The sequence below is a fragment of the Lepidochelys kempii genome, chromosome 1 (genome assembly GCF_965140285.1).
Source record: "Lepidochelys kempii isolate rLepKem1 chromosome 1, rLepKem1.hap1, whole genome shotgun sequence".
Classification (NCBI taxonomy): domain Eukaryota; kingdom Metazoa; phylum Chordata; order Testudines; family Cheloniidae; genus Lepidochelys; species Lepidochelys kempii.
In genome coordinates this window covers 314,881,946-314,954,034 of record NC_136380.1, presented here as the reverse complement: position 1 = coordinate 314,954,034, position 72,089 = coordinate 314,881,946, and the positions used below count along the sequence as shown (strand labels likewise).

At 42.4% G+C, this 72,089-nt stretch overlaps 1 protein-coding gene across 6 annotated transcripts; it reads left to right on the top strand.

Moving 5' to 3' along the window:
- Positions 1–26,946: 26,946 nt before the first annotated feature.
- PANX2 (pannexin 2) lies at positions 26,947–54,758 on the top strand. 6 transcript variants are annotated; one of them, XM_073328297.2, is made up of 5 exons: positions 28,289–28,329; positions 33,499–33,610; positions 35,804–35,874; positions 48,863–50,314; positions 52,889–54,758. In XM_073328297.2, exons 3-5 carry the CDS (start codon positions 35,862–35,864, stop codon positions 53,248–53,250), a joined length of 1,827 nt encoding a protein of 608 aa, XP_073184398.1. In that variant the 5' UTR covers positions 28,289–28,329; positions 33,499–33,610; positions 35,804–35,861; the 3' UTR covers positions 53,251–54,758. The 6 variants fall into 6 exon arrangements, with proteins under 6 accessions (XP_073184393.1, XP_073184394.1, XP_073184396.1 ...); XM_073328292.1 differs by lacking the exons at positions 33,499–33,610; positions 35,804–35,874 and adding an exon at positions 26,947–27,503 and having other exon boundaries at positions 28,008–28,329; XM_073328295.1 differs by lacking the exon at positions 33,499–33,610 and having other exon boundaries at positions 28,249–28,329.
- Positions 54,759–72,089: the final 17,331 nt, after the last annotated feature.

The window sequence follows — 72,089 nt, the reverse complement described above, 5'->3', positions numbered from 1 at the left end:
TTTGAGGCATTATGTAATGTTAAGTCCAGTCCTAGAAACATACATGTGAGTAGTCCCATTGGAAAAAGGGCTCATTCGTGCAAGGTGCTGAGAATGCTAGACCCAAACTTTTTAAGTATGTGAGTGGTTCTTTTGACTTTTTATTGAATTTTGAACTGGCCCCTGAGATGAACAGGCACCAAGTGAAGAGTCATTTGTTTCAAATACCTCAACTTGTTTTTTATGTCTTCTTTTTGTACAACAGTTTGCAAGTGTTAGAAAGTAAAAACAGATACCTGACAATTGAGAGAGAGAGCGTGTGTGTCTGACTGTAAAGGTACATCTACACTGTTAGCTGGAAGTGTAATTTCAAGCTCCAGGAGACATGCCCGTGCTAGCTCTAATCAAACTCGCATTGTGAAAATAAAAGTGTAGTTGCAAAGGTACAAGCCACAGAATGGGGTAGCCATGCAAGTATGTACCTAGTGTCTCAGATGGCACTGTGCTTGGGGTGGCTAGACCTTCACGCCACCATGGCTACACTTCTGTGTTTAGCACGCACAAGCTCAATCAGAACTAGTTCCAGCATATGTCCTTGAGCTGGAAATTACATCTCCAGCTCAAACTGGAGGCTTACCCGAATTGTAGCTTATTAATTATGTATAAACAAAAGCTGGATTTGGGTCAACGTAGAAATATGGCAGTCAGAGTTGATTTAATTGATTCTATAGAATGGGTGCAGCAGAAATTAAAGGGAGAAATGAGATCCCACCTTTTTTGTCTTTGTCCAATGAATTCTATTCCAAAGATTTATTTAAAAAGGATTCACAATGTCTGTTTGTCTACCTATCCTTTTCAACTCTTATTATGCATTGTTTGTTTGGATCTGTACTGTTGATGCTGCTCCTACTCTTTAGAATCAATGAAATAAATGCTACAGGTCCAGGATCAGAACCAAGGCCCAGTTATGGCAATGGAAAGACTCCCATTGGCTTAAGTGGGCTTTGGATCAGGACCCAGACCACCAGACACTTTTGAACAGACCCTGAAATCTTGTTTCCTTACTTTATCATTATTAGTGGGTTTTGGAAAATATTGTCTTTGTAATCGGGGCCTTGACTATACCTTGACCAAGAAATTTGGACCTTGACAAAAAAAGACTACCCCTGACCTAATTTAGTACAAAAGACTCAACAACATTCTTCGTAAAGTTTACTGTCTCTAAAAAAATTCCACTTATCTCCTCTGAATGCCTTTACATAGTAACATTTTGTCACATAATATCAAGAATCTCTATCTTCCTGCTTAATCAAAGTACTATGGATTTTATGTAAAGTTCATAAGAGTTGTATTTTCTGGTAGATATATAAAAATAGTGTTAACACCTAAGTGGTTCCATTCCCACAAATTGACTAAGACAGGTAGTTAAGCATTTCTTCCACCTCAGTGACAACATCTGCGTCAGCAATGACTCAGGAGACATATGTCTCCCTGTTTACAGCCACAAAGGAATTTATTGCCCATATTTTGCAGTACTTCTGACTGAATAAATCCACTGACTTAAAATAAACCAGAGAGCCTGATTCACCTCCCGTTGATGCCAGTTTTACACCTATGTAACACCAATAATTTCAATAGAATTATTCCTGATTTATATTGGCTGAAGTGTGAGGAGAATCAGGTCCATGGTTAACAAAGGCATCACATTTCTTTCTAAAGCTAATTTATTATAGCTGTGTTGCAGATTTAATCAGGCTTGCTGTTAAAGACCGATGTCTACTACGTAACTCCTTTGATAATATTTCTAATGCCATTTTATCTCACCAATGAAAATGTTTATTAATTTATACAAAATAATTGTCATTCAGGTAAGAAAATAAAAGGGATCATAGTGAACCTCTGGAGAGTCCAGATATTAACTTGTGTATGATAGGCGTTTAACAGTAGCATCTTCATCCTTGCAGACATGCTTATTTTTCTGGCTTTGCCTCACAGTCTGTCATGTGGTTGGTTAAGCTGTTTGGACCTTTTTGTCCTCTGCAGTGAAAATGTCGCTATATACTAATTTAATCCTGCTTTAGCAATAGGGTGGACTGAATGACCTAATACTGTAGTATTTTTCCATCTAACTTCTCTGATTTTCATTGTATATGAGGAATTTGTGCATCCAGCAGTTCATTGATTTTAAAAAAACCCTCCAATTTTTTAATTTTTTTAAAATAGAACTATACAGAAAAAATCAGTGTCATATGGGACTAATTCAAATACCTTACCTAAGTCTAAGTATCTTGTATAAACAGTTACTTTTGTCAACCAAACTTGTAATCAAAAAATTTATATCATGTTTGTATGACAAAAATCTATTTACCAAAAAAATCATGTTGATTGGCATTAATTATGCCACCATGCTTTGTTCTTCACTGGTTGTGTCCTATCTCAGCGTTTACATTATTTGTGTGGAATCCATGTCAGGCTTAACAGCCTATGGTTACCCAAGTCATTCCATTACCATTTTTAAATATTGGCACAACTTTAGCATTTCTCCAGTTCTCTGGAACTTCCCTAATGTACCATGATTTGTTAAAAATCAACATTAAAGGTTCAAAGAGACCATTGGCCAATTCTTTTAATACTCTTGGGTTCAAATTATACAGTTTTGCCGATTTAAAAATGTATAACTTTAATAGTTGCTGTTTATCAACTTCTGTAGTTACTAATATAATAGACAGTATCTCCTTATCACTGTGACATATAAATATATCATTCTGCTTCTTTCCAGATGCAGAAAAGAAATGTATTTGACTACTTTTGTCTTTTGTGCATCACAATTGACAATTTTTCCATCCTTATCTAGTATCAGACATTTACCATTTTTAGAATTTTGTTTGCTCCTGATCTATTTAGAGAATTCCTTCTTATTGTCCTTTACCCCATGGGCCATAGTTGTATTGTTTGTTTGTTTGTTAAATTGATGCCTTTAGCTTGCTTCCCTTTTAAGCCTTAACTTTCCCCAAAGACTTTAGTTTTATACCAGTGGTACACATACCACAGTTGAGAACTTCAGTTTTATGATATACATTTAAACAAATTTATTCAACTCCATGTTTGACCAGAATCGGAATAGAAAATACCACAGTGTGCAGTACAGTCAAGTTAACACTGCCATAAGAACCTAAACTTTTGCTTTTCTTGATATTTTTGTTTAAAGTTAACAGTACAACCTTAATGTTGCATAATAACTTTTTTGCATTTCATATATATTTAATTTCCTCGCTACATATGTATAATAAACTGTGAATTGCAGTTCCATCTAAATATTGATTATTTCTCAAAAATGTGCATTTTAGTTACTATGAAAGTCTATGTTATATACAGTCAAATCCTGAGGAAACTTGTTCGGAATTGGACAGGAGGAATGAAATACCACAGACAACACATCTAGATGGAGAGAAAAAAATGGTCATAGGTAGGAGCTGAACAATTAGCATATTTGGCCAAATCATTTTTATGACAGCAGACCTACTACGTGTATTACAGTACAGTCTCTATTGTTGTGCGTAGCGGCCTCAGCCAGACTGGGCCACACTGTGCTAGACATTGTACAGATTTAGGCTCTGATTCTGCAAACACAACATTTACTTCACTTTACTACAGTGAATAGTTCCATTGATTTCAATAGGATAATGCACAATAGTAAAGTTAAACATGTGTATGTTTGTAGGATTGAAGCCATACAGACCAGTTTAACAGCAGTATATGATTTAAATTGATCTGTCCTTATACAAGGTACAGAAATGCATCTGTTTTTCCGAGTAAGTTTTCATGTACACAGCTCAGAAGCAAGCTCCTATGAGATGAATACTCTGTGTAACTTTATCCTCACAGATCCTGCATATGGCATCATTTATTCTGAAAGCAAGGAAAAATATTGGAGACATGAATTAAAATAAATCGGTGCACTAAGGTATGACTTTCAATAGCTAAACAGAATTGAGGACACTGTAGCTCTCACAGCCAGATATGCTGTCTGGATTTTGGCACCTCTCCAGATTTAGCATGTAGGTTGAACTGTTTGCAACATTAAAAAAAAGTGTGTCTATTCAATAATTCTCTGGTGTAAGATAAATAAAGGTTCATTTGAACCCGTCTCAGGGCTTGTTTATACAAGAAGCACTACAGCAGCGCAGCGGCACCATGTAGCGTGTCCGGGGAAGACGCTCTATGCTGACAGAAGAGGGCTCTCCCATCAGCATAATAAAACCAACTCTGCAAGAGAAGCTCTCCCACCAACATAGCGCTGTCCACACCAGCGCTTAGGTTGGTGTAACTTATGTCGCTCGGGGGTGGCTTATTGACACCCTTGAGTGAAGTAACTTATACTGACAAAAGTGGTAGTTTGTACAATCCCTGAGAAGAAGCTAGAAACTGTCATTCCTTCAGGGTGCATCAATGAGCATTGGTTTTTGTATGTTTGTAACTTGATATTCTGTTGGAGAGCTCTGGTAGGCAGCAAGTGTCTCTGGAACCAGACAGACTTAAAATAAACTGAGATTGAGAGGTAATTCTATCTTTTACTGTTAATAAACTCAGGTCCCAAGCCTGAAAAGGCTTATGTATCTGCTTAACTTTGTAGTTAACTGTACTGTGAATAGACCCACTGACTTAGTTAAGCTGGCACATATGTTTTTGCAGGATTGGGGCCTTAGTTATATTTCTAACGTGTTTTGACTCTGTTTTTATAGAGGGAGCAGCAGTTAAAGCTGCATAATGGTTTCTGGTCTCACTTCTTGTTTTCAATCATTCATAACTTTCTGGGTAAAAATTAGTCTGAGGGCTTTGCTACAGTGTGGCAAAATGTGTCAGATGGATGTGATGTGTAAATCGCACTAATGTACTCTGCACTAACTGCTCCATATACACCCTGTTGGAACACTCTAAAAGATACCCAGTCTGAGTTAACGTAGTCCTCCTGTCTGGACTATGTTAACATGAACTTAGCTACCTTTTAGAAGAGTGTGCCAGCAGGGTCTAAATGGGGCAGTTAGAGCAGAGCATGTTAGCGCGTTTTACAAATTGCAAGCCTCCAGTGTGCTTTGATGGTGCCACGTAGAAAAGCCTTGAGATTTTTCATGTTTGGGCTCCAGTCAAGGCTTTTGGGCAAGTTTGATAGTACAAGAGAAAGAAACTCAGCTGTTTTTGAGCACTAGGGCAGTAAAAAAATGTACTTATTATTTTAAATAGTTCTTGTTAGCTCTTCTATAGCAATAAAGATAAGTATTATTTCTGTTTGTTTGAGCAGTTCTCCACTAGTTGCCTTAGTGCCAGATGTGCCTTTTCCCATTCCCATGGAAATTTCCCTAAATTTGAACAGGTTATAAACCTCCAAAAAAATCACAGTTCACACATGCTCAATAGAGTCTTGTTTAAATTTCAGCAGCAAAGTTCTCTGAAGATTCCATCCGCACTGAGCATGGTCAATTCCAGGGTTGCAGGGGCTGACCAGGATTTCCCTACAATTGATCCTCCCACCTGCTGGGGCCTGCTGTGGCACTGGGAGCAGGAACGGGAAGCAGCAAAACGGTCTCTCCTGTGCTCTCAATTCTCCTGGTGCTGGAGGTGCCCAAGCAGAGAATGAAAGAAGGAGAAGGCAACTTGATTTGGACTTCAGAGCAGTGAGAGGGCAGGGAAAAAGGAGCAGAAGGGGAGGCAAAGCACTGGGGTGGGGTGGGGTCAGAGAGCAGAAGGACAGTGAGAAATGCACCAGTGGGGTGGTGGAGAGGAAAAGGGGGTAGGAGGAGAAGGATGGGGAGAATAGAGGTGCAGAGGGGCAGGAGCCAAGAGATGGGAGGGTGAACAGATAGGAGCAGATGGGGAGGGGGCCAGAGCTGGGATGGTAGGGCACATAGGAGAGGAGGACAGGAATAGGCTTACAGGGTACACTGGTTTGTAAGCACTAGACCACACTCTCCTCCCGAACCTCGAATTAAACCCAGGACCTAAGTCTCTACATTCCTTGGCTGCCAACAAATACCTGTGAAACCAACTGGCAAAGTGTGTGATTCATCCCCCTCTCCACCCCCAGTGGCTGGTCCATATATGGAACAACAGTCTGATACTGATACCAGTTAGTCATTTAGCTCACATAAGAGTCATGTATGCAGAAATTCTAGTGGTAATTCAGTTTAAAATGGTTCTGCCTTTTGGAAACTGGCTTAGCACTCTTATACTGGAGCAATGTTGCTATTACAGTTTACATGGTGGTTAGTCATTCTGCATCTAACCTCTTTCTGAAGAGAAAAATATCTCCACAGACATTATTCCCAACTTATTTGGATTGTTCTTGACTATACCCCAATAATTCAACAATTTCCTATATCTCAGCTGCTGTATCACTAGGCTTAGGTGCAATGTCCTGGGTTCCAAATTTTGGGAGCTCTGAAAATATAAATATTAATGCAATGCAGTGGATACTAACTAGTCCCACCCAGTTCATATAAATTTCATATGAAAGCAGCAGTCTTCTGGTTAAAGGACTGATATGAAATCACTCAGAAATGAGACCCACTGCAGGTTTTGAATGTATGATTGCTTTAAATGATGTTTCACATGTACTAAGTATGGGGGAAGATTTCAGTTAGCTAAAATAAAGTTTTGGTCCTGAAATAAATTCAATTTAAAAAATAGTGCACTTGCATAGTTTTAAAGGTGGTCTGCTTTGCTTGATTTTTATCACGCTGAAATACTGAACTATATACCAGTCCATGGTATTCCCACACCTTGTATGCTGTGTGCAGTTCTGGTGACCCCATCTCAAAAAAGATGTATTGGAAAAGGTACAGAGAAGGGCAACAAAAATGATTATGAGTATGAAACAGCTTCCATATGAAAAGAGATTAAAAAGACGGGGACTGGTCATCTTAGAAAAGAGACAACTGAGGGGGAAATACGATAGAGATCTATAAAATCATGAATGGTATGGAGAAAGTGAATAGGGAAGTGTTTACCCTTTTAGTTAACATAAGAATCAGGGGTTACCCAACAAAATTAATAGGCAGCAGATTTAAAACCAATATAAAGAAGTACTTCTTCACACAAGGCACAGTCAACCTGTGGAACTCCTTGCTGGGGATGTTGTGATGGCCATAAGTATAACTGGGTTCAAAAAAGAATTAGATAAGATCATGGAGGATAGGTCCATCAATGGCTATAAGCAAGATAGGGAGGGATGCAACCCCATGCTCTGGGTGTCCCTCAACTTCTGACTGCCAGAAGCTGGGACTAGATGACAGGAGATGGATCACTCAAAATTGCCCTGTTCTGCCCATTCCCTGTGAAGCATCTTGCACCAGCCACTGTCAGAAGATAGGATATTGGGCTAGATGGACCATTGATCTGACCCCGTATGGCCGTTCTTGTGTTATATTCCAAACTTAGAATTAAAGTTACTAAAATATATGAAGCCTGTTGGCAACTGCAGAATATCAGTTAGTGCTAAGGCCTGAGTTCTGCCATTAACTTAAATGGAAATAAAAACAAGAGTCTGATCCTCTGGTAGGGGAATAAACCTCAATCTTGATGCAAAAATGGTTATTAATTTATAATTTTAACTTATTACAAACTTGCCTTTGTCTTTACTGAATTTTAGGAGATATTTACAATTGCTTTCATGCGTGTGATGCTTAGAGAAGAATAGTTCACTTGCTTATGCTTTAGTTGTTTATTTTATTAAATATTATATTCAGGTTAATTAAAGAAACTGCTGGGAAACCTCTGCTTTGTCCCAGTAAGTGATTGGTATAAAAGACTTCAAGAATACTTCCTCCTTGGCCGTAGATCTGTCTTTGTCCCCTCCCAGTCTGATTGTGCAAACTCTGGAATGCAACTTTATTACTTCTATTTTGTTTTAATATTCTATATTGTTTTGTTTTATATTATGGTAGAAAGATATAGCTAAATGTTAGTTATGATGATTTGGTTTTCTCCCTGCATAGAGTATTTGGTAGGAATCTTGAATTGTGGGTGAAGCTACTACACACTGTAATCTTGGGAATTGCTTGGTTGACAGGATTGTCTCCTCAAAGAGCAGGACATCTCCTCCTACTTAAGGGTTAAGAAAATATTCTTCTAGGATCTCAAAGAGAAGTGATGTGTAGCACTTGTCAAGGCCACAAAAGATAAGTCCAGAGCATTTTGTCACTCCTTCTTCCCTTCCTCTCTTCACAAAGAAAAACCTCAGTTTTAAACCCTCACAAAGAACTCTAGAAAAATTCACAGAAAATCATCCTGAAAATGATTTATTTTATATATGTTCAAGTCTTAATTAATTTAACTCCAAGGAAAATATGTGTAGTTGGTTCTTTAAATGCTTTGCTATAAGCTTCTTTTGTGATGTTCATTTGTAAATGTCTTGTACCTAAATGGAGAATCTAAGGCAACAAACTTACCGATACCATTGCTTGGTGAATAGTAAGATGTTTTATTTCCGAATATGGAATCAAGTGACCTTGCTATAACTAGTGCCTAATATGAAGAAACCATGAGTATAAAATATTAATTGGCGAATTAGTTATCTAGCAATGCTAGAAAGCAGCTTCCTCACCAAACTCAGGAAGACAAGAAGATCCTCTCTCAGGATTGTTAAGAAGCTAAGGCAATAACTTATTTGATGACTTGAGAGAGTTTAAAGACTCTCTCTGAGAACCATTTAATTTTAACATGACAATTTTAAAAGATGAAAGAGAGAGAGGTGAGATGATTTTTGCAAAAGTATTGCCAAGCAATTTGACTTAAACTGTATTAATTTTAATGGGATAATGAAATGCTGTTGTAATTTAAGATAAACAACTTCTGCTGTTCAGCAATGGATTGTTTGAACAGTGTACTCCAGAGGGAAGACATAAGCTAAGTTTGGTAAACAGAGACAATGTGGGATTTAATCTGAATTTAAGATTCTTAGTATTCACTAACTTCCCAGCCTAAAGATCACTTCTTAAAGTGAGTTGATAGGTTTACAAGAAATTTGATCATTTATCTCTGCCTATTATAAACTGTTTGTTAGACATGATGAGCCAAACCGGAGTCATCAATCCTTAAATGAAATTCCCTTGCCCATCTACAAACTTTTTGTTTTCCATAATATATCAGAAAAGGACTCACTACTGATTGGCTTATTTTGGTTTTCATTTACATAAAGAATGAAAGATGAGAGCACTCCACAAAGAGCTATACAGAAGTGATTACGACTGAAATAGCCATTGTTTACTACTTGTTTGTGGGTTTTCCTCTTTTCTTTTTCTTTATTATTAAAATATTTTATTTGTCTTTAACCCTGGTGTCCCACAAGGCACTTAAAAACATCATGTGACTGAAACAGTGTGATGCGGGAGGAGAGGCTATTGAATCCTTGGATTGGCACAAAGAGAGACCGTTATTAAGATCAGGCCTCTACCCTTTCTTGTTTCTTTAGGCTATAAATTTTTGGATAAAATTGCTTGTTACTGACACTTTAAAACACCCCTTTTTTACACCACCCTGCGAAATTATGAATGCTGTCTGGGAGGTGCTGAATGCCTTGATACTACACAGGTGTTCAGAACCTGGCAGGACGGGGCCTTTATTTTGTAAACTGCAGTCTGGAGGTTGGAAGGATATCAGTGGCTAAAGCCCTATTCAGCAAAGCAGTTCAGTACATACTTTAATTCCCTTAGTCAGAATTTGGAATTTTCTAACAGGAGAATGGAATAAGTAGACATTATTTCTCTGGCAACAATTAGAGACACTGTCAACTCAAACATGAAATCACTTTTTCAAATTTATTTGCTCTTGTTTCACATAATATTATATATTGCCAAAATTGAAAGAAATAAAAATAGTTCTTTTCTAATTTGTTCAGTGTTATTTTCTGCACTTGACAGTTCTCTGTATAAAGTTTGACTCAATTCTGTGTTGATAGTTTCACTTCCAAATCTCATGTCAGCATGCACAATTTTCCTACACACTCTAATTCTGTGAACATTTACTACCATGAGTTAATCTATCTGCCTAAGTAGGCAAGATGGGTGAGGTAATATCTTTTAATGAACCAAATTCTGGTTGAGAGACACGATTTGGAGCTACTCAGGGTATGTCTACACTGCAATTTAAAACCTACAGGTGGCCTGTGCCAGGGGACTCAGGCTCATGGGATTCAAGCTAAAGGGCTCGATCAGGGATCGAGCTAAAGGACGATCAGGGATTTCCCCATCACCCTACCTCTCCAGTGGTCGTCTAGGCAGTGTTGCCAATTAAATCATTGGTTGGAAATTTGAATTGAAACATTTATTACACACTTTAAAAGCGTGTACAGTATATAACAAAATACTCAGACCTCAAAGGATAATAGGCTTGAAAAGGATGAACAAAGACTAGCTTCTTCACACAGCTATTGCTTTTATGACCATGTCAGCGCATTCGTTTCGGCGATGTTGGCCTAGCTAATAATTTCAAATTATGATTTATAAGCAAGGTCTGATGAGCTCTCCCCTGACAGCTAGTGATGAGCTGGAGGGTGGTGGAGAATGTATTTACCTGAAGACACCTATTCTGCCTAGGTATCCAGCAGACAGAGCTGTGTTGCCCAAGTGATCAATTTTGGCTGGTGTTGGGTTACAAATAACTTTAGTATTGAATGCGGGGGTAATGTTGTTGTTCTTACTGTATGAGTAAAGGGAAACAGAACTGTACTTAGCCTGTCCTGATTGAGGGGGTCACCCTCAGTGCTTAATTTGTGCCAGGCCTGAGCCGCCCAGCACCTTTAGGCTTGTCAGTTCATAGCCTCCAGGACCCCAGGCTTGCCACATCAGTTATGAAAGTAAAAACTTGCTTGAGGCCCAGTACCTAATTGCTTGAGCCCCAGAACTTCTTTCATTACAAATTAAGCACTGGTCACCCTGAACTGAACTGCATTCACTAAGCAGGGGGTTTGCTTGCCAGATCCCAGTAGAGAGAGAGAGAGTGTGGGACAGGTGTTTTGCTTGGTGGTGTGGGCTCTGCTTAAGAGGCACTATTTGACCTGCTCCTCTTCCCTCTGTAAAGACAGAGCTCATTAGGCTCCATAGAGAGTCTCCTGGGTTTTTTTAAGTGACCACTAGAGCTGAAATCACTGATAATCAGGTCTAAGTGCTTAGAGCTGCTGCGGGACAGTGTTTCTGTGGAAGAGACGGCCCAGCCTGCACTGACAGCGAGGTTCCCCCACTGAGAGTTGAAGTCGCTGAGAGCTGGGTGGAACCTCGAGACCAACTCACAGGCGTCACAGCAGCAGGTGGCAGCAGGAGGTGATGGCACAGGGCCATCAGCAATGGAGCAGGGGAGTGAATGGGAGTGAATGGTGGCACAATGAAAAACAGCAGCTAGAGTGAGCAACAAGCAGCTGGAGGAATAAGCAAGATGGCTTCTCCCTCCCATCCCCCAGGGTGGGAGGTGAACTCCTGTGAAAACACCTATAAACTCTGGGTCTCCACTGACCAAGGACAACTATGAGTGGGGTGTGGTAGAAGGAGAAGGGAGGGGCACGGTAAAGGAACATTTGTTTGTTGGACTATGTTTTAGTGACTTCGCTCCTGAATGCTAGATTTGTGACTGGGAAACTTATATAAATATACATTTCCTAGCATACCAAGATTTTTAAAATGCATTATTTGCCAAGGTCGTTATCTCACATTGTCACTATCCCAAAAAGTTGTTATCTTGGGGAGTTTCTGTACTAAACATTTGTATTTTTTACAGAAAGAAGGAACAGAACAGGCCATCATTGGGTGATCCATCCCCTGTCGTCCATTCCCAGCTTCTGGCAAACAGAGGCTAGGGACACTCGGAGCATGGTGTTGCATCCCTGCCACCAAGGCTAATAGCCATTGATGGAGTTATCCTCCATAAACTTGTCTAGTTCTTTTTTGAACCTTCTTATAGTCTTGACCTTCACAATGTTCCTTGGCAAAAAGTTCCACAGGTTGACTGTGCATTGTGTGAAGAAGTACTTCCTTTTGTTTGTTTTAAGCCTACTGCCTATTAATTTCATTGGGTAAGCCCTAGTTCTTGTGTAATGAGAAGGTGTCAGGATTCCCTCCCCACTCTGAACTCTCGGGTACAGATGTGGGGACCCACATGAAAGACCTCCTAAACTTATTTCTACCAGATTAGGTTAAAACTTCCCCAAGGCAAAAATTCTTTGCCCTTAGAGGGTATACTGCCACCACCAAGTGATTTAACAAAGAATCAGAGAAAGGACCACTTGGAGTTCCTATTCCCCCAAAATATCCCCCCAAGCCCTTATATCCCCTTTCCTGGGGAGCCTTGAGAATAATATCCTAACCAATTGGTTACAAAGTGATCAGACCCCAAACCCATGGGTCTTAGGACAATAGAGAAATCAGTCAGCTTTTTAAAAGAAGGATTTTATTTTTTAAAAAGGTAAAAATCACCTCTATAAAATCAGGATGGAAAATAACTTTACAGGGTAACAAAAGATTCAAAAACACAACAGAACTTCCTCTAGGCTTAGTTTCAAAGTTACAAAAAACAGGAATAAACCTCCCTTCAGCAAAGGAAAAATTCACAAGCAGAACAAAACGTAATCTAACACGCCTTGCCTGGCTTTTACTTACAATTTGTAATATGAGAGAGTTTTTTAGGATGGTTTACAGGAGAAGGAGTTTTCTGACCTGATGCTTCTCTGCTTCCCAAGAGAACACACCAAAACAAAGCCTTCCCCGTAGCCCCCACCCAAGATTTGAAAGTATCTTCTTTCCCCATTGGTCCTTTTGGTCAGGTGCCAACCAGGTTATTTGAGCTTCTTAACCCCTTACAGGTTACCCTTAGCTGTATGGTTATGACAGAAGGAGTAAGTAACATTTCCTTATTCAGTTTCTCCACACCAGTCAATATTGTATAGACCTCTATCATATCACCGAAGTCATCTCTTTTCCAAGCTGAAAAGGCTCAGTCTTTTAAATCTCTCCTCCTATGGAGCATATTCTGTGGTATTTGAATGCCAGGCTGTAGATTACAGATTACTTGGTGTGTGTGGGAAGGTTACTGGATCTATGAAGGTAGATGTGGTGATCTGTGGGTTTCTTATATGTAGTTGTCTGTGGGGTTCCATTGTTGAAGTTGATCATGGTGTACAGGAAGTTGATGCTAGTATGGGAGTGTTTAGAGAGATTTTAATGGATGGGTGGTCCTTGTTGAAGTTGTGGTAGAAATCTATCTGGGAACTTAAGGCATCTGTTGAGATGATGAAAATATCATTGGAATTTCTCTGGCATATCATTGGTTTCATGGTGCATTTGTCCAGAATTTTTTCTTCAAGGTGGCATGAAGAGGTTGACATATCTGTCTAGGTAGTTTATGACTCCCATCATTGAAGCATATGGGTGCCCAGTCCCACTGACTCCAATTTATGGAATGGGACCTAACAATCCATTCATACTTGAGCTTTATGCACCATTTTGGCTAGCCCCAAGCAGTAGTGACAGGATGAGATATATTGACTAATTCTGTAATGACACAACATTAAAAACACCTGCACCCCATGCCACATGCCAGCAGTTGCAGGTTCTGTCCCTGCCATGCAGAAGGCAGAACCAAGCATACAGAAGTGGCTGGAAGGGTGTCTCTCTACCCCACGACCTCTGTAGGGAGCCAAGATAGTGATCAAAGAAGGTCTCCCTTTTTCCCCAACGCCTTTCACAGAACAAAGAGGAAGATGAATGGAAAGACTGCTGGTAGATGGAGTAGAAGATCAATTTGAAGTTGATCCTTTAACCACTCTGCAATGCTGGAAGGCCAGCATAGGCTTGGGAGGGAGGGCAAGACTGGGTGCAGGGGGAAGGAACCAAGGCCACATAACTTCTTCACATTGAAAAGTGGAGAATTAGAGGCTGGGATCAGGTGCTTCCGCTGGGGGACTCCTCTGCAAGGTGAAGCAGAAAAGAAATACCAGGAGCTAGAGGGAGCAGACTGTCCCCAGCCACGTGCATGCACAATCCTCTATTGTTTTTATGGTTTGCAAAAAACCATTTAAAAGCAGGAAATCAAACAACAACAAAAGAAGTGAAGAAAAAACATTAAAGGGGACTCAGGCAGATGCACTTTCTCTAAATGCTCAATGCAGCTGTTGGTATCTCTTTTGATGGAGTAGATTTAAAATAGTATATCATGCAGAATTTGTTTTTTAAATCTTCATCTCTGCTTGGCAAGTAACTAACACAGCTCAGTGGAGAGTCACAAAGAAAGTAAAAAGGATGAAGGTTCTTAAGAGGAGGGTGGGAAGGAAACACTCAGGTACCTACTGGATTGCAGAGATCTGAGCTGTAAAACTTCAAAGAGAGGAGTGTGCTGCTGCAAACTAGACCTCTACATTGAGTTTGTAGATGCCATGTAGCTGCACCTCATCAGCAACCACATCTCGCTGCCAACAGCCACTGTCACATCTCATTTTCAATAGCCATTTCTCGCTGCTGGTAGGCACAGAGCCTTTGCTTACTGCCAACAGCCTTGTCTCAGCAACAGCCATAGCCACAGCTCATGGTCAGTGGGCACTTATAGATTCATAGATATTTAGATCAGAAGGGACCATTATGATCATCTAGTCTGACCTCCTGCACAAGGCAGGCCACAGAATTTCACCCACCACTCCTACAAAAAAAACACCTCACACCTATATCTGTACTATTGAAGTCCTCAAATCGTAGTTTAAAGACTTCAAGAAGCAGAGAATCCTCCAGCAAGTGACCCGTGCCACATGCTACAGAGGAAGGCGAAAAACCTCCCGGGCCTCTTCCAATCTGCCCTGGAGGAAAATTCCTTCCCGACCCCAAATATGGCGATCAGCTAAACCCTGAGCATATGGGCAAGATTCATCAGCCAGATACTACAGAAAATTCTTTCCTGGGTAACTCGGATCTCACCCCATCTAATAGCCCATCACAGGCCATTGGGCCTATTTATGAATATTTAATTACCAAAACCATGTTATCCCATCATACCATCTCCTCCATAAATTTATCGAGTTTAATCTTAAAGCCAGATATGTCTTTTGCCCCCACTGCTTCCCTTGGAAGGCTATTCCAAAATTTCACTCCTCTGGTGGTTAAAAACCTTCATCTAATTTCTAGTCTAAATTTCCTGGTGGCCAGTTTATATCCATTTGTTCTTGTGCTCACATTGGTACTGAGCTTAAATAATTCCTCTCCCTCTCTGGTATTTATCCCTCTGATATATTTATAGAGAGCAATCATATCTCCCCTCAACCTTCTTTTAGTTAGGCTAAACAAGCCAAGCTCCCTGAGTCTCCTTTCATAAGACAAGTTTTCCATTCCTCGGATCATCCTAGTAGCCCTTCTCTGTACCTGTTCCAGTTTGAATTCATCCTTCTTAAACATGGGAGACCAGAACTCCAGGTATTCCAGGTGAGGTCTCACCAGTGCCCTGTATAACGGTACTAAAACCTCCTTATCCCTACTGGAAATACCTCTCCTGATGCATCCCAAGACTGCATTAGCTTTTTTCACAGCCATATCACATTGGTGGCTCATAGTCATCCTATGATCAACCAATACTCCAAGGTCCTTTTCCTCCTCCGTTACTTCTAATTGATGCGTCCCTAGCTTATAACTAAAATTCTTGTTATTAATCTCTAAATGCATGACCTTACACTTCTCACTATTAAATTTCATCCTATTACTATTACTCCAGTTTACAAAGTCATCCAGATCCTCCTGTAGGGTATCCCTGTCCTTCTCTAAATTGGCAATACCTCCCAGCTTTGTATCATCCGCAAACTTTATTAGCACACTCCCACTTTTTGTGCCAAGGTCAGTAATAAAAAGATTAAATAAGATTGGTCCCCAAACTGATCCTTGAGGAACTCCACTGGTAACCTCCCTCCAGCTTGACAGTTCACCTTTCAGTAGGACTCATTGTAGTCTCCCCTTTAATCAATTCCTTATCCACCTTTCAATTTTCCTATTGATCCCCATCTTATCCAATTTAACTAATAATTCCCCATGTGGCACAGTATCAAATGCCTTACTAAAATCTAGGTAAATTAGATCCCCTGCGTTTCCTTTGTCTAAAAAATCTGTTACTTTCTGAAAGAAGGAGATCAGGTTGGTTTGGCATGATCTACCTTTTGTAAAACCATGTTGTATTTTGTCCCATTTACCATTGACTTCAATGTCCTTAACTACCTTCTCCTTCAAAAATTTTTCCAAGACCTTGCATGCTACAGATGTCAAACTAACAGGCCTATAATTACCCGGATCACTTTTTTTCCCTTTCTTAAAAGTAGGAACTATGTTAGCAATTCTCCAATCATACGGTAAAACCCCTGAGTTTACAGACTCATTAAAAATTCTTGCTAATGGGCTTGCAATTTCTTGTGCCAATTCCTTTAATATTCTTGGATGAAGATTATCTGGGCCCCCCGATTTAGTCCCATTAAGCTGTTTGAGTTTCACTTCTACCTCAAATATGGTGATGTCTACCTCCATATCCTCATTCCCATTTGTCATGCTACCATTATCCCTAAGATCCTCTTTAGTCTTATTAAAGACTGAGGCAAAGTATTTGTTTAGATATTGGGCCATGCTTAGATTATCCTTGACCTCCACTCCATCCTCAGTATTTAGCAGTCCCACTTCTTTTTTCTTTGTTTTCTTCTTATTTATATGACTATAGAACCTTTTACTATTGGTTTTAATTCCCTTTGGAAGGTCCAATTCTACTTGACTTTTAGCCTGTCTCATTTTATCCCTATATGTTCTGACCTCAGTAAGGTAGCTTTCCTTGCTGATCCCTCCCTTCTTCCACTCCCTATATGCTTTCTCATTGCCAATGGCTACAAAGTCTCATCTCACTGCCCAGCAGCCTCACAGCCATATTTCACCATCCCGTCTGGCCTCCCACAGCTCTTTGTCTGCCTTTATAATGCCAGACATTTACCTGTGGGACAGGATGAGATGCTCAGTACAGCAACGTTAAAGCAAGCGGACAGGAAGGCAGGGATGATGCTGATGTTGGAAGGTGTGTATCAGCAACAGCAGCAGGCAGATGCCCCTGTGAAGATTGCTGAGCTAGGTCAGCAGATAAAGTTCAAAATTGCTTCTCAGAAAGTGAATCCCCTTCTTCATAGGGTATGTCTACACGATGAAATTAGGTCGATTTTTATAGAAGTCAATTTTTAGAAATCGATTTTATACAGTTGATTGTGTATGTCCCCACTAAGTGCATTAAGTCGGCGGAGTGTGTCCTCAATACCGTGGCTAGCATCGACTTATGGAGCGGTGCACTGTGGGTAGGTATCCCACAGTTCCCACAGTGTCCGCTGCCCATTGGAATTCTGGGTTAAGCTCCTGATGGGGCAAAAACATTGTCGCGGGTGGTTTTGTGTAAATGTCGTCAGTCGCCCCTCCCTCCGTGAAAGCAGATAATTGTTTCGCACCTTTTTTCCTGGGTTACCCATGCAGACACCATGCCACGGCAAGCATGGAGCCCGCTCAGCTCACCGCTGCTGTTGTGAGCATTGTAAACACCTTGCGCATTATCTTGGAGTATGTACAGAACCGGGCTAAGAGACGCCAGAACGAGGACGATTGTGATGAGGACATGGACACAGACGTTCCTGAAAGCACAGGCTGTGGCAATTGGGACATTATGGCGGCAGTGGGGCTGGTTGATACAGTGGAATGCCGATTCTGGGCCAGGCAAACAAGCACAGACTGGTGGGACCGCATAGTGTTGCAGGTATTGGATGATTCACAGTGGCTGCAAAATTTTCGCATGCATAAGGCCACTTTCCTTGAACTTTGTGAGTTCCTTTCGTCTGCCCTGAAGCACAGGAATACCAAGATGAGAGCTGCCCTGACAGTTGAGAAGCGAGTGGTATTAGCCCTGTGGAAGCTTGCAACGCCTGACTCCTACCTGTCAGTCAGGAATCAATTTGGAGTGGGCAAGTCTGTGAGGACTGCTGTGATCCAAGTAGCCCATGCAATCACTGATCTGCTATGAAGGGTAGTGACTCTGGGAAATGTGCAGGTCATACTGGATGGCTTTGCTGCAGTGGGGTTCCCTAACTGTGGTGGAACGATAGACGGAACACACATCTCTATCTTGGCACCGGACCACCTTGCCAACCAGTATATAAACCACAAGGGGTTCTCTTCAATGGTGCTGCAAGCCCTGGTGGATCACAAGGGATGTTTCACCGACATCAGTGTGGGATGGTCGGGAAAGGTGCATGATGCTCACATCTTTAGGAACCCAGGGCTGTTCAGGCAGTTGCAAGAAGACTTACTTTCCAGACCAGAAAATTATCGTTGGGGATGATGAAATGCCAATAGTTATCCTTGGGGACCCAGCCTACCCATTGCTCCCATGGCTCATGAAGCCGTACACAGGCAGCCGGGACAGTAGTAAGGAGCAATTCAACTATAGCCTCAGCAAGTGCAGAATGGTGGTAAAACGTGCCTTTGGATGTTTAAAAGCTCGCTGGCACTGTTTGTTGTCTAGGTTAGACCTCAGCGCAGCCAACGTTCCCATTGTTATTGCTGCTTGCTGTGTGCTTCATAATATCTGTGAGAGTAAGGGGGAAACATTTATGGCGGGATGGGAGGTTAAGGCAAATCGCCTGGCGGCTGATTTTGAGCAGCCAGACACCAGAGCGATTAGAAGAGCACAGGTAGGCACGCTGCGCATCACAGAGACTTTGAAAACCAGTTTCATGACTGGCCAGACTATGGTATGACAGCTGCGTGTGTGTTTCTCCTTGCTGCAAACCCACCCCCTTTGTTGATTTTAATTCCCTGTAAGCCGACCACCCTCCCCACTTCGATCACAGCTGGCAAAGGAAATAAAGTAACAATTGTTTTGAAACCATGCATTCTTTCTTTATTAATTTAAAGAAAAAAAGTGAGATAACTGACAAGATAGCCCGGGTGGGTTGGGGTGCAGGAGGAGGGAAGGACAAGGCCACATAGCTTATTGTAGCCACACTACAAATCAAAACTGTTTGAATGACAGCCTTCTATTGCTTGGGCCATCCTCTGGAGTGGAATGGCTGGGTGCCCAGAGCCTCCCGCCCTGCATTCTTGGGCACCTGGGTAAGGAGAATATGGAACTTGGGGAGGAGGGCAGGCGGTTATACAATGGATGCAGCAGGGGTCTGTGCTCTTGTTGGCTTTCCTGCAGCTCCAACAGATGCTTCATCATGTCCGTTTGCTCCCCCATGAGTCTCAGCATCGCCTCCTGCCTCTGCTCTTCACACTCACTTACTGCTTTCCTGGTCTCTGCTATTGAATGGCTCCATGCATTCAGCTGTGCCACATCAGTGCAGGAGGACTGCATGAGCTCGGAAAACATGTCATTGTGAGTGCAGGTTTTTCGCCTTCTAATCTGCAATAACCTCAGGGACAGAGATGATAGGAGGAGCATAGAAACATTTGCACCTGGAGGGGGGGAGATAAAAAGGGAGAGTAAAATTTAAGATGATACATTTCTGAGAACAAAAAAGAGAGACTCTTTCACAGTGAATCAAGCAATTCACAGCACATGTGCTTTAGGTACAAGATCGCATTTTGCCTTTTATATGGAACACCTGCCGGTATGGTGACACATCACACACGGCTGGGCAACAGAATTCGGTTTCCAGGCAGCCATGGTAAGCCTTTTGGTATGCAGGGTTGGCTTCTTACGCATAGCATGTGGGAATGGTTTCAAACTGCAGCACCATCCTTTCCCAATGGGTTGGGCTTCACATTTAAAAGGAGGGTCTGCAGTTTTCGGGTGGATGTGCAGCATACACCCTCCTCCTCCCCCACTACCACCACATGGCTATTCTCTGGGATAATCCCTTTTAGCCAAGCGCAAACAACCCAGCATGAATGGGGTCCTTTTACTGTTCCCTTACAAAGATTCCCCTATTTCAACCAGGCGACCATGAATGATATCACTCTCCTGAGACTAACACAGAAAGATAAAGGCCGAAGGTTGCTTGAATGCGACCAAAACCCAGGACCATTCGCTGCCATGCTTTGTGCCGCAATGATTCCAGACTACTTGCTACTGGCTTGGCATGGTAAAGTGTCCTCCCGTGGAGGATGAAATAAGGCAGCCCTCCCCAGAAACCTTCTGCAAAGGCTTTCAGAGTACCTCTAGGAGAGCTTCATGGAGATGTCCCTGGAGGATTCCCGCTCCATGCCCAGACACATTAACAGACTTTTCCAGTAGCTGTACTGGCTGCGAATGCATCCCAATTCTTCAGGGCAAATCAAACATTAAACACTATTGCTTTTAAACCTGCCTTGGGAGGGTATTGGCTCCAGGGTGATGAAAAGGTCCTGGCTTCCGGGAGAACGGATTCACTACTTGCCTGCTGCACATTCTCCTCCTCCTCATCCACAAAATCCTCCTCCCTGTTGCATGAGACTCCCCCTTGCAGGTGTCCATGGACAGTGGTGGGGTAGTCGTAGGGTTCCGCCCTAGAATGCCATGCAGCTGATCATAAAAGCGGCATGTATGAGGGTCTGACACAGAGCAACCATTTGCCTCCTTTGCCTTTTGGTAGGTTTGCCTGAGCTCCTTAACTTTCATGTGGCGCTGCTGTGTGTCCCTGTTGTAGCCTCTCCACCATGCCCTGTGCGATTTTGGTATATATATTAGCACTTCTTCTTTTTGATCGGAGTTTGGCCTGCACAGATTCTTCTCCCCGTACACCAATCAGATCCAGTGTCTCCCTTTCGGTCCATGCTGGAGCTCGTTTGCGATTCTGAGGGGATTGCATGGTCACCTGCGCTGCTGAGCTCACCATGCTAACCAAACAGGAAACGAAATTCAAAATTTCCCTGGGTTTTTACTGTGTACCTGGCTAGTGCATCAGAGTGTCCAGAGCAGTCACATTGGAGCATTCTGGGATAGCTCCTGGAGGCCAATACCGTTGAATTGGGTCTGCACTCCCCCAAATTCGACCCAGAACGGTCAATTTTAGCACTACTCCCCTCACTGGGGAGGAGTACAGAAGTCTATTTTCAGAGCCCTTGAGGTTGACAGAATGGGGTTGGTTGTGTAGGCGCAGTCATTTTAAAATTGACCTAACGCGGCTAAATTCAACCTAGCCCCATAGTGTAGACCAAGGCATAGGCACAGGGGTACAAATTCTGGAAACTGGAGAGCTCCCAGGCTGAATTTGCTACTCTGACCGTTCCCTAACCCGAGCATTTGCTTTTTAATTTCAGAAGTGTAAATTTAAAATATGCAAACAATATCTGACTAATTTTAATAGTTCTTATTAAAACAAGATATAAATACAAAAATATAAACATCTATTTTAATACAAAAATTTAAATGGTGCTTTTCTTTATTCCCTTGTACATTATTTCAATTGTATAATTTAAAAATGACAATCTTAGCAAATAACAATTAGACTGAGTTCACTTACATGTGCATTAATATAAATATCACAATTCTATGAACTTCATGCAGATGTACTCTCTCCTTATTGTTTAAGATCTCTTGATTGTTTCTGTCCAGAAGGCAGGACACAGCCACCCACCTCCTACAGGAGTCACACATTACCACAGAAAAGTTATACATTTTAAATTGACACAGAATGGATTATTCAGAAATGTTTGAATTAGCTTGTACATTATTATAAAATTCCCATTTTTGAACTTTTTCTAGTTAATTCATACGATCTTCACTTTCTACATACATGAGATCCATAATCAGACTATCAGCACCACGTGAAATTTTTATTAGCATGGAATTATTACCACACGCATGATGATCTAGGCTGTTCCACAGTGTCCATGTTTATATGCTACTCTCTGGGTACTAGACCATGACACCTGTTCTTGTGCTAGGGACAGCCATTTTGTGTTTCCTTATTTACCCTACGCTGTAGATATACCCCAATTTTTTGTTTCTCACCAACATCCCATCTTCATTGTCATTTTGGCAATCAAAGTAGTTGCAATATCTGCAGTATTTCTCCAAGCTGATTGCAAAATCAATGATTTAACTAAATGATTCTGTAGTGAGGAAGACTATGAAAAGAGAAATCTGATGTCTTCTTGAGTAATGTCCCATAGGTGTTCCACTTCATCAGGTGTGGATGTGCCCCATGCACCTTTGATCGGAGATTTTCGTGAGCAATGTCTATTCAGCCCATGTATGCTCCCTACACACCCTCGTGCCCAAGCTATATAGAGCTGCACAGATGAACTGCCCTTGGTTCTCTCTCAACCTCCTTGGCCTGAGACATAGCCGTAGTGTGCCCACTTCCAGTATGTCTTGTCTTACTGTCTTTTCTTTTTATCTTAATAGTAGCTTAGTGTTTAATTTTAGTAAGAGGAGTGCCTTTTTTCCTCTCTTCTCCCATCAGGGAGACTTGCCTTCTCGGAAGAGTATGCTCAGCTACTCAGGCTTCAAATGTCCCAGTTAGAGACCACCGTTCCAAGTGCATCCACTGCCTTGGAGAATCACACATCTCACAGAAGAGTAACTTCTGTTTAACCCTGAAATCTAGACCCAGGAAGAATCAAGAGATCAAACTGAGACTTATGATGGAATGCTCCCTTCAGCCCAGGTCAGAGCCACGTCAGGAGAACTCTCCCTTCTCCCTCCCCGCCCCCACCCCAGTATATTGGTCTCTGAGCAGATCTAATGCCCCTAAGATCTCGGTCCATCACTACCCCAAGAAGGGAAAGACGTCAGAGATCTCCAAAGGCCCCAGGAAAATGGGCTGTGACTTGCCGCAGAATGCGTCTGCTTCAAAGAGATCTCTTTCTTCTACTAAGTCAGCAGTCTCAGAATTGTTGATTTTCTAGATCCAGTAACATGGAGGCTGCAGGCTCCTCTGATTAGGAGGAGCCTGCAGGGCCCAAAACCCAGGGCCCAAAACTGCCAGGGCCCAAAACCCAAGAAGCTCCAAGAGCAAACACAGCTCCAAGCGAGTCTCAGTACCAACTGGACATAACAGAGATGACAAGGAAAAACATTCCTCAGACAAAATACATCTCTTCCACTGGTACTACCATTGATACCATACAAATCTAAGCATCTAACTCCAGCACCTCCATCAGAGCACTCTTAAACCCTCGGTACCTGAGTTTCATAGAGACCATCAGCGGCGGCTATCCCTTGATAGGAAGATGATATCTGCCAGGAGAAAATCATTGATGAGACTTAAGATGACTGAGGAGTCCAATTCATGCTTTACAGGTATTTCCATGGTTGCTTGGAAAGAGCACAGCCGCTGGCTGGGATGCTGTACCCTTTCCTTCCCCCTCTGCCATTTCTCAGCCTCTTAAGCAAGGCGATTTTCTTCAAAACAGGCTGAGACTTGATGTATGATGTGATGCCATTACAGTCTCTTGCTAGCCAGCTCTTCCCAATTTATGGAGTCAATGCCTCCCTTCTAAAGATATACTTTCATGGTGTCCTTGTAGCATTGCCTCTGTCCCCCATGGATCTCTTACCATGATTAAGTGGAAAAAAAGAGGACTTGCTTCAGAAGATGAATCTCAGCCATCTGCACACAATGACCAGTCCAGGGAGGTTGATATTTCATAATCTTTGCCTCAACACTGGTGATGTTAGCTGCAGAGAGAATGCTGGCATTGGTGTGATGGTCTTCCCATCTGATATGGATAATCTTCCTAAGACAGTGCTGTTGGTACCACTCCAGATGCTTAAGATGGCTTTGGTACGTCACCCATGTCTCGCACCCATAAAGAAGAGTGGGGATGAGTACTGCATTGTTGACCCGGACCTTAGTTTCCATCCGCAGATCTCTGTCAATGAAGACACGATGGAGCAACTTTCTGAAGGATATACTGGCACAACGGATCCTATGTTCAATCTCCAGATCAAGATTGGCTGTCTGGTAGAGGTGTCTACCAGGCTAAGTGAAATGCTCAATGTTTTCCAGGGGTTCACCACCGATGACAATTTGAGGGAGAATGGGGCCAGGCTCATGGAGCACCTTAGACTTCCCAATGTTGAGGGAAAGTCCCAGTTTATGATCGGCACCTGAGAAGAGATCTAGGGAAGACTGCAAGTCAGCCTCAGTGTGTGTTTAAGGATAGCACAGTTATCAGCATACTGAAGGCCATTAATAACTAGTGAGCTGTAGCTCATGAAAGCTTATGCTCAAATAAATGTGTTAGTCTCTAAGGTACCACAAGTACTCCTTTTTCTTTCTGGAGGCTAATTAGTGCATCAGGAGAAGCTGATTAAGGGTAATGAACTCAATTGGCCCATCAGTCCAGGGCTGATGAAAGGCACAGGAAGGAAGTGTAAAGGGGAGAATGCTGATCTTGCTGAGAAGGCTTAAACCCTTGCAAACACTGTAAATAGGTGGGAGCATGGAGGACTGTGGTTATATTGGTGAAGGGGACTGGAAATGAAGCTTTACTCAGAAGCACACTTGGAGGACTCTGGGTAGTTTCTGCTGGTAAGAAGATGGGGTGGAGCAGGGCCCTCGTGACCATTATCAAATTCTACTGTGAATTCCTTTATTAAAACATATGATTTTCAAGCTTACAGTTAAAGAAGCCTGCACATAAGTTTATGCAGGATTGGGGAATTTCTTAAAGATAAAATTTGTTTTGTAATAAAAGAAAAATCTTACATATTACTGGAAGACCAAACCACTATTGCATGTAATAGACATGACCTAATATTTCAGATATGTAGAGGTAACTCAGTGGTTGCAGTACCACTATGCAAACTAAAGCCTCTATCCAGAAAAAAAACAACTTAACTTTGTGATACAGATATTCCTATTAATAGCAATGACATGTAAGTCTAGGTAGTCAAAAACATATATCTATGTTTAGTAAAAACTTCAGTAGAAATTTTGGTTTGGGGAGATATTTCAAATTAGGTAGTATGGGGCCCTTCATGAATTTCAGGAGTAAGTTCAACACACAAGTGGTGACATGGAAAAGCATTAAGTTGGTGGAGAAAAGCGAAATAACAGTTTGAGAAAGGTAGCTCTCCTAGGTGGATCAAAGAGAATGAGGAAAAAGTCTTATGACAACCCAGAAAAAACGGATAGCATTGAAGTTATACAGTAGAACCTCAGAGATACAAACACTAGAGTTACGAATTGACCAATCACCACCCACCTCATTTGGAACTGGAAGTACCGGATACAATCAGGCCGCAGCAGAGACAAAAAGAAAGCAGGTACAGTACAGTACTGTGTTAAACATAAACTACTAAAAAATAAATGCAGCATTTTTCTTCTGCATAGTAAAATTTCAAAGCTTTATTAAGTCAGTGTTCAGTTGTAAACTTTTGAAAGAAAAGCCAGAATGTTTTATTGAGAGTTAAGAACAACCTGCATTCCTGAGGTTCTGCTGTATAATGACAAAGAATAAACTTGTGCTGTACAAAAGAAAATAAATATAAAATTGTAAACTAAAATCACAATAAGAACATGGGAAATTTTACATCAGAAAACACTTGGAGAGGTGACTGCTTAACTACTAGCATTATTATTTTCTGTGATTATTTGCTATTAACCCCATAAATTAAGTAACATAACAACATCCATCTGTACAATGTTAACCAAGATATATGATAGTGTGCTAAGGACAATAAGTAAAAAATACTGCTTTTAAAATAAATGCATTTTAGGAGTGAACCTATGTTTTGAGCAGAGTGACAAGGAACAGTCAGGCAATCAGAAGAGCAACCATGACACTTGTGAACAGATATGACAGACATATTACACCTATGTAAACTAACGGAATTCTTTTAAATGCCAAAAAATGAATGATTTTTTTGTGTGTGTTCAGTATTGCTAACTCCCCAAACCTTCAAAAAAAGAGTCTGGTTCCCAAAAATCATGAGATTTGTTTAAAAAAAAATTTTTTTTTTAAATGTTGGGCTCTTTTAAATCTACCTTCTGGCTGTTGAGCACTTATAGGGTGCACTTGCTTCACATTTCAAGCTTTTCTCTAAAAGCATGAGGACTAGAAACTTAATATTTTAAATGAAGGCTGTGCTCTCCTGTAATATGATTCCTGGAGCTAGGGTTGTTAAAAAGTGCAAGAGCTGGAGAGCCTAAATATTGTACTGAGCCAAGTCTCCTTTGGCGGGTCATTGCATCGTTTCAGATAATGAGCTGCTTTCTGTACGCACAGAGCTATCCTCTGCCTTCCCCTCTGGGAAGGGGAGGCTGAGATCAGCCAACCAGGAACTCAACCTCTGTGCTGCCCTTGCCCTATTCTGGCCATCAATGTAATCTGCTCACCCCATGGTTGGTAACTTTTCTCCCCTCGACCCCCTCCTTATCCCCCAGCTTCTGCCACTCCTCCTGCAGTCCATCGCCTCCTTTCTCAGCCTCATCTCCTGCACTGTCCCCAGGGCCCCATTAACCTTTTGTGGGCCTGGCGCCAAACTTATTTGTGGGCCCCCAGGGGAGCAATGGAGCTGAGACTGGCCAGGCTTCTGCACCAGTCCCAGGCGCCTCAGCTCGGGGGAGACAGGTGGGGCCCCCCAGGTGGTGGGAAGCAGAGACTGCCTGGAGCCGGAGTTGCACTGGGGTCTGGCCGGGGGCAGCGACGAGCAGGGGAGGGGGCTGAGGAGGCAGCAAGCGCGCAGGCCCAGAGGAGCAGTGGCGGGTGGGGGAATCCAGCGGGCTATGGGGCCGCAGTGCAAGCGGAGCAGGCCAGGGCCCCGTCTGAGCATGTGCCCGGCTCCATGGAGCCCCTGTAAACCGGGGACTGACGTCCCTGAGTCTGCCCATCTGGCTCCCTCCCTCCATGTCTCTGACCCTCCTCTGGGCATGCTTTGTCCCCCCGCACAAGCGCTGCCCGCGCCGCCCCTGTGATTCCCGCCCGCTGTCTGAGGAAGGCGGTTCTGAGGACAAGGATGCCCAGGTAGGGCGGCCCCCACCCCCCCGCCACCACTTCAGGCGAGGCTACTGAGCATGCTCGGCAACAGCCCAGTACCAAATCCGGCTGCTCGCCCCCCAGAGCCGTGCTGCGGCGCCACAGCCCCAGCGCGAGGCAGCGCGAGCGCTGCAGCCCCTTCGTGCGCTGTGCTCGCCCGGTACCAGCCAGCGCCGCTCCAGCTTCCCCGCCACTGCAAGTGCCCCCGCCGCCCCTGCTTCCAGCTAGGCGGGCTCCAGATGTTCGGTCTAACAGCGGAACGGACCTCTTGCGTTCAGCCCATTCGCCTTTGGGCGGCAGCCTCCTTCCCGCCGCTGCAAGCCCCTTCTTGAATCGCTCTGCGCGTCGCTGCCGCTCGGTGCAGATGGAGATTTCCGTGCAAGCGCCTTTCAGCAGCGGCAATAACAAGCACCGATAGATTACCCCCCATTCCCCCCACTTTGGGGGAGATTGTATGACTGTGGGAGGTGCGGTTCCTCCTCCTGGCACGGGGAGAGGGGGTAAGTTGTTTTCGCCTCTGCAGTTATTTACAACGTCACCGTTTGGGTCACACCATCCGCTTGGAGCTGAAGAGACCAAAGTTACAAGGTAAATGCCCTCCTCCCTGCGTCTGCACCACTTTACCTGGGGCAGCCTGGCTCTGGCCGGCTTTTATTGTGTGGCTGTTTATTGCAGAGCTCGTTGCATTGTTCTTGTCACTGAATGCCTTTGATTGCCCCCCTCTCACGGCCTTTTCTTGCAGGGCTCTTCCCTGAATGTTACTGCACAGCTCGCACTGCCTTGCCTGTGTTGCTCTTTGATTTCCCACCGTGCGGCTCTGGTTGCGCCATTGCCCCGATCCTGTAGCTCTGTTGCATCGCCCTGGTTGCCCGGCTTTGCCGGGGTCCCGGTGCGTGCTCTCCCGTGCAGAGCCGCGGAGCATGCCCGGGATAGCTTCCGGGCGGCAGACCCGCAGTCCCAATAGGAGCAGCATCTCCTGCGAGCTAGAGATGGTGCCACTGCTGCAAGCCCGCCCGCCGCCCCATCTGCGCGGGTCCCTGGCTGCGGCTCCCATCCGCGTGGGCTCTTTTCATTGTCGGTGTCACCCTGTAGGCTGGGAGCGCCCGCGCCGCCGGCGAGTCACGCAGGGGCGAAGCTCGGCCACCCCCCGGCGAGCCTGGCGTGGCGTGAAGCCGCCCGCAGCCGCTTATGCAACACATCATCGATAACCACCCGGACATGGCTACTGCTCTGCTGGCGGGCGAGAAGCTGAAGGAGCTGATCCTGCCCGGGCAGCAGGACGACAAGGCCGGCTCGCTGGCGGCGCTGCTGCTGCAGCTCAAGCTCGAGCTGCCCTTCGACCGCGTGGTCACCATCGGCACCGTCCTCATCCCCATTCTGCTCGTCACCCTGGTCTTCACCAAGAACTTCGCCGGTAAGGGCAGCAGGGCGCCCACCCCACCATGATCCCGCTCCGCACGTCAGCCCACCCGGGGAGGGGGGCGAGCTAGAGCGCGGGTGGGCGAACCCGGGAGGGAGAGGGAAGGGGCAGCAGATGGCGAGATCATTGTGCAGCTTTCTCTGGATAGCGGGCCTACAGATCGGTAGCGCTCTGCGGACAGATAAAGCTCTACAGGGGAACAAATAGGTTGCCTACACTCCAGGATTATCCTGGAAATTAAAGATTAATCTTTAATTAAAGGTTATGTCAGGTGGTGAAACCTCCAGGAATACCTCCAACCAAACTTGGCAACCCCCAAGGGAGAAAGATGCAGGGCCCAGTTCCACTCTCCTTATTCCTGCAGCCTCCTTTAAACCAATAGGACTGCAAGCCCTAGCCTGTGTTTGCAGAGCAGTTTCCACAGTATGCATCCGATGAAGTGAGCTGTAGCTCAGGAAAGCTTATGCTCAAATAAATTGGTTAGTCTCTAAGGTGCCACAAGTCCTCCTTTTCTTTTTGCGAATACAGACTAACACGGCTGCTACTCTGAAACCATTCTTCTGATCAGTTACTCCTCTGCTCTCAGGGGAACTTGCTGGAGTTGAAGGGAGTTTACTCTATGCTATGATGCGGCAGGTGGACCCAAGCGTAAACATGAGCTGGGGCAGCCACTTTAGTGTGTTTTGTGTATTTGTTAAACAGAAGCTATGCTGATCTACCAAAAATGACTTTTAAACATATCTTTATTATGCAAATTTACTAGTGGATTGGGTGCATGTTTAACTGCACCGTTCGGTGAACAATAGTAATTTTATACATATATACTACATCCATATTGTGGTAGGCCCTATTGTGATTATGAAAATAACTACTATTTGCCCACTAGGTTGTTACTGTCTATTGTGAAAACCTGTATTCAGATGCTTGTAAACATTTTATTTTCAACTACATTGCTCCTAGCATCCCCTTCAGAGCCTTTATGGTCTATGAAATCAATCCTTCACACTGAACTTTGAAAACTGGGAACTCATAAGTTGTTATGGGTCTTTTGAAGTCATTAGTCTCTCAAGTAAATGTATCTTAGGTTGTGAAATATGGACTTGATGAATGGAGCTTTTAAGTCTTTTTTTGTATTAATCTGACCACTGCACAAGTGATCTAAGGCTGCATGCTCAAGTCAATATTAAATTTGTATTTCAAAAATGTGGGAACTGATTGTGCAGTCTGCAGCTAGTAGCATTAGTAGGTAGTGTTGACTTCAAGTTTTGTCAGATAAGCATGACAAAATCAGGCCTGTATTGTGCATGCATTGGGGCTTACTTTTACAACTCTATATTCTATTTGGTTCCATTATTAAATATTCATAAACCATATGAAGGCTTTACTATTTGACAAATTATTTTTTTTAAAAGAAAGACATTTTTGATGTTACAAATGAAAACAATTTTAAACCAGTTACTTTAAAAAATATATATTTATAGCCCAAGATTTTTATACATGAATAGTGATATTTAGTGCCTTAGTTTTTGGATGCCCAACCTGAGACACCTTGAAGGGGCCTCATTTTCAGAATGTGCTGAGTGCTAATCCTGTGAAAATTAGCCCCCTTTAAGGTCACTCATATTGAGAAAGCAAAATCGCTAGTGATTTTTGAAAATCATCACCACAGAATGTAAGGGTTTAGACTTTTCTCTTCCTCTGCTTGGTGTGGAGGCAAGCAAAATAGGGCAGAACCCCAACCAGCCCTGTAGAAGGGGGAACCCTATTTGTAGCATGCTCCTCCTGTACTGCGAGTGCCCTTCTGTGTGACATCTGGAGGCTTTGTGGGTCTTTAGAGATAACTTTCTGAGGGAGAGGGAGGGGAAGGAGTTTGATAATTTCCCTCTGGATAATGTGGATTTCCCAGTAGAATCTATCCATGACTTAACTGGTGAAAGGAGTAGAAACTTATCTCCGTGTCTATAGTCCTTTCAGAGAAAGAATTCCAAAGGGAATCATGTGATTAAGGGAGGGGAGGCTCAGAGATTGTCAGACTGGATGTCACTATGCAAGGATAAACAAACAAGTGCATGTGGATCTAGCGGATCTGCTGATTTTACTGACATAAATCCTTCATTTTCCCTTTTGGCTTAAACTGCACTCCCTGCGGGGGAAAATCTGCCTTTAACTCAGCAGTTTGAGGAACATATTTTATCCTTGGAAAGATTTATATGTGCAAGGGGCAGTCTGTATCCTTAAGAGTCAAACAACTTTTTCAGATAGACCAAAAACAAAATCATTTGAGTCTAGACACAGAGTCTATATGATAAGTTCACCTTGGGATCACAAAGCTGTAGCTTATGCTAAATGCAGTTTTTGCAGTGTTGATGTAGCCATGTCGATGCCAGGATATGAATGAGGTAATCTTTTATTGCACCAACTTCCTTTGGTGGGCGGTACGGCTTTCAAGCTACGCAGGGCTCTGTTTAGCTTGAAAGCCTGTACCTTCTACCAGCAGAAGTTGGTCCAAAGAAAGATAAAAGCATAGACAGAACAAACCTCACCTTTCAGGACAAAGGACACCATTATACTGTACTGGAAAAATGGGCCACATTTTGCTCTCCAGTGATGTCACTGGGTTGCTCAGATGCTCCAAAACTCAGAAAAACAAAACATAAAAAGGGGGGTGGGAAATAAAAGACACTCTGGATGAAAAAAAAAAAAGAGTGAATAATAAAACTATAATGTAAGCTCAGCATGGACATGGTGTAACAAAATTGTCTTCTTTTTGGGAGCTAACAACTCAGGATCAGAGCTTCTAATTACTAAGGACTCAGTCCTGCTCCCATTGAAATCAGTAGCAAAACTTCCATTCATTTTAATAGGAGCAGGAGTAGACCCTAGTTTTTTTAATTACCAAAGCTCTATTTACTGAGACTTCTTAGTGAAATTACACTTGTTCAGAGAGATTGTACATTGTATTTACTAATGACGTTAGTCCTGCTACACTGCGTTCACTAATTATGTTAGTCCTGCTGAATACATGCCTTATTGCTAAGTGATATTTATTAGCACATACCCCGCTTTTTGATGCTCGTATTATGGTTTACCTATGTACTGTCACTATCGTTTTCAAAGTCTAGCTATGCTCTTTGCTTTGGATTCTGCTGCATACCTTCTGGCAAATTAGATAGTAGATACAGAAAATGCAAACTCTGCTGGCAAAAAAGGGGTGGTTTTTTATTGTATCTTTATCGCAAATACCATGGCAGCTTCCCAAATGCTGCTTTGTGCCCTTGAATGCAGAAGTTATTGTGTCAGAATAAACAATAAGAATTGATACTACGTATGAATTCTAATTCCCGGAAATAGTAATATCCATGAAAAGCCACTTAAAGCCAGTGTAATCTTCCTAAATAAAAAGAAACCTATGGGCAGATCTCTCCAGGCTCATGCAACCAGTACTTGTAAAACACTTTAGTGCTGTGTATGTAAATACGGGTGTTATACAAGTATGGTGAGCTCAGAACAATGGTTTCTTGCAACATATCTTGCTTAGTGTAGGAAGGGTCTGTATGACTAATATGTGGAGTGCAGTTGAGCCCCTCATATCCCTTCTCTACCCCAATACTTAGGCATGCAGGACCAAGCAGGGAGTCAACAGTGTCTGTGCAGTCCAGTGGAGCATGTGGAATAGCATCCACTTGCTTGGACAGCTTGCTTGTGCTGTACAAGTGACTTGCAAAAGGGAATGCCCCAAGAGAAAACTTGAGTTTCCCAGCATTAGCCCATGCCTCGTTGGCCTAGAAAGTGAATACAGAAAAGCACAATTGTACTTTAGATAACCAGACAAACAAAAAATGTCATGACAGAGACAATTATTTAAAAGGCAATAATCCATCTCCAGTCTTAAAGGTTATTATCTCTGTAGCATGATTTAACGTGTACTGTACTTTCCTGATGGGTAAAGTAAAGAGAAAGTTAGTTTATGATGTTACTACTGTGTATATTTCATAAACCAAATGTTTAAGTTAACATAACTTTCTCTTTGTTTATCTAGGCAGTTTATTCCACACAGATTGCCCTGGTACCCGAGTGCTTTTATCTTTACATCACCACTGAGAAATTAAGAATATGATTTACTGTTTTAATAATTATATTGGCACATAAAGAAGGATTTAGTAGTTCACCAGGCACTGAACTAAGTCTTATGTTAATTCCATGATAAGACCACAGTTTAGGTGAGCTTCATATTTTATGTGTTGCTTTAAATATGGAAGAACCTTCCTTCCATCAGAGGTACCTTTGCTGTCACTCTTTATGAACTTTTATTCCTGACTTTGTGTCAAAGACAGACTGTCATCTCAGTTCATGTTTGCCAGATGTAAGAAACTGGAATGTAAACAAAATCTATTGAGAGCTAAAATAATTTCCTCCCCAAACTTCACTGCTAGATGGGAATGCATTTTGGGTGAAATTCACCTCTGTGCAGAGGGACACCATGAGGCTTCTCTACACTGTAAGCCCAATATGATTTTGAGAGTGAAATCCTGACCACATTGAAGTCAATGGTAGTTTTGCTCTTGACTTTGCTGGGGCCAGGATTTCACTCTGAGGTCATAAGTTAAGGCTTACATGGTGCATACCATAGTCCTTGTGCTGACCTTCTGCAAAGAGGTCAAATTCACCCTTTACTTATGCTCTTCAGGACATCTTTCAGGAGACACCTGTGGACACTTGCTCACATATAGTCCCTTTTACAGTGTTGTTACTGAACTTGCCAGTTTTTTAATGTTTTTGAAATAAAATAGCATGATTCCTAGAAAGCAAGCTCTCCAGAGGGTGAGTCAACAGCTGTGCATAGCATGTTTATAGTTGGCACACAGTAACCGCAGTGGGGGTACAAAGGCCTCCAAGAAAGATACTTGGCTATTACGCTACCAAAAAAATCTGGGCACTTGAGAGAGAGAGTCCAAAGGACTGGCATGAGCCCTCTCCTCATCTCTGACCCTCACACTCCAGCCCTAGAAAAATTGCATCTCACACAGAGCCTGATTCTGCTGCCATTGGAAATCAGTGGGCATTTTGCCTTTAATGGGAGCAGAATTGGCCTATAATTCTTTGACTGAATGGGTTCAGATTTGAATTTAAGTTGAACCCAAGATTTGTTTTCTAAAATTTCAGGGCTTAGAGCCTTGTTTACAAGGATTCATACAACAGCCAAGTCTTGAGGAGTCGGCTCCTGTGGTGTTGGAGGTAATACACAGAGGATAACAAGTCCACATGCACACAGCTGGTAGGCCCAGAGGAATTTACTTGTTTTTATTCTGTGTTTTCCTTCAGGAATTACTGTCTGAAACTTAAGGACAACAAAAGGATGATTTTTTTTTAATTGAAGATGAAAGCTACCATCTGTGCATGTTTGGACTCTTTCCTTTATTGTCAAAGCTATTTGTATTTCTGTTAAAATACCAAAGGTGTCCCTATTCATGTTAATAAGAGAGTTTAATACACGGGTTTCCAGCGCACAGTCAACTTCATATACATCTCCTTGCATGGTACATGTCCGTACATGACCCTTCGAAGGGTCAGAAGCCCTTCTGTTTTTCCTTAACATTTCATACCCACAGGCCTGATTCTTTGCTGTCTGGCACCTTGTTATATGTTCATGGCATACACACAGAGAAGTTAGATAAAAACATAAATACCCTTGCTGCAGGGTGGGAATGTAACACTACTTTTATTTCCTAAAATTTAGGAATAACACACAAGAATCCAAAAATAGAAAGCAGGTTGTCCCCCAAAACAGAGAGGCACAACTCAGCCCTCTTTACACTGGGTTGGCTGCCTGCAAACCAGTTGGTACTAGGTCCGGAATCGCATGCTTCTGTACAGATCCTGCTAGCCTGCAAGCGGGACCAGGAAAACCCCAGAGTATTTCAAATGATCGTTTACAGTTTTCAATACAGCTTTCAGTACACCACTCTTGTGTAGAACAGTACCACTGGTGTGTGAATGGAGGGAACGTACCCCCACTTTGTACAGATGGAAATGACTATACAAGGTGCCAAACAGCCTCGAAACAGGCTGTGAGACTATAATTTTATGGTGTCACTTGTGCAATTTATACAGTCTTTATTGATGGCCTTCCATATGTGAAATGTCAGAGCCCACTGGATTAGTATGTTCATATTACTAGGGGGTATTCAGTTTTTCTTTTTAAAGTGACAATTTCAATGTTTTCTTATTGAACCAGAATTTTATTGCTCCTACTTTTGCATCCTTCTTGGAAGAATATGTAAAGAAATAATAAGCCACCACGAAATTCCATTTAATGACACATTAGTACTGTAACCACAGGACAGACATGCAGTTCTAATCCAGAATCAAACCCAAATCCACTCTACCCCAAAGTTCAGCAGTTGTTTTGCATTTGATGTTTCTGTTTCTCCCATTCTGGAGACAGGTCAGAGCTGTGAAGTTTGGATCTCGATCTAAAGGGTCCCAAATGTTTGGATGCGCTATAGGCACATTACCGTATATAGGTCCCTTTTACAATGTCTAGAATCAAAGTGTTGGAAGCTTGAATTATACATACAACATTAAATCTGACTTTGAAGTGCATCATTTTGTGTCCAGCGCTGTTTTAACTCTCCCTTCAGTTCCACCTGTCTTTAGCCATGAAACCCACGGACCTGGACCTCACCCACAAATAGGTCATCCGAGGTAGAAATGTACATGCCCAGAGGACAGTCTGTGCAGAATGCTTTTCTTCATTGGCAGGTGCTGAAGTTGTTTGTTCTGTGGGTAGCTGCAATATGATTGTCAGGACAGTGATTCTGCAGTTAGAGTAGAGGCTACTTATGGTGTTGTTGCCTCATCCTCCCAGACACCAAGTTCTTCAGCCTACCTTAGATTAGGAGGAATTTGGTCCTTGCTCTTAGCTGCTTAGTTTGTGTGTATTGTTTTATTTTCCTAAGTGGTTTCAATATTATAAAGAAAAGTTCTCCATTGAACAGGTCAGGCCCGGTGCTGGGCTGCTTACTCAGACAAAGCTCTCATTGATGTCCATGGGAGATTTTCTGAGTAAGGAGCTGAAACGCAGGCTCCAAAGGAAATGAATGAATTGTTGCGTTCCATTTTAAATGTCGAGGTGTTGAAATGTTTGATTTCTGATCTATCAAAAGCTTTATGGTTAATGATGGAGTCCAAGAATTGCCAAATCACATTAATTTTCTTATAATGTACGCTATCCAGTGCTTTCCAGTCGCAGTCAATGATAATTTTCATATCACAGTCAACTATCACGTGTTCCTTTTTCCCCTCAAAAGCTGCTAAATACTTCTAATAAAGCAGAACATTGGCAGCCAGTTGATTTACGTTTTGGTCAAAAAGCCAAGCTCTGGTGTTGGCCTTTTGATTAAATTTATAAATTAATGCCTTCAATACCAAACATTGCTCACAAATACTGTATTTCTATATCTCTTAGCAGTTACCTAGCTCAGCCCTCTACCACCCTTCTGCTAGAAAATTCTCATGAGGAAGTAATGGAAGGAGACAGTAAGTTAAATGACTGATGAGTCAGTTCAAGTTTTATGTTTTAATTCCTGATATGTAATCATTTCTGCATAAATGATGTTTATTTCACTGTGTAGTACAGTTTCTACATGAGTTCAATGTCTCTTGATGCATTTCATTATCTACAGTACGTTTTAAATTGTGTTTGTTGAGGATTTATTTAATACACAATAAGGTTCTCTTTTTTGGTATCTCTGATCAACTTTTCTTACTAATATTCTTGTTTCAAGATGTGGGCAGGGTTTGTTACACATACTCAAGTCATCTGACATATGCATATAGTGGCTTTTAATTTTAAGTGTTTATTTTCAAAATTTTCTCTGGTTGCACCTAGAGCAGCATATAGCAGTAAAGTGCAAAAGACTATTTTTTATTACTGCTGCTAAGAGTACAGGGCCAGATTCTGTCTTGGTTACATGAAAGCATAACTAAGGGCAGAAATTTGTGCATAGGTGCAAAGGACTTGCACAAGTGTTTTGGCCCCACTTCTACTTATAACAGCCTCATAGGCCCTGATTCAGCAAATAGGATGAAAGGAGTAGCAATGGGTTTAAGCACATGCTTACATGTTTTGTAGAATCAGGGCCTTACACAGGGTATAAATGGTACATAGAGTCTTTTGCAGGCTCTCTGCACTGGGGGGAATTTCACCTAAAGGTTAAAGATAGTTCATAGATAAATAGGGACCTACCAAATTTGTGGTCCATTTTGATCAATTTCATGGCCAGAGGGTTTTAAAATTGGTCAGTTCCATGTTTACATCTGTAATTTCACACTGTTGTAACCGTGGGGGTACTAACCCAAAAGAGGATCACGGGCGGTCACAAAGCTGATGTAGGGGTGTTGTGGGATTGCCACCCTCACTTCTGTGCTGCCTTCAGAGCTGGGCTCCGAAGGCAGCAGCCATGGAACTTCCCTCAGCTGGCGGAGATTCAGGGAGGTGGAGGTGGGTCTGATCTCCCCCGTGCTGCTGGGAGCCTTCAGAGCTGGCGGCAGCCACGGAGCTTCCTGTAGTCAGGGAAAGTACCTGGAGGTGGGTCTGAGCTCTCCCCAAGAGTGGCCATGCAGGGGAAGAGGAAGTCCCGTCCCTCCTCAGCCCTGCCAGGACCAGCAGTTGGAGCCACGCTGGGGTGTCCCCAGCCCTGCCCCTCCAATAGCAAGATTTCACAGGAGAGATCTGATTTCCCGGTTCATGGTGTGTTTTTCATGGCCATGAATTTGGCAGGGCCTTACAAATAAAGGATAGACGCAAGCTGGCCTGTCGTCAGAGGCAATTTGACCACTTTTGGGATGGCATTTCTGTGCCAGAGCCGGAGGAGCTCGCTCTCGCCCCTGCAGTCCCAGGGCTGGAGGAGCTTTGTACCTCTGCCAGTTATTGGGGCAAGGGTGTCCATGCCCCTGCTTTCTCCCCCCTTGCAAGCCCCCCTGCCTGTCATGAGCTTAACTCAAGAGGAAAGGCATAGTTATCCAGTAGAGTTGTTTACTACAGTCAAAAACAATTCTGAGGAATAGTGTGAAGATTACATACAGTATTTCTGGAAGCGACATTCAGTTATCTGTCCAGGCTTCCAGTTCTCAGAAAATGTTTGGAGACATAAGCATCCTATTCTTCTCATGGGATCTCTGTGTGGGTGACCCTGTCTATATTAGTGACAGCTTCATCTTCATGTGTCAGATGCATGCGATTGAGGACTGAAGTGTGAATAAGGTGAAGTTTAACATGCACTTACAGACAGCTGAAGGAATTCACACTGAACTAAGCTATCTGTTTTGTTAGATGCTACCTTACTCAGTAGTCTTATTCAAGAGGAAAACATGTGGATAAGTAATATTGAGGGTATGACTGAAGTTCCAGGAAGTTCATAGACTCGGATTTTAAAGCCACCTGAGGGCTTTAGAAGCCTTATTTCCCATTAACTTGCATAAGAACGGCATCCAGATATCCTGGGAAAATCTCAGCCCGTATTGTATTTGAGGCTGAAAAAGGCTTCAGTAAGAATCAGCCTCACCTCATTGTCAGCGTGAAGATCTGTGTGGTGCATGAGTTAAAGGTCAAATATGTATAAACGTTATTGTGGCATATTATTTAGTAGACTGATATGATTCTCTTGGAGATTTCTTTTGCATCACACAGGGCCTGATCCAAAGGCCACGGAGGAAGTCTTTCCATTGGCTGACTGGACTTTGGATCAGGCCCATATTTTATGCACTTGTATTTGAATTTGGAAGTACAATGTTGCAATAGAACTGTGGCAGCAACTTTTCTAACTGTCCCAGGGCCCATCACACAGACATTAGGAAGCTGAGGGATCAGCATTTCAGGCAGTCCCCTGGGAAGTCCCAGTCAGTGTTTTGGTCCTGAGGGTTGGAGCCCAACCACTATTTCTGGGGCACTGTCAGAGCAGAGCCATCTAAAGACATGTTTAAGTCATTACTTACGATTATTATTATTTTTTTTTTTGAATGAAGGAGTGGGATCCATTTAGAGGTTGTGGGGAACTCACCATTTGCAGGCTCCGGGGCTTGAGGAAGCCAGTTGGGAGGAATAGCATGGCCTCTTTCCAATGTGTATAGCTGGTGGAGTGGGCAGACAGTTCAGGAGGGCAAGAGGCATCTGCAGTGGGATTGTGATGCTATGTAATGACATTCTCATGGCTCTGCAGTGACATTTTGCAAAAAAACAATTTCTTTACATACAGAGCAGCTTGTTTTCTAAAGGGTAGTAGTCTAGGGTCTTCCATCTCCCCTTCCAAAAAACCCCCACCAACCTACTAGAAGAGATTACAACAATTTAAATTACCTTCTGGGCTCATTTTTTGACGTTTGTTTCTTTTTTTATACTGAAACTATTTTTGAGTTATACCTGGGCAAAAAAGCGTCTGATACAAGCCAGCTTTTACACTTCTGATCATTATTATAAAGAAGAATAAAACAATATAACAAATATGATATTTTCCACCATTTATGCTGTTTATTTTGTGCACTTGACCTGCTTAGACTGTGAAACCAGACCAGGTTGTATATAACCAGTTTTACTTTATGGTCAGAGTTCATTTCACTTTGGGATTTCATACACAAGCACAGTTTACTTATAGGTATTTCTGTGGTCATTATTAATGTATCTACATAAGAACGGCCATACTGGGTCAAACCAAAGTCCATCTAGCCCAGTATCCTGTCTTCCGACAGTGACCAATGCCAGGTGCCCCAGAGGGGATGAACAGAACAGGTAATCACCAAGTGATCCATCCCCTGTCACCCATTCCCAGCTTCTGGCAAACAGAGGCTAGGAACACCATCCCTGCCCATCCTGGCTAATAGCCATTGATAGACCTATCCTCAATGAACTTCTTTTTTGAGCCCTGTTATAATTTTGGCTTTCACAACATCCTCCGGCAAGGAGTTCCACAGGTTGACTGTGCGTTATGGGAAAGAATACTTCCTTTTGTTTGTTTTAAACCCGCTGCTTATTAATTTCATTTGGTGACCCCTAGTTCTTGTGTTATGAGAAGGAGTAAATAACACTTCCTTATTTACTTTCTCCACACCAGTCATGATTTTATAGACCTCGATCATATCCCTCCCAGTCGTCTCTTTTCCAAGCTGAAAAGTTCCCAGTCTTATTAATCTTTCCTCATATGGCAGCCGTTCCGTGCCCCTAATAATTTTTGTTGCCCTTTTGTGAACCTTTTCCAATTCCAGTATAAGCCCAGATCGAATCTGAAGCCCAGATACTCAAAAGTATTTAATCACCTAACTCTCACTGATTTCAATGGGAGCTAAATGCCTAAATAGCTTTTAGGATCTGGGCCTGAGTATTTATACGGTTGCATTGGGCTTTGGATCACTAGAGAGGAATTTTTAAATTGCTACAAATTATTGTAATTGATTTTTTTTTCACTTTGAGTGAAATTCACCTCTAGGCAGAAGGCCTGTCCACCATTTAATTCCTCAAATTAGGGCTGAATTGAAAAGTAAACAGTGCACAGGTCTCTCTTTGGGCCCTGTGTATAGGATTAATTTCACTGATTACATTTTGGGTCATTCTCCAAAACCTAAACTTCTCTTCTGATATTGTCCCTTAAATCTTTCCATCATGGAAATCAAGATTACAGTACAGAAACACACGTGGCTATGAGGGTAAGCCATGTCACTTCCCTCCAAATGTTTTTTTTTTCCTCGCAGAGTTCTGTATAGCACAGGAGGAAACAGTTGAAGCAGGATGCAGCAGTACATCACCATGGAACATCTCTGTACAATGATATTATCATCTTGCAACATGGTCATCGCATATTGGATGATAGCTCATTATTGAAAAAATGTCTCCCCATAAGAAACAGTCTAGGGGCTTTCAACTAGGAATTTTCTGACACCCCCTACTGCAACAATTGCTATTTCTGAACTAATTCTCTCACACTGGGCCTCTGCATTTCAATGGGGACCCAGATAAAAATATTTCTCTTTCCCTGGGGGAGGCATTACAAGGCACTGTTGAGGCTTTTACGCCTCATTCCCTGGTAAGTGAATTTTAGCATGTGCTGTGTAGTTAATTTTAGAAAAGGTAATGTCTATTATAAGTAGTTAATATTTTGTAGCAAATACTCTCCCAAATAACTTTGTGTGTATGTCAATTATGTAGTGCTAATGTAGGACTATGCTGTGTAGATTTGAAATGTATGTAAATAGAGAATCGACGCTACATGAGAAGATGCCCGCAATTATAAATATTGGGCCTGCTTCTGCCACCCTTATTTACCTTCAATTGTACCTATCTGTGTGGGTAGCCCATTGGCTATTAAACATCAAGACTGCTTATGTACATCATACACAGTTATGAGTAAGGCGTGTAGAATCTGGGACATTATGAACTATTAGCAATAGAGTAGTGTCTTTTCTTGATTTGTTTTTTTTTTCAATTATTTTTCTTTTAAACAGGCCAACTGGATCTAGAGAAAAGGAGAATAAATGTCTGTACTTAGGCTTTCTCATTGTGGGGGAAATTGTGCCTCAGGAAGACAAACTGAATCACCAGGCGTGGAGCCTGTATTCTGAAGTGTAGGACAGTACTCCTAAATAAAGGTAAAGTTGCTGTCTTTTTATTTTATTAATAGTAATAATACTTACAATTTATAGAACTAGCTTAGGGCCTGATCCTACAAACACTTATGCATGTGCATAACCTTACCCTCTGAGTTAGGTAAGACTACATATGTGATAAGACTTGTGTGTGTAAGTTGTTGCAGGCATTGGTCCTTATGTGGAATTTATATTTTCATAACTGTCCTTTAAATACCGCTGTTGAGCTCATGGCCCCATGAAGTCAATGGAAGATTTGCTGTTTACTTCAATGGAACCTGGATTTCACTCAGTAATTGTTTAAATAATATCAGAAGAATTGATAGGGAAGGCAGATCTGGTTACTGGTTAGGTAATGTGATTTTTCATGAGACTGAACTTTTTAACCTGAATAACATGAATTTTTTTTTTCCAGAGAGAAGAGGATCCAGAGCCATTTTCCTTTAAACATTACTTTAAAAAAACACACAAAAAATTAGTTACTTTTCTTAAAATAAAATACTTTGGTTACATGCTTTATTGCGCATTTATTCCTGAGTTATGTACCTAGTGTGAATGATGCATGCCTGTGGCAGTTTGATTGCATGTATTTAGATGCTGTGATATATTGTGGATGCACTGTGTGTGGCATGGTATTCTACTGCATTATGGTAGACCTATCAGTGTATGATAGTGTTCTGTACTAGCTGAGCTCATGAAGCTTCTCATCTGGCTTATCTATCAGAAGCCTGTGTTTCAGTGTTACCTATTCATATGTGTAAATCTGGATTGTGACTAATGTCTGTTTAAAGCACGGGATCTTTATATGTTCCCTGAAGCCTAAGGGAATTGTATTGTGGAATACATTTCTGTAGCATTGCCTAAGAAGGGCTTGATTCTGCAAGGTGCTAAGCAATCTGTGGAGGTGCTGAGTGCCTTCAGCTCTCTCTGACTTCAGCACGTTGCAGATTTAAGCCCCATGGCCCTGATTCATCAAGGCTTTCATGCATAATGCTAAGCATGTGAGTAGTCCCATGGACTTTCATGAATGTGTGTAACTATGTTGTTAAATTGTACACTAAAAGAGCTATTTGTACAAGTGCCGCCTGGCTTTGTCTAGACTAGCATGGATAACAACTTTTAGCTGACTTTCTCATTTTTAAATTGTTTATTCTTAGTCACTCTATTCCTTTTTGCATTTTTCTATTTCTACTTATTGAATTGTTTGATCCCTTCCCCATTGTTGAATCCTTGCTGAAGGATGTGAATTCATACAAGCTACAGGGTAACTTCCAAAAACGTGAGCATAAATGGGGTGTAAATCTTTCATTAGTAGGGTCCTGAGTCTGCTTTTGTTGAGCACACTACATTTAGTTGGGGTGTAAATCAGGTGTAAAAGGCTATTTGTTCTTTTATGCAGACAGTGATAAATTATTACTAAATTCCTTTTTTCTTTTAAATATCTACTAAAATCACAATCAATACATTTTCCATACTTATTAAAAATACCTTTGAGTATTGCTTATTATAATCTCTTAGAAGCTTGAAACTGAACCATATTTCCTTACATAATACCTTTTTCCTTTGTGCTCCATACACGATAGGCCCCAGTTCAGCACGGTGCTCAACCATTCCTAACACTAAGCAAGTCCATTTGAATGCAGTCGAGCAACTCATGGCTTAAAGTCAGGCACATGTTTAAGCACCTTGCTGAATCTGGACCTAAGGCCACATTCCTTCAGAGTGATACACAGTAACTTCATGTACTGTGAGTAATCCCATTGGCTTCAAAGGGATTGTCCAGTGCATAAAGTTAACCCCTTGCTTACTCCTGCACGCTCGTTATGGCAGCATGTAGAGTACATGCACTTCCCACCTCCCTAGTATGGGTATAAATAGCAGTGTAGGTGATGAGGCAGTGCTTAGGTGAGCAGAGTAAAGACATGCCTGAATCCGTAGGGTATGTACCCCATGCAGCTCTCTGCATGCCCAAGCAGTGCCTCCTCCTTCTACACTGTTATTTTTAGCAGTGTAATGTTCCTCTGCTGGAGTCTTTCCCCATCACAGGGAAAGGCTCCCACAACGAGGAAAGACTCGGGCAGCTCCCTGTGGTGGGGACAGGCTCTGGCAGCGGAAAGCTGCCAGAGCCTTTCATTGCTGCATGTAGGTACACACCGCAATGTGGATGCAGCCTCTTTTTCACTACAGTGCGTAGCAACACATACTCTACACGCTGCCACCATTGGCGGAGTACCCTAAGTCTTTTCAGGAGTGGGGCTTGGTTTGTTTACTGTGTCGTTGTCCATGAATGTTTAGATGCCAGGATTCATTATATTAGGTTTTAAAAAAAGAAATGGCTTGTTTATTTGAGGTGAAATTCACTCTTTTTGAAGAAAACCTTGTAAAAACTGCATGAACTTCGCAAGTTGCTACAAAAGCAAAGAAAGATGAGCTCCTACCAGTCTTTACAGTGTCTTCTCAATATACTGTAGACCGGGTTACTTTTTATTACATATGTAATACTGAGCACTAGCTGTGAAAGTTCCATCAGTACTCTTTCCAAGCATTGGGTTGTTAACTCCTGGGCTTTGAGCCGAACTCCAACTTGGGTGATTATATTCTTGTTACCTAAAGTTTTAAAGAAAGTTGTTGTCGTTCCCTTCCTCTCTTAAAGTCTGTTGTGTAGTGTTGCTAGTGCAAATGGCTACATGTCAGTGGTGGGGTGAAGCGATTTCTGTATAAATAGGAGCCAGACCCTGCCATCAGTGGGAGTTCTGCAATGGGGAATGATTGCAGGATATAGTTTAGAGTTTGTAAAGTACTGAGGGATCTTCCAAGATTAAAGTTGCTATTTGTGTATATCGTAGAGGCAGGATTTATTATTTACAAAAGATCAAATATAAGATTTTTTTTCTTGCTTACCACTTCTAGCCTGACAACTATAGCTTAAGCTGTCAAGAATTTATAATTCTTAAGTGATGTAGCATAACTAATAGTATTACATAGTCCCGTATGTACATATATCAACACAAAGTTCTGCGTTGATTATCTTAATTTGGCTGAAAAATTCAGTAAGAGCTGACCAAATCTTGCTTACTTTATTGGTGCAAATTGTCTCATGGACTTCAAGAGTTACTTATGAGTAAATTGAGCAGGATTTGACCCATTATTTGCATATGAGAGTTGAATTGGACAAAGGCGGAGTTGCTGTAAATGTGGTCAAAATACAGAAGAATTTAAAGTTATATGGATATTTTTGTTACAAAATATCAGAAGAAAAGGACACTGAATCTTAGCAGATAGCAGACAATACAGTGTATTAAAATAAAGAATTGCAGTAAGATCACTTACAATGGTACTTGCACAGTGTTATTTATTCTATCAACAATTGTCCTAAAGGAACACTACAGTGACAAGGGAGTTTTGTGGGTGTAATCAAAACAGAATTTAGCCCTAGATTTTCAAAGTGGTTTTCCTTTAGAACAGTTATGTTGAACATCAACTGCTGGCATTTCAATCAATGAAGTTGTCTTATCCAATTATATAAGCTTAGCAGGCTCGGTCCATGCCTAGATGGGAGACCATCCCATACCACTCCCCAAAAAAACCAGATGCCTCTTTCCCCATCCCACCCCAAAAAAACCACTCCCACCAGAATACAGGTGCTACAGGAAAATGTGTGGGATCAAGTATATATGGAAGTAGCATTTTTCCATTTGTGCCAGCTCTGAATTAGTGCCCTATCAATGGTGATAGGTAGGTGCTGTCTTTTGGATGAGACTTACTATCAAAGTTCTGACCACCCTCAGTCATTAAAGATCCCATGACACTTTTTGCCAGTGTAGCAGTGTGTTGCGTCTGGTGTCCTGACCATATTTCAGTTGGTTCAGCATCTTTCTTCGCTGTCTTTCCTAAACAGTTGTATAGTATTGTTGTATGCAGTTAAGTAGCCACTGTGTTTTATCCCAGAGGAGCTGCATTTCAGTGGTGGTAGAAGTGACTACCTGAAAAGCAGTGGTGTAGTGGTAAAAAAAAGAATTGGATAAACTAACTTAAACTAAACTCCATATTCACCAAATGAGAAGTGAGTAAACTATTTACCTGTGCTTATACTTGACTATACTACTGGTGAAACGGGAATTTTTTTAAAGTGGTTTGGGAACTTTCACAATGGAAGTTGATATATAAATGTAAGAAGATTATTGTTATTACAAAGTTAAAACCCAATAACCTAGGTTTGTATGTATCTGATGTCAGTGTTGGAGCTGGGATTTTAACACTCTTGCTGTTCTTTTTTGTAGGCCAATGCTTTTTACCTACCCAGAAAGCACTTTAAAACAGAAAATGTAAAAAGATCTGAGCCTGGGCAGTTTCAGCAGGCACACAAAGCAGCCTATTCCCTCTCCCTTGTGCAAGCCCAGTTCTCGTGTCTGAAATGATAGCCAGATCAGTGTAAGAACTGACTGGGGTTGACTCGAACCATCCTCTTCATATCACATTGTGATCTAGACACACATTACCATTGGCTTTGTAATTATTGAGGTTATTATAGGGTCCTGATTTATCTGTTATCTCTGATTTACACCTGTTTTAGTGAGAGAACAGTCAGGCCCATAGGATACATATCGTATCATGGTATGATTACATATGTCTATTTAGGTTAAACATGGTCGATCAATACTAATTTTCTAAGTCGGTATAGTATGCTGAGCCGAATTCACTCCTAAAGTAACTTCATTGAAATCAGTGGCATTACCCTGGGGTTGAGTTTGGCTCATATGTTTTAGAAAATACATTTGCAGGAACATCTCATTCAGTAGGTTGTATACATAGGTTATTTCTTGCTAAAAATGTACCCAGAGAGGATGAAATGCTGGCTCTATTGCAGTCAATGGCAAAATTCCCACTTGGATTTCACCCTGAGTGTGTGTTGTGCCTCATTATTTAAACACTGCATCACTATTCATAGCAAGCCTGTCAAAGTAATAAATATGTAAAACAATACATTAGCCTAAATAAATAGCATCAATAAACAAAACACCAGTTAAAAATAGTACAGTGTGCTCAATAACTGTAATGAACTACAAAACTCCCACTTCACACCATACAGTGAGAGCAGCTGAAAAACAGATATTTCACAGTGGAAGAGCTAGCGAATTTCCACAAGGAGAACTTTGACTTTCTTTTCTCGACAGGAGAAACTCGTATTTGAAGTCATCTCTAATAAATGAGACTCTGTGGGTCAAACATCGTAGTGCAACTCTTCAGATTTTTATCTCTGACCAATGTGAATGAAATGGTTGCAGAGTAAGAACTCCTATACATGATCTATAGAGATGTGCTCCTGTAGAGTACTTTATGCCTGATCCAATGCCCACTGAAGTCAATGAAAAGACTCCAGAGAGCCCAATTAGGTTGGATTGAGCCCAATTAGATGTTGATCTGTCATGACTCTTGAAATACATAGAAATGTCATTATGGTCAGTCCCCCTCTCTTTTTCTCTACATTCTCCCCTATGTGCTATACATAGTTGTACAGTTTGTATATTTAAACGATTATATCAGAGTATACCACTCCTTGTGCCAAGTTTGAGATATGTGCCCAATCCATGGTGCGTGCACATAAATAATGCTAAGTATATGACCTTTAATTGAGATTGTTTTTATTGCATTGCAATTCTGTGTTGAAATATTGCAATAGTTAATTGTGAGGCCTCAGTGGAAAAACAAAAACAAAAAAACAGTGTTCCTGATTTATTTCATAACACCAGCTGGTGCATGGATCCGGAATAAATGCAATTGGTTTGTGTGAGCAGTTGTATACAGTCTTGACTGCATGTTTCTGGTACAGTACGTACTGTGACCTATGAGAAATAGTCACATACTTTGCCACAGGATAAATTGTTTTTCTCTGAAACTTAACTTGGAGCTGACAGGTGTGGCTTAGCGAGTGGAAGATCTTTTCATATATTTCTGGAAATAAGAAACTGCATTCAGTGCTACTTTTTTTCACTGAAACTTTTCTTCCATAGGAACCTACTGGATCTCTAGGGAAACCTTAGTAGTAAGGTAGTAACAGTAACCAACCCCTTGATGGCAGGAGTTGGAATTTCTCGGCATGTATCTCCCATGATCGGTAATGGGATGTGATGTGATTGCCGAAAACCAGGGAGCCAATGAGCATTTTCCTAGTAGAAATAGGTGGTAGACACTACAGCTGGGATTTTGTTCTAATTGCTGGAATTTGGGGATCGTGCAACCAGAAAAGATACTTGAGTAAAGAGACTCTGGAAATACACTTAAAAATGAGTCGAAATGAGAAGTTGAGTAACATTAACATACTCTTCTTAAACTGCCCTCTCTGAAAGATTGGAACTGAATCATTTTGAGGTATTGTCTTTCTTTCTGTTGTAAAGGTACTTAATTATCACTAATTAGGCTTATCAAATTAATTGACTTTGTATTGTTTAGTAGCATTTATTGTAACTATTTCACCCAGATTAGTTGTACTTTAGAAACTAATCTTTATTGCAGTGCATTGCTTCAAAAAAAAAAAAACCCACAACCCCCCACCCCACACACAAAACACCTAAAAACTAATCCTGATACTGGGTCTTCATGTAACCAAATCAGTGTATGTGCATGTGCCTTTTGATCCTTCCACAGCACAAGAGAACTGTTCGATTTCCCTTGCAAGGCTCAGTAAATTTGGCAGGTGGGGGGTCTTTTCTTTTCTTTTTTTTTTTTTTTGCTTACTGCTGCAGCAAAGATTAGAGGTTCTTTGCGCATGTGATTTATGGGGAAGGGTTTAAACACCATAGATGGAATCGTTAGTCATTGCTACCAAATGAAACAACTGTCAAGGAGTGTTACAATTTTTAAAGTCCCAGCAGCCTTAACTGACCCTTAAAAACCGTTTAATCCTGTTGCTTCCAGATTGAGTCCAGGTTGTGTGTTCATAATGGAAACAAACTTGATGTTCTTGGCACATTCGGTGTTCAAGAAGAAAAATATTTACTTAACGTGGGTCTCATTTGGCATCTGCTTCTTGTAATGCCTGTCAAACACTATAAAAATTTACTCCATATCCAGTACTCTCTAGAGACATATCATTGAGCTAACATGGATATAGTACATGCTTTCTCCCCTAAGAGCTTGTCTAGGTCAAGGTCATTATTGTGTCATTGTGAGTAACTAACAGTATTCCAACTTTCACTAGACTTCATAGAATATTTTATTGCTAGTCTTGCAAAATCTTTAATAGTAAATATCTGAAGGTAAAACTAAATATTTACAGTGCTAAATACACTGTTAACTGGACAGATTCTCTATTGGCGTATCTCCATTGAAATCAAAGAAGATACACTTGAGATGAAGTTGACCCAGTATTTAGATGTTACTAAGTTTAAATTTTCTCTGTCATGTTCAGTACAGTAGTCCTTGTTACTGTGAGTTTGCACAGGATTAGATTCATTGACTTCAACTACAACTAATTTGGCTTTATTAATGAAAAAATATTTCACTAAGGTGAGTTATATATTATGCTTATTTCTATAGGGAAGCCATGTGATTTTGATACAACAGTCTCAGCTACTGTACAGTGGTTAAGGATATCCCATTCATTAGCTGTCCAGAGTTCAGTGTGGAGTTCTACATTGGAAGGGGTAGCCAACGCAATTTATAAAACTTTTATTTTTAACAGTTCTAGTTCAGGTTTATTAAAGCTCTTCAAGCGGATAGTTTTGCCTGGGGTGTATGCAGAACGGGTTGTAACTATCTAATATTAAATCTTTGTGGTCTTGATGGTCATGTAAAGAAACAGTAAAAGAAAATTGATATCGTTTGAAATATTTATTTTACAGAGCTCCTTTTGTAGGTTAAATGCACAGCAGTGACTTTTCTCTCTGTTATACAGAGGAGCCAATATACTGTTACACACCCCACAACTTCACCCGTGACCAAGCCTTGTATGCCAGAGGATATTGTTGGACAGAACTAAAAGATGCCTTGCCAGGAGTTGATGCCAGCCATTGGCCCTCCTTGTTTGAGCATAAGTTCCTTCCTTATGCACTGCTGGCTTTTGCTGGCATAATGTACATTCCAGCTCTTGGCTGGGAGTTTCTAGCCTCCACCAGACTGACTTCTGAGCTTAATTTTTTGCTTCAGGAGATCGATAACTGCTACCACCGTGCAGCAGAAGGGCGTGCACCAAAAATAGAGAAACAAATACAATCCAAAGGCCCTGGGATCACAGAAAGGGAGAAAAGGGAAATCATTGAGAATGCAGAAAAGGAAAAAAGCCCTGAGCAGAATTTGTTTGAAAAATACCTGGAAAGAAGAGGGCGAAGTAACTTTTTGGCTAAACTTTATCTTGCGAGACATTTATTTATCATATTTTTAAGCATTATACCAATTACATACTTATCCACCTACTATGCTACGCAGAAGCAAAATGAGTTTACATGTGCACTAGGAGAGCCTCCTGACAAAACGAGCAGCTCCAAATTGCACATCAGGGTGAACTGCAAGCTTCCAGCTGTCCAGCTGCAACGGATAATTGCTGGAGTAGACATTGTCCTCCTCTGCTTTATGAACTTGATCATTCTCATCAACTTAGTTCACCTTTTCATATTCCGCAAGTCCAACTTCATATTTGATAAACTGAACAAGGTTGGAATAAAGACCAAGAAACAGTGGCAAAAGTCTCAGTTTTGTGACATCAATATTCTGGCTATGTTTTGCAATGAAAATCGAGACCACATAAAATCCCTGAACCGCTTGGATTTTATAACAAATGAAAGTGATCTGATGTATGATAATGTGGTGCGCCAGTTGCTTGCAGCACTGGCCCAGTCTAATCATGATGTCACACCCACCATGCGCGATTCAGGGATTCAGACTGTAGACCCCAGTGTCGATCCAGCAGACATCGATGCCAATGAACAGCTCATTATCAAGAGACCTAGGAAGAAGATGAAATGGATCCCAAGTAGCAATCCACTTCCTCAGCCATTCAAAGAGCAGTTAGCTATTATGAAGGTTGAAAACCACAAACCTGAAAAGCCGAAGCCAGTGCGCAGGAAAACAGCAACCGATAGCCTCGTCGCTCCTCTGATAGAGTCCACTTCAAAAACCTCACAGCAATCATCATCTCATAAAACTGAGTCAAACACCATCTCCGGCACAGGCAATGAAAAAAAACATACACGGCACTTTTCCCTGGATGTTCAACCATATATACTTAGCAGTAAAAAACCCAAGCCAGAGATTCAAGCCATTGCCTCAATGCCTACATCCAAAAGCCAAGAGGGTGGATTTTTAAACCAAGAGGAGAATGTCGTAGTTCATGTCACCTCTTCTCTCAAAGGTACAGTATGTCATTGCAATACCATCTCAACAGTGATAAACTGAATGGCCAGAATTTGGAGTAGCTGTCTGCTCTAGGTTGAACTCAGAGGTGACCTGATCTGTTTGCTCTATCTTGTTAAATTTCTAATCAGCTAATAATATAAGGGTAGGTAGCCTTCTTAAATGGGTTAGATCAGGGATCTCAAACTAGAATCTCCACAAGGGCCACATGAGGACTAGTACATTGGCCCGAGGGCCACATCACTGCCCACCCCCCCATGCTGTCCCTGTCCCCGCCCCCACTTCACCCCTTCCATGAGGCCCTGCCCCACCTCTTCCCACCCCTTCCCTGCCCCCATTCCAGCCCCTTCCCCAAATCCCCGCCCCTGCCCCTCTTCTTCACCTCCTCCCCTGAGCATGTGGCTCCCCGCTCCTCCCCTCTCCCCCCTGGAAAGCCCTAAGCGCTGCCAGACAGTTGTTTGGCAGCAGGAAGAGCCTGCAGGTAAGCAGAGGAGTGGGGACACGGCGCGCTGGGGGGAGAGGGGAGCCTGATGGGCCGCAGGAAATAACTGGGGGCGCGGGGAGCTTGGCGGGCCACAGGAAATAACCCCACTGGCCATGTCTTCGAGACCCCTGGGTTAGGTAGAATTTCTCGGTATAGGTCTGTGATAAGGAGTAGTAGAGCTGTGGCAAGGCAGAGCTATGTAACATGTCCTTCTGCTTTGCAGATATTTTATGTTGTATTAGTAGATTTTTACACATAATTTTGCATTTGGCCTTATGCAAAATGTCAGCACTTTTGCCAGGAAAAGAAGTGAGAGTTGGCTCCCAGGATACTCCACCCTTTCCTATGTCTCAGTTCTACTTCATCGTAAGGAACGTCACTCATTTTCCAGTAACACAGGAACTGCCATGCTAGATCAAACCTGTGTTCCATCTAGTCCAGTATCCCATGTATGACAGAGGCCAGCGCCAGCTACTGAGGAAGGTGTACGAAACTGTGCAGAAGGCAGTTACGGAATAGTCTGCCCAGAGGAAAGTTTCTTCATACTCCCCTTTTGTTAGAGGCTGGCTTATGCCCTGAATCTTGACAATTTGAAAACTCAGATTATTGCTGGGTTGTAGTCCTTAATACAAATTTAAATTTCCCTTTGTCCTACTTGGCTTTAAGGAAGGCTGGTCTGTGTGGAAGGTACCCCCTGGGGCTCAGGTTCATTTCTCAGTTTGGCCACAGACTTCTGTGCGTTCTTGGACAAGTCATAGTTCCCCACCTGTCTGATGCGGATAATAGTACTTCCCTACCTCAGAGGCATAGGGGCTGACTCTGTGGGTGCTTACCACCCACAGTGCTACTGATCAGCTGTTTGGGGGAGGTGTTTTGGGGAGGGTGGAGAGCAGCGGGCGGGAGGAGCAGAGCATGGGTGGGGCCTTGGGGAAAGGAGAGGATTGCAGGCGGGGTCTTGGGGCAGAGCGGGGGTGTGGCACCCTTGGGGAAAAATAAAAGTGAGTGCCTATGCTCAGAGGGGTGTTGCGAAGAAAAATATTTCAAGTGATCGTGAGGAGCGGAGATGCTATGGTGATGGGCGCCATAGCTAGATATCTACTTGTTTTATTACTGTAAGTGACCGATATAAAAGATGAAATATGCAGTTGGAGTTATAGAAAACTTTGTGTTAAAGATATGGCTCTCAGTTCCTTATAAGAGAAGACCCCCCCCATTCTGGACCTCAGCAGACAGACAGCTACTGTGTCCTCCCTGCCCAGCAGAAAAGTGATTTGAGGTCTAAAAATTTCTGTCACTTCCAAATCCTTATGTTCCTTTCTGGAGTCCTCAAACTCCTCAATATACACATGCAGGACTTCCTACAGCATTCTTAATCCAGTAGCCTGTTCTGACTCCCAGCTCCCGGAAGCCACCAGGGGTTTCTGGTCTCGATTATTTTTACTTAAACAAGTGTTTGGATATTTTAAGTTGCGAGTTCAAAATAATTATAACAGCTGCTTTTATGCCCACCTTAAACCCCACCCAAGAATGCTTTTGAGTGAGCAAGTTCTGGAAAGAAATATTTATTGATTACACATTGTTTACACATTTAGAATAGTGGCTTATGGTGTGTGTCCCTTCTTTTTTTCCCATTGAAAATATCAGTATTTTTATATTTCAACTTGCATATTTAGGCATCCCTAACATTTGTTGAAACATTAAATCACAACATTTGCAAAGCACTGGCTAGAATCTATGGAGGAAATAGTAAAACATTCCTAAATCCTTTTAAATTGACTTTTGTTCATTTAATGAGGATGATTTCACATAGGCAATGCTTAGAAATGTAGCTTTGAGTGATATTTACAAAACTTGTTAGTCACACTGTAATGTGCTTCTAGGACTAGAATTTTCAAAAGTCAAAGCTCTCATGAAGAAGTAGTCTTAGATTTTTCAGAGTCCATTAAAACTTGTTTATTGGGCCCAATTCTACTCCTATTGAAATCAGTGGCAAAACTCCCATTGAATTCTATGGGATCAGCTATGTGGCGGATTGGTAGGGAAAAATAGACTACCCAGTGATTTACTCTGTATTCTGTTTTCTTTCAGTCATCCCAAATCATGAGAAAGAGATTCTGTACTCATCTGAGACATGCAGAACTGTCCCTGCTGCTGGGGCTTACCTCTCATGTAATCACAATCATACAGCAACAACTGCTGCTGCAACAAATATAACCCTGAGCCACATCAAACCAGAGCCAACAGCTGCACTGAATCGTAATCCCACTCACCCTCTGCTGAACGTCAATACACTGTATGAAGATCACGAGGAAGAGGTTTCCAACCTTATAGACAACAGTATTCATTCACCAACTGATGCAGGGGAAATACTCTCCCTACCTACCCCAAAGCATATAATGATGGCAACATTTGAAGAACCAAGGGCAATAGTGAGTTCTGTGGAGTACTAAAGATATAGTGCTGCATGGATAGAACCTGGTGGTCAGGTCCAGTACTACTGTCATGGAACCCTCAACAATGCAATTCACTGCATGAGCATGGAGAGTTTTAATACAGACCATAGGCTTTGGTAATACTACAAATTGATTTTTCAGGATAGCATCATCACCACTGTCACTAGTTTGCAAAATAGAATAATAAAAAAAAAATCGGATGAAAGTATGCCTTTACCTCCAAGAGTATCCAAGCACAAAAAGTTAGCTGTAGCTTCATCAATTAAATATGGATCAATACAACTTTTGAAACGCTAAAAGAGTTTGATGGCATGTCACAGTGATTTTTACAGCGCACTTATATCTTTGTATTTACAATGGCTAATTAAAGTTAAATAGATATTGGTGAGGTGTATCTTCTATTTTAATGGCAGGAGTTAAATAAGAGTTTAATAATAAGGAAAATATATTTTTTTCTCCATGGACTTTATGAAAAAGACATATGCAAGAAACATTTTTTTTGTTTTTGTTTCTTTGGCTCACTAGTGTTGGACTTGATGGAGATTTAGGATAAGGGCTTACTAACACCAGCATATAGTGCAAAAAGGATTGAAATGCTTCAGTCTGTTGAATTTGTGAGTGAGAGGTATGCCCTGCCCTTTAACAAGCTTATATGTCAATGGAAGATGATGAAATTAAGAGTTTATTTTCTTAAATATATTTTACCATTGAAAAATTACTTTAATAGCTTTTCAAATCAGGTTTTGCTTTTATCAAAATGGAGAGAAGAGGGTCATTCTAGCAGCTTATTTTTGCATAGTCTATTTATGAACCAAGTTAGAAACTTTCACAGGTGCTTCACTAACATGAAAAAATCCTACAATGGTGATGCAGTGTAAAACCAGCAATGTTTTCAAACAATGCAGAGTTAAAGAGGATTGTTAATTTATGTTTGCAGTCTCTTCTGGACTCTGATCCAGCAAAGCACTTAAGCACATGCTTAACTAAGCAAGTGAGTAGTCCCACTGAAGTCACTTGAGAATACGCACATGCTTAAAGTTAAGCACATGCTTAAGTGGTTTTTCTGGATCTGGGCCATAATGTATACGGACAATAATCCTGCAGCATGTGCTGTCATTCTTATTCAAAGTCTGTCTTCCTTAGCCCAAAATACATCCTCATGCCCATTCATCCTATAACTTGGACATGTGTGATTTTATGAGAAAATTCTAATATAAGTAAAAAATGTACTAAAAATGTATCATGCAATAATCATTCTCCTCAAAAGTATAGTCAGACAAGAAGAGACTATATTAAAATGATATTCACAGCTGCATTCAAAATTATGAACTACTGTGTTTGCTTCAAAATTCTGTATGATGGTAGAAAAATTAGAGAGCACAAGTATGGGACTGAAATATTGAATATATTTTTAATTTATATTACCTCAGACATGGATATATGATACCAGTATTTAATGAACTATAGCACTGAATATAAATAAACATTATTCTGAATATCTTTAATGTGTAGTGTTTTATAGCTAAATGACCCACCTCTACCACAAAATGAGAAAAAAGTTAAACTGGATACAATTGGATAGGGGATATAAATTAGCCATTCCCTGTGTTTTAGTAAACCTATTAAATATGGTTTTGATGTGGATGTCCCCATTCCACCTTGCACATTTGACATTTCTGACTTGATGGCTGAGAAGGTGGTTTGCAGTTTTTAAATAATAAAAGTCCAGTTGCATATTTTGGACCTTTATTCTGAACCACTTGTCTAGGTAAAACTTGCTGCAATAGAAAGTTTTACCTGTACAGAAACTGCAGGAATGGGGACTTAACTGAGGACTACTTCAAAGCTGGTTCTTCACTCTGTCTGCTGAGTAGCTGCATTCTGTTCACATTCAGCTGAAATCAGTGGCACATCAGGACTTTGCTGGTAAGTACAAATGCACTGCTTTGCTATATTCATCTGCATTGCAGGCACATTCTGCTGGATGTATGCAATACAGTGGGTAGCAGTTAAAGGGAATATTTTTCAGCCAAACGAAAATCTTTATAGTTTCGCTGGGTCTTGCATGCCAGTAAAGAATTTGAGAAATTATGGAACATTGTCTCAAAAGATCCAGAATTTGTTAATGAACACAGAATCAAAGAATGCATCATGGGCCAAATTTACAACCAGTTTAAGTAGATCATTGCAGTCACTCAAGTAGCAACTACTTAACCAGCAAAATGAATGTTTTCCCATATGTTCACGGGTTAGATGACAGTATTATGCACACATGCAAAATTCTATGATGTGTTGGATTAGTTTGATACCTAATATTGAATGGAATTGCAAACCTGTCAGCCTCTGGTCAAAAGGTGTTTGTATACCATGTCTAAACAAAAATTAAGGGCCTGACCCAACATTCCAGATACACCTGAAAGGGCCAGCAAGTTCACTGAGCATTTTCAGTAGGCAAGGAATGCAGGGTTGGGCTTTTAGTGATTTGTGTGTTCATATTTCATAAAGAGGTTTTTAAAATTAATTTCCCCCCTTGTTATTTGGGAATGGCCATGATCCGCCCATATTGATAGATGTTCCAATTTTCAGAGATATTGACAGGTGTTACTTTTCATCAACTTAGTTTTTGTATTTGCTGTTTTTTGTATGTGCTTGTTGCTTAAGAAAATCTGAAAGTAAAAAGTTCCATCCATGCTCTTGCATAAGAGAAGGTGTTAACTTTCGTACATAACTTGCACATGTGTTTCTATTATGCAGCTTTCAGAAAAGGAGAAGTGGGATTACAGTGCTTCATTGGAAAGAAGGGTGACTCTTGTCAAGAGAGGGGCTTTTTTTTTTTTTTTTTTTTTTTTGGTGCTTGCTAGCTTCTCAGTTCTCACACTTAAAATAAGACAATCTAACTTGTTTGCAGGACATGTGTACGTAGTCCAGTTTGACCATAATCATTTAAAAAACCCCAAATCACTGAAGGGCCCACATTGTAACAATAGAATATTGCAAAATCCCCATATTATTCAACCATTCTATCCCTTCAGTCTGCATTCGTGCATACCCAAAACTCTGAGATGTCATTGGGTCTGAAAACATATTTTACTAACCTAGGGTCTGCTTCCACTCTCATTGAAGTTATCAAAATTCCTATGAATGTCAATGGGCTAAACAGGTATCTAGCAATCTGCCTGAGAAAGAAGAGGCAGCGATTAGCTATGTTGCCCCAGGAGCAGAACAGAGAATAGTCTCTGGCACAGAATCACAATTCAGATCAGATCATTGCACCATGCGGGAAGTAAGCTGCACCAGCCTTCCTCTTGGTGTGGAAGCTGCTGAATGTATAGACTAGCTCACAAGTGAGACCACTGAGAGCGGGATCCTTTATAACTGCTTTTTAAGGGTCAGTTTGTGGCCCAGGCTGTGTTTCACTCCTCCCACGCTCCTGAGCCTGTGGGTGGAGCTCACTTGTTACTTACAGCTGACAGGTTCACGACAGGGCAGGTAGCAGTTTGGGCCAATAGTAAATTATTACCTCCCTGGAGCAAAGGGAGAACAACCAATGGGCTGTCCCATAAGAGGGCTTGTGGTGACACCAGTCTTGCACTACATGATTTGAAACATGAAAAACATCCACATTTTAAAATTTCCCTTTAAGTATGAATCACATTAGCCTCTGTATCTGCCCAATAATTGGTGGAGTCTCTTCAATTTGCCACACCAGTCTACCAGCATTCTTTAGGGACCTGATTCTGCCAGACTCAAGTCAATGGTGTGTTTGCTATTTAGTGCACTGGGAGCAAGATCAGACCCTGCTTAATGGTATGTCTACACTGCAGTAAAACACCTGTGGCTGGCCTCTATCAGCTGACTTAGGCTTGCAAGGTTATAAAACTGCTGTGTAGATGTTCGGGCTCAGACTGGAGCCCAAGCTCTGGGTACTCTGGATGAAGGGGAAGGTCCCAGAGTCTGGGCTGCAGCCCAAATGTCTGCAATTTTATAGCCCTGTAGCCTGAGCCCAAGTCTGCTAACCCGGGCCAGCCGAGGGTGTTTTATTGCAATGTAGACATACCCTAAAAGAGCACAGAAACCATTTTTTTCCCCCACTTTATACAGAATGGAAATGAGAATTTGGAACAGAAAAGGCAACTGTAGCAGAAGCATCTTGTGCTATTTTTAGTTCCTGTCCCTCCCCTGTTCCCAGCTGGAGGCCAGCACTCTGCATCTGACAGCCAGTTGCAGAGAAGCTTCCATGGGATTTTTTTGTGTGTGCACTAATGTTTTGAAAATTGATGCTGCCAACATTTGGTTGGGCTGATTTTTTTTCCCCACAGTGTAAGTGCATCTCCTATATTCAGCTTTCAGAGTAGCAGCCGTGTTAGTCTATTCGCAAAAAGAACAGGAGTACTTGTGGCACCTTAGAGACTAACAAATTTATTTGAGCATAAGCTTTCGTGGGCTACAGCTCACTTCATCGGATGCATAGAATGGAACATATAGTAAGATATAGATATATAATATACACATACACACACACACACACACAGATAAGTTGGAAGTTACAGAATAATGAGATCTGTTTATTTCACACTAGGAGACATTGGGCCCAATTGTACAATTTACTGTGCATCTCGTTAGCTTTCCTGGAATTTGCAGGTGCTCAGCACCTAAGGGGAAGCCACTCAGCTCCTTGCAGAATCAGATCCATTGCTTGTTAGCTTTTCAAATTGTGAATTGAGGGCCAACCCTGGAAACACTATGGAGCACAGCGCACTTGTCATTAACATTTGCAAGATCTCAGGACCTAAGGGCAAAATTCATCCCTACACTGGTAATGTTTGGTGCAGGGACCAGTGACTTTACACCACCTTTGTGCCACCCCTATTCTGTGTTCCCTCTAAGCTGTGCAGTTGGGCGGCTGCCCAGAAGAGAGTCAAGGGCCACACACTTGATGAGCAGAGCCGTGCACATCTGCAGCGTGTGTTCAGCTAACCCCTCCCCCCGCTGCTTTGCAGCCACATTGCTCCTGTAGCTGCTTGTGGGACCCTCCTGCTGGCTGTGCAGAGCAGAGGGCTGATGTCAGGGTGTCCCCCTTCCCCCAGCCACTGTACTCCATCTCCACAGAGCAGAGGAGAGGGGACAGGGCTTGGAGCAGCTCTAAGGTCTGAACAAGCCTGGTGAGTGCCCTAAAGAGAGCGCACGGTCTCTAAGAGACTTCCCCAGAAGCTAGCACACATAATTTCTGTCTCTCTTTCTCACACACACACAGACTCTCTGTCTCTTCCCCTGCCTATATACCCCATCTCCACAGAGTGGGGGAGGAGGAACATGGTTCAGGAGGAGGAGAGCTTTCAGTTAGTGCCTTACACGGCATCTCTCAGAAACTTCCCCAACAATCAACACACACACAGTCTCTGTGTCACACATTGTCTCTGTGTGTGTCTCACACACACACACACACACTCACTGTTTCTCACACAGTCTGTGTCACGCACACATTGTGTCATAGAATCATAGACTTTAAGGTCAGAAGGGACCATTATGATCGTACAGTCTGACCTGCACAACAGAAGGCCACAGAATCTCACTCACCCACTCCTGTAACAAACCCCTAACCTATGTCTGAGCTATTGAAGTCCTCAAATCGTGGCTTAAAGACTTCGAATTGCAGAGAATCCTCCAGCAAGTGACCTGTGCTCCACGCTATAGAGGAAGGCGGAAAACCCCCAGGGCCTCTGCCAATCTGCCCTGGAGGAAAATTCTTTCCTGACCCCAAATATGGTGATCAGCTAAACCCTGAGCATGTGGGCAAGACTCATCAGCCAGACCCCCTGGAAAGAATTCTCTGTAGTAACTCAGATCCCATCCCATCTAACATCCCATCGGACATATTTACCACTAATAGTCAAAGATCAATTAATTGCCAAAATTAGGCTATCCCATCATACTATCCCCTACATAACCTTATCAAGCTTAGTCTTGAAGCCAGATATGTCTTTTGCCCCCACTACTCCCCTTGGAAGGCTGTTCCAGAACTTCACTTCTCTGATGGTTAGAAACCTTCATCTAATTTCTAGTCTAAACTTCCTGATGGCCAGTTTATATCCATTTGTTCTTGTGTCCACATTTGTACTGAGCTTAAATAATTCCTCTCCTTCCCTGGTATTTATCCCTCTGATATATTTAGAGAGAGCAATCATATCTCCCCTCAGCCTTCTTTTGGTTAGGCTATACAAGCCAAGCTCTTTGAGTCTCCTTTCATAAGACAGGTTTTCCATTCCTCGAATCATCCTAGTAGCCCTTCTCTGTATCTGTTTGAGTTTGAATTCATCCTTCTTAAACATGGGAGACCAGAACTGCACACAGTATTCCAGGTGAGGCTCACCAGTGCCTTGTATAACGGTACTAACACCTCCTTATCTCTACTGGAAATACCTCTCCTGATGCATCCCAAGCCCGCATTAGCTTTTTTCACAGCCACATCACATTGGTGGTTCATAGTCATCCTGTGATCAACCAATACGCCGAGGTCCTTCTCCTTCTCTGTTACTTCCAAGTGATGCGTCCCCATCTTATAACCAGAATTCTTGTTATTAATCCCTAAATGCATGACCTTGCACTTTTCACTATTAAATTTCATCCTAATACTATTACTCCAATTTACAAGGTCATCCAGATCTTCCTGTACGATATCCTGGTCCTTCTCTGTATTGGCAAGACCTCCCAGCTTTGTGTCATCCATGAACTTTATTAGCACATTCCCACTTTTTGTGCCAAAGTCAGTAATAAAAAGATTAAATAAGATTGGTCCCAAAACCAATCCCTGAGGAACTCCACTAGTAACCTCCTTCCAGCCTGACAGTTCACCTTTCAGTGTGACCTGTTGTAGTCTCCCCTTTAACCAGTTCCTTATCCACCTTTCAATTTTCATGTTGATTCCCATCTTTTCCAATTTAGCTAATAATTCCCCATGTGGAACCGTATCAAACGTCTTACTGATATTGAGGTAAATTAGATCCACTGCTTTTCCTTTGTCTAAAAAATCTGTTACCTTCTTGAAGAAGGAGATCAGGTTGGTTTGGCACGATCTACCAATTGTAAAACCATGTTGTATTTTGTCCCAATTACCATTGACCTCAATGTTCTTAACTACTTTCTCCTTCAAAATTTTTTTCCAAGACCTTGCGTGCTACAGATGTCTAACTAACAGGCCTATAGTTACCCGGATCACTTTTTTTTCCCTTTCTTAAAAATAGGAACTATGTTAGCAATTCTCCAGTCATACAGTACAACCCCTGAGTTTACAGATTCATTAAAAATTCTTGATAATGGGCTTGCAATTTCATGTGCCAGTTCCTTTAATATTCTTGGATGAAGATTATCTGGGCCCCCCAATTTAGTCCCATTAAGCTGTTTGAGTTTGGCTTCTACCTCGGATGTGGTAATACATCTCCCAACACATACTTGTGTTGTTACTTCTTGGTACTTTCTGAAATGCACATATATTCTCTCTAATTTTATGCTTTCAAAGTGTGTTATTTTAGTGTTTTGACTGGTCTATAAATTTCATAATTTTTATTTCTCTTACACTTAAATTTAATTCTTTGAGTAGTGAGTTCTAAAATGCCTAGCCTGTCCTGGCTGGAGTAATTATCCCTAATGGTAACATTTTAAAAATATATATTATATCTAGGTTTTTTGTTTCTACTAGTGGTGCACATCCACACATTACCTCAGTGCACATAACAAAATTTATTCTGCACATGGGTGGAAAAAATTAGAGGGAACATTGCAAAAGGCTGCCAAAGCTCAGGTTGTCTCTGATGCAGGTTAGAGCAGCCTGAAGTTTACCTTAACTGGTGCCCAGATGATAATAGTCCTTTTGGACCATTCTGGCAACCGGGAATAGCTTAGGTATACCCAAACCACCACTCCTTTACCCAGGGAGGGCTCATGCAGAGTTGTGTGAGGGCCCTTCACCTATTAGAGATTCCCTTTGCACTGATGATATTCCTACTGTAGCCTTTAGGACATCTTTACAGAACCTTTACACCAGCATAAAGGAGCCATAAAGCACCCCTTAATTGAGTTCTTAGTCTTTAAGGGGCAGATCCTGCACCATTGAAGTCTATGGGAATAGTGCCATTGACTTCAGAAGCAGCTGGATTGGGCCATAACTGCACTTCATTTAGCATTTCATGCAGGAAAAATAAGATTTGTCTGCTCGAACAGAAACAAACTGAGGAGAGATCATTAATAAGGCTGAGCACTTACTCCAGCTAGCACATTTCACCCACAGAGCTCAATAAGCTGTATAAAGGTACATAAGCACTGTTGCCCCTCTTTTAAAGATGGGGCAATTGAGGCACAGTGAAGTGAAGCAACTATGTCCAAGGTCACATAGTAACTGAGCTACAAATAGACCCTGGGGTCTCCTGACCACCCCAACCCTATGCACTATCCACTGCACTGTCCTGGCTTCTGTTATAAGAAGGTGTGTACATTATGAGATGATCTAGATCTGTAGGCGTGATGCTCTGATCAATAAATTACTTTTCTTCTGGAAAACATTAGGCCAGTGAAATATTTGTGGAAAACTGGTCACTGACTGAATTTACTGGCAGAAACAAATGAAATACAATATGCAAAATACTTCAGGGATTTTAAAAGGGACATTTGTTTTTGTGACCAGCCATCCGCTGTCCAATTTTTTTTCTTGGCATCTACAAAAGGACATTCCAGTCTGCCTGTAAGCAGAATTTAATTCCATGAAAGCCATTTTATTTATATTATTTACAGGCCATTTGGCAGCAAATTTACAGCGATTGCTGCTCTCTGAATGGCTTCAGAAGCATTTCTGAGCCATTTTGCAACAATATGCAAATAGAAAAGATAAATGAGTCTGCTGCACTAATAGAAATCTCTGCACTCTGCAAACCTGATTCTAAGAGATGCTGCTCCCCTCCCAGTGTCTTCAGTGGTGACTGAGTGTGCTCGGCACCTTGCAGCAGGTGTTCAACATCTAGAAAGAAGTAGAACCCTATTGATTTATTAATTCTCATATGGAATGAGTATGGCCGGAGCTGTAGACAGCTTAATCTGAAAGAAGGACTCAATGGAGATGGAACTCCGGCTGGTTTTCAAGGAGAGGAAGTTTATCTAATGGCTTTGCTGGTTCGAGAAATTAGTTTTCTTTAAATCTAAGGGCCGATAGAACTCTCTGTTCTATCCAACTGACAACTGTGAGGGGGTATGTAAACCCCGCAGTAGCATGGAAAGGGTAAAGGAGCTGATTTGGGCTGGAGGGACCCTGCCCTGCCACACCTGCAAATCATGCCAGGGCTGGAGTTAAAAGGAGGGAACTCCACTCAGCTGAAGGCAGTCCTGAGAAGGGAACAGATTGCTAAGGCTCTCCAGTCTGAAGGGAGGCCAGACAATCTGCAGAGCTCTGCCCTTGCAGAAGGAGAGTACGGAACCCTGAGTTGAAGGGAAAAGACCTGAGGCTGGCACCAGAACCAGTAAGCTCTGAGATGTACACTGATACCCCTAGGTCCTCTCTGAAGTGAGAGGCCCATATCCTGGGAGGAGCTGCCCGCAAGGTTTTTTTTCCTGCCTTTCTTTTGTTTAACCCATTTTGCTGATTATGGATTGTTTGGTGGGATCACTGGGGCTGCAGACAAGGGATGATACTGTTGAAAGGCCATGGCTGGAAGGTGAGCACTGCCCTGCTAGGAAGATGCCCTGTGGCACCTGCTGGATGGAGGTGATGTAATTGGACTCATGTGCATGCACTCCTCACATAGCTTAAAGGGGGTGCCCTACCAGGGAGAGATTCATGACCACAACAAATGTGTGGTCTTAGTGGGTGTCACAGTTCATAGCAACTGCACCTTATTTCCCCTTAGCGGTCCAGCAATGGCACCTACTCTCAGGCTTCTGGCCTCCTAACTGATAGAGAGAGAGAGAGCTTGTACTCTCACTTTCCCCTCAGCCCCTGGCTAGGGTATTTCCAGGCTGAACTACTACCTGCCTTCACTGTGCTGTACCCAGGAAAAGACCGCCTGTGTAAGCAGTCTGCTTCATGTCTCCCCTCAGAGAGGGAGGTGGATTATAGTTTTGGGGGGCCTGGGACCAGAAGAAGTGGGGGGCCCTCCCCACCCCTTCTGCCTGCAGTCCCCCCCTCCCTCCACTGCCTGCCTCCCCTCTGGTGCTCCTGCTGGGGAAAAGCAGTTGAGGCTCAGGAGCTTGCCCTGCTCTGCCTGCCTGATGCTTCTGATGGCATCTGGGCAGGGGGCCTCCCCTGCTGTCCCGGCAGGAGCGCTGATTGGGTTGGGGCATGGGGCACCCATTTTTCCAGGGTCCCCCAATTGGCTGGGGCCCCTGGGCACAGGCCCCATTAGCCTAGTGGCTAATCTGCCACTGCTCAGAGGGTATATGGTGTAATTGCCAACAGTTAAAAGTTACCATTCAGCACTTCCTGTGCAAGCCTTTTATTCTTAAGGTAAAAGCACTACAGAGAGAACATGTTAAAAAACAATGAAAGAATCTACAAACATGCTATTAAGCTTACCAGAGATCACCTCAACTGTCTCCAATTGGGGGTTCAGCAGCTGAGTCCTTCAAACCCCCAAGAAGGGTCTCTTTTTGTGGTCACAAATTCATAATAACCTTTGCTCAGAACTGGCACACTCATGAAAAGTTTAGTTCCTCCTTTTATACAGGGTGGGATCTTTGGAGTTCTCAGAAGCAGGTAATCGGTAATCAATTGACTTCTCTCCACAGAGCATAGCTTCAAAAGGATGGATTTGAGGTAGAACATTTGCATTCCCCTCATCCCCAAGTATTTCCTAGGAAATCCATGTCATGGCTATTGTCCCAAAAAGTCCTTGCAATCTCCCAGAGATTAATCCTTCCACCTAAAGAATCCCTCCACAGGCCGAGTTTATTCGGACCAGATGGGTTACCACAGCCCTAAATCTGGATTTATAACCTGGTGCACTCATCCAGCAAAGGATTACTTGGTAGTAGATGGGGTGAGAAGCAGACAATGCAGGGCATGGAGACTGAAGTTTGCTGCTGCGGGGAGGAATTGCCCAGTTAGGTTTGATGTAGATGTTTAGGGAGCTCCTCTTTGAAGTGGTTGGGTAGTTCCCAACCCGAGAGGTGCTTGGGGGTTCCCCTGCCCAACCCGCCCATTAATAGCTGGTTTTGACAGCAGGTTGGTGTAGAAATATTGGGGATGGGGATATTTTGCCTCCTCTCAGAGTGACTCTTTGGGGCTCTGTGGCCTCTAACCTGTCTTTTCTGACTGCCTACATAGCAATAATAAAGATGTATTTCTGTAGTACAAATATGGTGAAAGCCTCTGATGTAACCTAGAGCAGTCTATAGTAGTCTATGGCCTGTGTCCTGCAAAGTACTTAAATTCATGCTTAAATTTTAAACACACTAATAATCCCATTGACTTTGATGGGATGATCTTTGTTCTTAAAGTTAAGCATGTTAGCACTTTGCTGGGGAAGCCTAAGAGATATCAAGGAGAGAGTGAAGGCGTGACTCTCACGAGCCAAAAAGCATGAGAGGAGATGATGCAAACTAACAGAACTGCAAATCAATGCAGAGGTTAGAGCCAAAGGGAAACTGGCAACCTAGCAGAATAAAGGAAGAGCTGCCAGCTTCAAACAACCAGAGGATCCGAGAGAGTCAAAAGGTATATCTACACTGCAATTGGACAGCTGACTCGGGCTCATGGGGCTTGGTCTAATGGGGCTGTTAGGCTCCGGTTACAGCTGAAGTTCTGGGACCCTCCCAGCTTGCAAGATCCTAGAGCTTGGGCTCCAGGCTAAGCCTGAATGTCTGCACTGTAATTAAACAGCCCCTTAGGCTAACAGGGCGCTGGCTGAGTCAGCTGGCACAGGCCAGCTGTGAGTTTTGAATTGCAGTGTAGACATTCCCAAATGGGCTGCTGCTGAAAGCTTAAAATAGCATGAGTGACCTCAAGGTAGCAAGAGATAATGTTGTAATGACTGGGAAGCCCTGAGAAGGAGGCCTGGAGTAGCCTCAGAAGTACTGAAAGCAGCTGGAGGAGCCGGAGGAGCACAGATTGAAGATGAGATGCAGGTTTAGCAAAAAGAAAAGGAGTACTTGTGGCACCTTAGAGACTAACCAATTTATCTGAGCATGAGCTTTCATGAGCTACAGCTCACTTCATCGGATGCATACCGTGGAAACTGCAGCAGACTTTATATACACACAGAGAATATGAAAAAAATAATAAACAAAGGTTTAGCAAAGAGAGCTTGAATTGCTGGGGAAGCTGAATGCAAGCATTGGGAGGGCTGGAGGTCTCAGGGAGAAGAGAATAGCTAAGGGAGTACAATACAGATTCTGTGACTCTGTTCTAATGGCTAACTTGGAGATTTAAGTAAAACCCCAAACTGTAAGTGTGCAGATGCTGCATTCCTCGTGAGCTATACTCTGTGCATGGACTGGGGAGGGAATAAAGATGGCATTAAGACACCCTTGTAAGCTGCCCTATATTCTCTGCCTGGCTCTCAGCATAAATTGGAGCCGCCTCAGGACAGCACTCAAAGGGGCTGTCCACAAACTGAGCATAGCAGCATTTTAATGATGTTCCTTCCTTCGTTGTCACAACCCCTATACCAGATGCTACGAAGCAGGAGATGTAAAGCTGGCTACACCAGCTCTACGCAGTGCAGGAACCCCCCTTGCAGCTGGAGTATTCCCTAGTGGGGAAATACATCTGCTTTATGGCTCCTTTTTCATCAACGAGATGGTCATATCGCAATACAGGATTGAACTTCATTGGAATGAAGGGCCTGATTCTGCTCCCACTGCCTTCAATGATTAAAAACTAGATCATAATAAAATGAACATGGCACACCATAAATGGATTCAAACCTGGCTAACTGACACCTTTCAAAATGTAATTGTAAATGGGGAATGATCATCAAGCAGGTGTGTTTCCTGCAGAAATTGGTTCTTGGCCCTACGCTATTTAACATTTTTATCAATGGCCTGGAAGAAAACATAAAATAATCACCGATAAACTTTGCAGATGACCCAAAAATTGGCTGGGGGGTGGCAAATAACGATAGGACAGGTCACTGATTCAGAGCCATCTAGAGCACTTGGTAAACTAGTGCAAGCCAAAAATATGTTAATATGGCTAAATTGAAATGCATGCATCTAGGAACAAAAAAAATGTAGTCCTATTTATGGGCGACTCTATCCTGGGAATCAGTGACTCTGAAAAAGATTTGACTGGGGGGAAGAGAATAATCAGCTGAACATGAGCTCCCAATGTGATGGTGTGGCCAAAGAGTTAATGAGCTCCTGGGGTGCATAAACAGGAATCTCAGTAGGAGCAGAGATGTTGTTTTACATCTGTATTTGGCACTGGTGTAACTGTTGCTAGAATACAGTGCCCAGTTCTGGTTCCCACAATTCAAGAAGGATGCTGAGAAATGGAAGAGGGCTTAGAGAAGAGCCATGAAAATGATTAAGGCACATTTTCTAATCCTTTAGAGTGATAGATTGAGCTGCTTGAGTCTATTTAGCTTAACACTAAACGGTGACTTGATTAGTCTAAGTTTTGTGGCAAGATGGCCGATGTTAGTATGGTGGGTCCTGCGCTTTTCCTGGTAGGGGGCTAAGACACCACCCCTTGCCCCTGCTCTTGGGCCATTGAGGTCCCCAATAGTGGCCCAGGAAGGTGGTAGAGGAGGGAAGCAGGGGAGAGGTCTGGGTTTGCTCCTCACTCTGAGCCCTAGCCCCTCTCAACCCCTGCAGGATCTTAGCCTCTTCCCCCTTGGATGGGGAACCTTCAGCCCTTAGATGTTGGGGGAAGAAAGTCCCCCTCCCCCCTGCTGGGGCAGGGTCTCCCTTACTTCAGTTCACTGGTTTTTCAAATTTTTACAACACACCTCCAAACTCCAATCTTCTCTTCTCCCTTGACTGCTTGAAGCAGGGGGTTTTATTAGGTTCCTGACAGGGCTTAATTGACTACAGGTGCTCCAATTAACCTGTAGCAACCCTCCCTAGTCTACAGGGAACCACACCTTAATTAGCCTAGGGTTTATATATTTCCCCTCGACCACTGCTCCCTGGCCTTCCTGTATCACAGTTTCTACATTGGAACAAATATTTAGAATGGGCTCCTCAATCTAGTAGAGAAAGGTATAACATGATCCAATGGCTGGAAGTTGAAGCTAGACAATTTCAGACTGAAAATAAGGTGTAAATTTTCAACAGTGAGGGTAATTAACCATTGGAATAATTTACCAAGGGTTGTGGTGGATTCTCTATCACTGACAACGTTTAAATCAAGATTGAATGTTTTTCTATAAAATAAGTTCAAGGAATTATTTGGGGCCAGTTCTGTGTTACACAGAAGGTCAGACTAGATGATCACAACAGTCCTTCTGGCCTTGGAATCTATGGGAAAAAATGGGAATGGAACAGGATGAATCCCAAATTAGGAAAATAATAAAAGGTCAGCTACAGCATAAAGCATCAAATGTGGAAACGGTGAAATAGAAGAAACTGAAATGAGCATCTCTTGCATCCAGGTACCCCTTACAATATATACTCTCATCCTTTGATCTCCTTAAATGTGTTGTCCCTAAATCTGCCCTGCTATCTGCCTTGGGAAGCCATGTGACAAAGTAAACCAAACCAAATCCTAGTGATCCTCTGATGTGTGAATGTCTCTTAGAAAAGTGATGTATTGTTAATAATATGTACCCCCTCCTTTTCCTGGATATTCTGTAGAAAATAAGTTTGATCTGCCGTCTTTAATATTGGGTTCAAGGCTATCCAATAGCTAAAGTTAAAGGCCAATTCCTGCCCTTGAATATGCTAGTGTAACAGCTACCAACATATCCTCTATATAAAACTGTAACGATGCTGGTTCTGGCGGGACCCAACGGAGAATGCCAATTCAGGACAAATTGCTTAAAACAGGGCAGTTACAGCCCAAGGCTAGGGTTTTCCCACCTCTAAGGAGAACCGAACCAGACAGATGGGATGTTGGTTTTACCCCACTGGCTAACCACAAGTCACACAAGCAATTCCCTTAGATGCTCCAGTTTTCCAGTATCACCACTAGTGCCACTTGTTATGGGGACAAATGGTTATGAAAACTAATAGCCCAGTAAAATAAAAGGTTCTCTCTATCCCAAAGGGCCAAGCCCCAGACCCAGGTCAATATACAAATCACATCTTACCCACAAATCACGCTGTTGCACATCCTTTTGATTCTAAAATCGAAAGGTTTATTCATAAAAGGAAAATGATATAGATGAGAGCTAGAAACGGTTAAATGGAATCAATTACATACAGTGATGGCAAAGTTCTTGGTTCAGGCTTGCAGCAGTGATAGAATAAACTGCAGGTTCAAATCAAGTCTCCGGAGTACATCCATAGCTGGGATGGGTCTTTCAGTCCTTTGTTCAATGCTTCAATGTGGTAAAGTTCCTCCAGAGGTAAGAAGTAGGATTGAAGACAAGCTGGAGATGAGGCATCAGCCTTTTATAGTCTTTTCCAGGTGTAAGAACGCTTTTGTTCTTACTGTGGAAAATTATAGCAAAATGGAGTTTGGAGTCAACTGGGCAAATCCCTGCACACTTTGCTGAGTCACAAGGCATGTCTGCCTTCTCTCACTGGGTCAGTCATGCATCCAATGAAGTGAGCTGTAGCTCACGAAAGCTTATGCTCAAATAAATTGGTTAGTCTAAGGTGTCACAAGTACTCGTTTTCTTTTTGGATCAGTTGTGTAGCTGATGGTCCTTAATGGGCCATCAAACAAGCTAGGCAGAGCTGACACCAACTTGTCTGGGGTGTCCACCAGAAGCAGAGCACGTTTGAAATACAGACCGTATAGAGCCAATATTCATAACTTTAACGACAAAATGATACACGCATACAGACAGCGTAATCATAACCAGCCAACCATAACCTTGTCTCAGGCACTTCATTTGACCCCCCCCTTTATACAAGATTTGGTGCCACTACAGGACCTTGACAGGTTTCAGAGTAACAGCCGTGTTAGTCTGTATTCACAAAAAGAAAAGGAGTCCTTGTGGCACCTTAGAGATTAACCAATTTATTTGAGCATGAGCTTTCATGAGCTACAGCTTATGCTCAAATAAATTGGTTAGTCTCTAAGGTGCCACAAGCACTCCTTTTCTTTTTACAGGACCTTGGTTGCAACAATGATTTATACGGTCCCAGATTATGTCAAGAACGTCACAAAAAGAAATATCATTAACATACAAACCTTGCACTAAAATTATTTGTCCATATTGACATGACCCCGATGTGACCCCTCTGTCAGATGGTTAGCAGCCACAAAAAAGGCTGGGTGCAATGTATCTAGGGGTCCCTCTTGACAGACAACTAAACTGGCTCCAGCCCCCACCCAGGGACCTGGAAAAACTCACCATATGCTCCCTAAATACCTTTAATAAGCAGAACTTCCCTACTGACAGGCACTGGGGGAGACTCTGTACAAAGGAATCTTTATTAGGGGAGAGTGAACACAGTCATAACCTTGGGAAAGCAGCAGCAGAATAGATATGCAAATAAAGAATAAAATATCCCCTTCCACTAACTTTGGCAGCGCTGTGTCTAACTCCTTTCCCTGCTGCTGGGGAGAAAGTCCCACAGGATACTCCATTGGCTGCACCATCTCACCCATCCACCAAACCTCCCCCCCCCACACACAGTTTGGATCAGTGAGGTGCACTGGTCCACATGTCTCTTTGCAGGTTGGTCTCCAGCCCCAGTGGAGCTGCTTGCCTTGTCCTGTCTGGAGATGCCACCCCTCAGCCCAGGTCAGTGAATCAGTGTTCAAGTGCTGGGTAGGCAGTGGCTCACCAGAGATCACTCAGCTCTGCTGTTGTCCACTGCATCATTTCTCACCTTGGAGTCCTCGGGATCATCTCTTGCTGCAAAGTCCTTAATCTGTGACAGTCCTCACAGTAAAGTCATCTGTCTGCATTGCTTCTCACACCAAAGTCCCCACAGGACTGGGGCCAATTTTCCCACCCCCTGCACATCTCTGGGAGCTCAATTCCCCCTCCCCACCGAAAAAATTCAGGTTCACCTATAATTAGGATGATGACACAAGTGTCACTAGAGGAACTGTTGGTAGGTAGCCAACAAGCAGCTCTCTATGGCAGCACATTTCCCTTTTCACCAATAGAGGGAGTAGAGAGCTCTTAACCCACTGGAGCTTCTGGCCACACACCATACATATATTTATAGTTAAAATCCTGTTGTGCTTGAGTGGTACTGACTTTCTGAGCAAAAATGAATTAATTTTATTTTTCAGTAATCCAGATCTGCTTTCTTACCCTAAGCATTGCAACCAAATTTAAAGGAAAACCCATGAAATATCTAATTTTTGCAATGATTAGCAACCCATTAGGCAGTTTGAGACACAAGAAGTACAGCTTGCCTGTGAAAAGATGAGAAGCAGGAGACTTTCATCATTCTTATAAGGCAAACTGCTTTATTAGTATTTCATAGAATCATAGAATATCAGGGTTGGAAGGGACCCCAGAAGGTCATCTAGTCCAACCCCCTGCTCGAAGCAGGACCAATTCCCAGTTAAATCATCCCAGCCAGGGCTTTGTCAAGCCTGACCTTAAAAACCTCTAAGGAAGGAGATTCTACCACCTCCCTAGGTAACGCATTCCAGTGTTTCACCACCCTCATAGTGAAAAAGTTTTTCCTAATACCCAATCTAAACCTCCCCCGCCTGCAACTTGAGACCATTACTCCTCGTTCTGTCATCTGCTACCATTGAGAACAGTCTAGAGCCATCCTCTTTGGAACCCCCTTTCAGGTAGTTAAAAGCAGCTATCAAATCCCCCCTCATTCTTCTCTTCCGCAGACTAAACAATCCCAGCTCCCTCAGCCTCTCCTCATAACTCATGTGTTCCAGACCCCTAATCATTTTTGTTGCCCTTCGCTGGACTCTCTCCAATTTATCCACATCCTTCTTGTAGTGTGGGGCCCAAAACTGGACACAGTACTCCAGATGAGGCCTCACCAATGTCGAATAGAGGGGAACGATCACGTCCCTCGATCTGCTCGCTATGCTCCTACTTATACATCCCAAAATGCCATTGGCCTTCTTGGCAACAAGGGCACACTGCTGACTCATATCCAGCTTCTCATCCACTGTCACCCCTAGGTCCTTTTCCGCAGAACTGCTGCCTAGCCATTCGGCCCCTAGTCTGTAGCGGTGCATTGGATTCTTCCGTCCTAAGTGCAGGACCCTGCACTTATCCTTATTGAACCTCATCAGATTTCTTTTGACCCAATCCTCCAATTTGTCTAGGTCCCTCTGTATCCTATCCCTGCCCTCCAGCGTATCTACCACTCCTCCCAGTTTAGTATCATCCGCAAATTTGCTGAGAGTGCAATCCACACCATCCTCCAGATCATTTATGAAGATATTGAACAAAACTGGCCCCAGGACCGACCCTTGGGGTACTCCACTTGATACCGGCTGCCAACTAGACATGGAGCCATTGATCACTACCCGTTGAGCCCGACAATCTAGCCAGCTTTCTACCCACCTTATAGTGCATTCATCCAGCCCATACTTCCTTAACTTGCTGACAAGAATACTGTGGGAGACCGTGTCAAAAGCTTTGCTAAAGTCAAGAAACAATACATCCACTGCTTTCCCTTCATCCACAGAACCAGTAATCTCATCATAAAAGGCGATTAGATTAGTCAGGCATGACCTTCCCTTGGTGAATCCATGCTGGCTGTTCCTGATCACTTTCCTCTCATGCAAGTTTATTATTATTAAT

Bases quoted from the DNA above. Each gene is read 5' to 3' on its own strand.
- PANX2 (XM_073328292.1), top strand. From the start codon at position 28,104: ATGCAACACATCATCGATAACCACCCGGACATGGCTACTGCTCTGCTG. The intron at 28,330-48,862 runs GTAAGGGCAGCA...TCTGTTATACAG, and splicing joins CTTCACCAAGAACTTCGCCG to AGGAGCCAATATACTGTTAC. The intron at 50,315-52,888 runs GTACAGTATGTC...GTTTTCTTTCAG, and splicing joins TGTCACCTCTTCTCTCAAAG to TCATCCCAAATCATGAGAAA.